The sequence below is a fragment of the Sus scrofa genome, unplaced genomic scaffold, assembly GCF_000003025.6.
Source record: "Sus scrofa isolate TJ Tabasco breed Duroc unplaced genomic scaffold, Sscrofa11.1 Contig2673, whole genome shotgun sequence".
NCBI classification, from domain to species: domain Eukaryota; kingdom Metazoa; phylum Chordata; class Mammalia; order Artiodactyla; family Suidae; genus Sus; species Sus scrofa.
The window spans coordinates 1-66,807 of NW_018085146.1; the positions used below are offsets into that span (position 1 = coordinate 1).

Genomic DNA, 66,807 nt, shown 5'->3' on the forward strand with positions numbered 1-66,807 from the left:
ACAGGGGACAGAACAGATGACTGCACTTTGCCTCCTCTCTCTGTGGGCCCCTTCTGGGCTTGGGGTGGCTTGGGGGCCGGGTCATCTGCCTTCTGGGACGTAGCGCCTTCAGAGAGGGGGCGAATTCTACCAAGGGGTCGTTCTCCAGGGTAGGGCGGTACGGGGGCCCATGGCCTCAGCCAGCCAGCCTGCAGTGATGGGGAAGGGGCCTCACCACCAGGCCCCATGAGCCTCCCGCTTGTCAGCACAGATCTGGGCACTGGCCTCAGACATGCTGGTCAGCGCTGCTCTGGCTAAAGTCGAAGCATGGGGCTTAGAGGTGCACTCAGGTCTAATCCCCCCACCCCCTGTCCTAGGGTCTCCACAGCCTGGGTGTAGTGAGAGGTCGTGTGACCCTTATCCCCGGTTGGGTGACTAGGAGATCAGTGGATTGGGGTTCTGATCCCCACTTTACCATTAACTAACTGGGATGTGAAGCAATTTCAATGCTCTTCCTGTGCCTGACATGTCAGACAAGACTCCGTAGCTTTACTGCTGAGTTTTTTTTCCTCTTTAGGCCACCTTTTTGGCCATCTCGCCAAAGCCACCAGGTCATCTGTGAAGTCACAGCTGAAAGTGGCCTTTGTTTGTTTTGTGATGTTTGAGGACAGGCTTAGTTCACATTAGCTCCCAGCTGTATTGCTGCCCGGGTCTCCAAGTCTTCACACTTGCCTGCTTCCTCCTGTTTCATTCTCCCTTACTTCCTCTGAGTGACAGAGTTACTGACTGGTTCAGAGCACAGGCCTTGATGTTGGACAACCCACGTTCAGATCCCAACCCCACTCTGCTCTACCACTTTCGGTGTGATCTTGGGCAAGTTATTTCACCTCTTTTAGAATCCTTTCCCTTGAAGTCCCTGTCATGGCTCACTGGAAAGGAATCTGACTAGTATCCATGAGGTTCAATCTCTGGGCTCACTCAGGGGGTTTATGATCTGACGCTGTCTGACCCTCCCTCTAGGGCCAAGTTTGGTTATGGCCAGCACCAGATTGGTGCAGAGAATTAATAGGGATGTGTTCTCTTCTGTTGATGGTATCTTGTCTTACCTTTAAGTCTTTACTGCTTTTGAGTTTCTTTTTGTCCCTGGTGTGAGGGTGGTTCCAGTTGCATTGATTTACATGCATCTGTCTGGTTTTCCCAGCACCACTTAATGAAAGACGGTCTGTTTCCATTTTAGATCCTGCTTCATTGATTGAAGATTAAGCGGGCAAAGGCAACTGGGTTTATTCTGGTTTCTCTATTCTGTTCCTTTTGTCTGTGTGTCAGTTTTGGTACCAGCACCACCCTGTCTTAAGTACTTGAGCTTTGTAATATTGCCTGAAGTCTGGGAGAGTTGTGCCACCTGCTTCTTTTGTTTTGTTTTGATCCTCAGGATTGCCTAGCAATTCTGGGTCTTTTATGGGTCCACATACATTTTTGGATTGTTCATTACAGTTCTATGAAGAATGTCATCGATCATTGATAAGATACACTGAGTCTGTAGAGTGCTTGGGTAGTATGGACATTTTATGATTAATTCCTCCAATTGAGGAGCATGGAATATTCTCCATTGCTTTGAATCCTCTTTAATTTCCTTGATTAATATTTAGTTCTCAGCATGTCAGTCTTTCACCTCCTAGGTCAGGTTTATTTCTAGGCAGCTGATTTTTTTGGGGTGCAATTTAAAGTATTGCAATTTGTGTCGCTTTCTAATATGTCATTGTTAGTGTACAGAAATGTACCTGATTTCTGAATGTTCATCTTGTGCCCTGCTACTTGGCTGAATTGTTGATCAGTTCAGATAGGTTTTGTGTGAGTCCTTAAGGTTTTCTATATGAAGTATCATGTGTCTGCATGCAGTGACAATTTTACCTCTTCTCTTCCAATTTGGATAACTTTATTTTTTGGCTTGTCTGATGGCTGTGGCTAGGATTCCAGAACTATGTTGAATAGCAGTGGTGAGATGGCATCTTGTCTTGTTCCAGATTTTAATGGGAAGGCTTCAGCTTTGCTCCATTGAGTAGTATATTTGCTGTGGGCTTATTCACAAATGGCTTTGATTTTGTTACGGAATGTTCCCGATCCCTTGGTAAGAGGCTTTAGCAGGAAGGATGTTGGACTTTGTCAAATGCTTTTCTGCCTCTGTGGAAATGATCATGTGGATTGGACTTCTGTTCATGTGGTGTATGATGTGGATGATTTGTGTATGTTGAACCCTCCTGTGAACCTGGGATGAATCCACCTGTCGTGGTGGTGACCTTTTTTATAGTTGTTGGATTCAGTTGGCTAGAATTCGTTGAGCATTTTAGCATCTATATACATCAACGTTATAGCCTATAATTTCCTTTCTTGGTAGTATCTCTGTCTGGTTTTGGTATAGGGTGATCGTGGCTTCCTAGAATGTCTTTGGGATGTTCCTTCCAACCTATTGAAAGTTTAAGGAGGATGAGTATAAGTCTTCTTGTATGTTGGGAGAATTCTCCTGTGAAGCCATCTGGTCCTGGACTTGGTTTGTAGAGAATTTTTTTTTATTATATATCATTGCATTTCTAGTGATTGGTCCTTCAGTTGATATATTTCTTCTTTATTTAGTTTTGGCAGGCTGTGAGTCTCCAGAAAGTTGTGCATTTCTTCTAGTTGTCAAATTCGTTGGCATATAATTGTTCATAGACGTCTTCTATGGTTATTATTTTTTATTTCTGCATTATCTGTTGAAATTTTGTTAATTAGTTTGTTGTTGTTGTTGCTGTTTTTCTCAAATCTTCTTGGTGAGTCCAGCCAGTGGGTTGTCAATTTTCTGAAGACAAGCAAATCTCCATTTCTGGGTGAAATATGAAGGAGTTGGACTTTGCCTGCTATTTGACTTGACTGCCACCTAGTGGGAAAAGACCTAAGTGACAGGCTAACCGAAGGGTTGTGGTAACTGCAGAAATGATCACTACCCAGCTGCCCTAATGTGTGCAGGGGACGGTGTTGTGTGGCTTTTCCCCTACCTGTCTAAGAAATGTCCTGAGACTTGATCTTTGTGTGAATTGATCTGATATGCATTCCCAATGAGAGCGCCGCTTACTCCCCCTCGCCCACCACACGCTGGCCCCAATTTGGTTTTGCAAGCACTTACCTTCAAGTTGGCCTGAAGCTGAGGCGGAGCTCTCCAGGGTTGTCCTCTTCCTTTCAGCGCGCCCTCTAGGGGGGCCACGGGGGCAAGGGGCGTTGCCTGGCCGGCAGGTCCTCATGGTCTTGGCAGGTCCTGCGCAGGCTCGCAGACCTCCGCGACCCCCCTTTGCTCTCCAGCTGGGCAGGTCCGCCTGGCGCGGTGCAGGCACGTAGGGCCCAGTGGTCCGCCTTTGTTCTCCATCTGCCCAGCTCCTAGGCCACCTGCTAGTCTCCCGCGTTTCAGAAGCCCAGCACGCACAGAAAGGGGGGGCCTATCGCTCCGCCCATTGCCACGCCCACAAATGCCCGTTCTCTTTCTCCAGCGTGGCAATTCGACCTGACTTTCCTTAGAAGCAGGATTCACAGCCAGCTGCGCGGTTGGGGTAGGTCCCCCTGCCTTGGGTCAGAGATCTTCCTGCAGCTTCAGCAGCCAACGGCAAGGTAGGAGACCAGCAAGTGCCCCTCGCTAATCTAGGGATGCTCCTCTGAGGAACAGTCTGGCCCTCCCTCTAGGGCCAAGTTTGGTTATGGCCAGCACCAGATTGGTACAGAGAATTAATATAGTATATGTTCCCTCTAGGTGTTTGACGGTGTCTTGTCTTGCCTTTCAAGTCTCTACTGCATTTTGAGCTTATTTTTTGTCCATGGTGTGAGAGTGTGTTCCAGTTGCATTGTTTTACACGCATCTGTCTGGTTTTCCCAGCACCCCTTAATGAAAAGACGATCTTTTTCCCATTTTATATTCCTGCCTCATTGATTGACGTTTAATTGACCCAAGGCGTCTGGGTTTCTTTCTGGTTTCTCTCTTCTGTTCCTTTCGTCTGTGTGTCAGTTTTGGTACCAGCACCACCCTGTCTTCATTACTTTCACTTTGTAGTATTGCCTGAAGTCTGGGAATGTTATGCCTCCTGCTTGTTTTTTGTTTGTTTGTTTGTTTGGTTTTTGGTTTTCCTCAGGATTGCCTAGGCAGTTTGAGGTCTCTTATGCTTCCATATACATTTTTGGATTGTTTGTTACAGATCTATGAAGAATGTCATCGATCATTTGATAGAGATTACACTGAATCTGTAGAGTGCTTTGGGTAGTATGGACATTTTTATGATATTAATTCTTCCAACCAAGGAGCATGGAATATCTCTCCATTTCTATGAGTCCTCTTTAGTGTCCTTGATTAATATTTAATAGTTCTCAGCATATAGCCTTTTCTAATATGTCATTGTTAGTATCCAGAAATGGAACTGATTTCTGAATGTTCATCTTGTGCCCTGATACTTTGCTGAATTTGTTGATCAGTTCAAGTAGTTTTTGTGGGGAGTCCTTGGGGTTTTCTATGTGTAGTATCATGTCACCTGCATGCAGTGACAATTTTACCTCTTCTCTTCCAATTTGGGTAACTTTCATTTCTTTTGCTTGTCTGATTGCTGGGGCTAGGACTTCCAGTCCTCTGATGAATAACAGTGGTGAGAGTGGGCATCCTTGTCTTGTTCCAGATTTTAATGGGAAGGCTTTCAGCTTTTCCTCCATCGAGTATTATATTTGCTGTGGGTTTCTTCATAAATGTCTTTGATTATGTGAAGAATATGGAGCTGAGTTCCCTGTGCTATACACTAGGTCCTTGCTAGTTATCTATTCTGTAGGTGGTAATGTGTATATGTCAACCTCAAACTCCCAATTTTTTCTCCCCCCCGCCCGCCCTGCTTAGCACCTGTCTTTGCTTAAGCCTTTCAGAAATTCAGGTGCACTGTCTACAGTCTCTGCCTGTCAGTGTTATTTCTGTATGAATACTCCCACATAGAACATTACCTATTTCTGCCCAGGGAGAAATCTTGGAGCCATTTGGGGATCTTCTCTCCCCAGGCAAAAGTGTGGATTTGCATTGTTTGGGGGACCACAGCTAGAGTTCTCTTTTCCCGATTTCCTTTTAAATATCAAATACTGGTCTTCACTCCATGGGTGTCTGGCTTTGTGGCTACAGTGAGCTCACCATTGCACAAGTGTGACCTACTCTGCACCAGCCTCTCCCTCTGCACATACTGATTTATTTGCTTGGATTGTCCTTCTCTGTCTTGCTACCCTTGGCAATAGTAAGGGGTATATTGTCAAACATCTTTTGAAACTCTCAGGAAAAGTGCCTGCAATATTTCCACTACACTTTGTTCTTGTCTTCGTGAAAGCAACTTGAGGTAGGCTTCTAAGATAGTGCCTCTATTGAATCCTTCTGCAGCAGTTTGACTCCTAACACTGTCAGGCACATAATTAGTGCTCTGTAAATACCTGTGGGATGAATAATTGAAATCAGGTAGTGGAAGGTGTGAATGGGACTCACTTTAAAATGGTATCACATATAGGTTCCCAGCACATACTATAGGACCAACCTCATTAAGACCCTATGGTATCCATAGATATTAATTGCTTTTGGCATTATGGTGATCTCTTCCCATTTTGAGAAAGCGAAATTTGATATTTATCTTAACATTTTGTATTATCTTGTTCTCATAGAATTGTTTTTCATATTAAAAAAGTTCTTATTCTATTCTATTCTATTCACTTTGCTTTTTAGGGCCACACCTGTGGCATATGGAAGTTCCCAGGCTAGGGGTTGATTTGGAGCTGCAGCTAAGCCACAGCCACAGCAATGCCGTATCCAAGCTGCCAGATCTGAGCTTACTATCTGCCTTTTGTAAAGAAATTTTTAAAAATTTAATTTAATTTAATTTAATTTTTGTCTTTTTAGGGGTGCACCCTTGTCATATGAGGTTCCCGGGCTAGGGGTAGAATCCGAGGTGTAGCTGCCAGCCTACAGCTACACCAGATCAGTGCCATGTCTGCAACCTACACCACATCTCATGGCAATGCTGTATTCTTAACCCACTGAGCAAGGCCAGGGATTGAACCTGGGTCCTTATGGACGCCAGTAAGATTTGTTTCCACTGAGCCACGGTGGGAACACCTATAAAGAAATATTTTAAACATTTAAATTAAAAATTTTGTATTGGGGTACAGTTGATTTACAACCTACACCACAGCTCATGGCAACACCGGATCCTGAACACACTGAGTGAGGCCAGAGATGGAACGTGCATCCTCATGGATACTAGTTGAGTTCTTTAAAGCTGAGCCTTCTTCCCATTTTTGAGAAAATGAAATTTGATGTTTGTCTTTACATGTTGGTATTGGCTCATATTCATAGAATTATTTTCATATTCAAAAATTTCTTTTTTAAAAATTAAAGTTGATTTACAATGTTGTGCCAATTTTTTGCTATACAGCAAAGTGACCCAGTCATACACACACACACACACACACACACACACACACACACACACACACACACACACAATCCCTTTCTCATACTATCTTCCATCATGTGGGACCTCATTGCTTATCATTGTCCTCACAGAATTTAAATCCTTTCTGAATGCTCCAGTCATTTCTTTAGTCTCCTCATGGATGATTTCATTTCGTGGTTCCTCAAGGTATAGATCATAGGATTGAGCAGCAGAGAGATGACAGTGAAGGTCACGGAGATAGCAGTATCTGTGGGGAGGGTGGTGAAGGGCTGGGCATAGACGTAGATGCAGGGCACGAAGTGCAGGGTCACCATGGTGATGTGGGAGGTGCAGATGGAGATGGCTTTCCTCCTGGCCTCCCCCTGGTGAGGCCTCAGAATCCTGAGGATGACTGTATAAGAGATGAGGAGAAAGAAGAATATAAACCAGCTGACCAGTCCATTGTTGGAAATCATCAGGAGCTCCGGGTGAAGGTATCAGTGCAGGCAAGTTTGAGGACCTGGGGGACATCACAGTAGAAAGTGTCAGGAACATTGGGTCCACAGAAGGGAGTGGGAGCAGCAGGGAGATCTGTGCAGTGGAATGGACAAAGCCCCCCACCCAAGAGGCCACCATGAGGCTAGTGCATTGTTCCTTACTCATGATGGTCAGATAGTGGAAGGGTCTTGAGATGGCCACATAGCAATCAAAGGCCATCATATATAGAGAGAAAACATCTGCTCCCCCCAGAAGATGGAAGAAGACCATTTGGGTGACACAGCCATTGAAGGAGATGGTCTTTCTCTCTGACAGAAGATCAACTAGGACCTTAGGAGCTGTGATGAAGGAGAAGCAGATGTCAAGAATGAAGAGATTGAAGAGCAGGAAGTACATGGGTGTGTGCAGATGAGATTCCCAGGTAACTGTCACCATGATGAGGAGGTTTCCCACCAGAGTTGTCATGTACACCAAAAGCAAAAAGACAAATAAGACCCAGCTCAGCTCTTGAGACTAAGTAATTCCCAGGAAAATAAATTCTTTCACTCAGGTATAATTTCCCTGATCTATTGGATCACAGATTTCTTTTTTCAAGTATATCTCTGGAAGAAATAACAGCATATTAAAGAATGTATTATGAAATCTACTATTGTCTTTTCTGTCATGAGTTTTTTTTTTCTTTTTCTTTTTTGTGGCTGCACCTGTGGCATATGGAAGTTCCTGGGGCCAGGGGTTGAATCTGAGTTGCAGGACTATAGCATGGCCCCAACGGTGCCAGATCCGAGCCATATCTGTGACCTATGCCATAGGTTATGGCAATGCCTCACCCACTGAGTGAGGCCAGGAATGATCCTCATCCTCATGGATACTAGTCTGATTCTTACCACACTGAGCCACAACAGCAGCTCAGACTTCTAAGCTACAACTCCAACTTATATGATATTGTACATCAACTATGCTTCAAAAGAAAATGCAACCTTATCTATGAAAAAAAATCTATTCCATTTCTAGGAAGTATGTACATATGTTATGTTCACCAAAAATGTATCCTAGAATATTTGTAGCAGTTTGTAATTGCCTCAAACTGGAGAATGACACAGATGTCAATTAACAGTGGAGAAGATAAATTGTGTTAAAATCACATACTACTACACAGCAATGGGGATGATCTACTTATGTGTAAAAATATATATGAATCTGAGACATGATGTTAGATGAAATAATCCAGGCACAAAAGAGTACATATGCTTTTATTTGTTCATACAAAAACCAAAATATACAAAACTAAGGGAATCTGAGGGAAGCTTTTGAGATGCTGATAATGTTTTGTTTTTTAAATCTGGGTGCTTATGGCAAAGATATATTCAGCTTGTGTGAAAATCCATTGACCTGTAGAGACTTATGTGTGTTTTTGTATATGTTCTTCAGTAAAATGTTAACAACATCAACATGGTTTCAAACATTTTAATCTCTTGTAAATAATAAACTTCACAAAGTAAAATTTAATTGACCACTCGCTTTCATAATGGTTATTTTATAATAAAAAAAGTTAGAGCTGCTACAACTTGAGAGTTACCTTCTCATTCTTGTCTCACTTATTCTTGTCTTACACAGTGGCTCTGCTGTCCACCTATTGTCCTTTCTCTGATCTGATTTTAATTACTGTATGTTTTCCTCCATTATACCCTGCGGCACATGGAGTTTCCAGACCAGGGATCAAATCGACCACATTTTCGACCTATGCCTACAGCTGTAGCAACACCAGATCCTTAATCCACTGTGGCGGGTAGGGGATTGAACTTGCACCCCAGGGCTGCAGAGACACTGCTGATCCCCAGTGGCAACAGTGGGAACTCCTGCTCTTCTAGACTTAGGAAAAAAATCCTTTCAAGCTCACAGTTCCCCAAGCAGCACTCTCCTTTCTACTCATACAGGAAAATAAGAATAAGAACCTCCTTTTTCATTCCATTAATTTTTGACATTTCATGCAACAACATGGAATGATAAGAATAAATGTTCCGAATAGTGATCAAAGATTTCAGAATCCCTGAATTAAAATTCCCCAGGCTAACGACTTACCATATCTAGACAGTGGAGAAATCATGCCCAAAGGAGTCTTTGGTTGATTCAGAATATAAAAATATTTTAATGGATGACAGCATCTTACTCTAAAATTTTTCTTTTGCTATTGGAAGGATAAGTGAATAGTTTTCAAATTTTCTACTCAAGAAATCTCTGTGACAAGAACAGCTTCCTGTGTTTCCTGTGTTCTCCTCCCTTCTTTCTCTCTCCTATTTTTCTTGACTATTTCTATTTTTTCCTTCCTCTACATACCATTTCCATGACTGTATTAGTGCTCTACATAAACAGAACTGATATGATCTATATCTATATCCATGCCATCTATCTATATCTATCACACATATATATAGACACACACTTAGAGAATTATTATGTAGAATTGACTGTGCTATTATGGAGGTGAAGTTCCACGATCTGCCTTCTGAAAGCTGGAGACCCAGGAAAGCTGAAGACCCAGGAAATCTTATATTGTAATTCAGTCTTGTTCAAGGTCCTGAGAACCAAGGGAGCCAGTGGTGTAAATGATGAGATGAGAAGTCCCAGCTCAGGCAGTAAGGCAGGAATAAAGGGGTATATTTCTCCTTCTTCCACCTCTTTTGTTCTATTTGTGTCCTCAATGGATTGGATCCTGTCTACCCATTGTGGGGGAAGAGAAACTCATCTTTATTCGAAGGAGCAAGCCTTGATTCAAATGCTAATGTCATCTGGAAACACCCTCATAGACACACCCAGAAACAGTGTTTAAACTGGGTGCCCTGTGGCCAGTCCAGTTGACACATAACATTAATCATCATAAAGATGTTGAGATCATCTTTTTAAGAGAAAGCTGACTCAAATATAAGTCCTTTCCTTAAGTAATTTACAGTTGAGACAATAAGAGTGTTTCAGCTTGTGGGACTGGCAGAGAGAAAAGTGAGGAGAATCAAAATTGTGAGGATTTATATTAAAAACAGTCCCTCTTGGGCTTATAATGTTTGTAAACTTTGTCCTGGAGGTTTTATGGGACAGTGTCACATCCCACACTTGCATTTTGGATACACATATGTGCATCATCTAGAGAATTTACATGATTTGGGCTTTACCACTTCCTAGATGGTTTGAGCTTGGGCCAGGTACTCAATCATAGCACCAAACTCATTAGAAATATATGAGAGGGTCACAAGATATGGGTTAGAGTCAGTTCTCAGCCTTCACCATTAAAATTTATCTACAATATGATGATAATAAGACCTACCTCATAAGTGGGACTCTTCTAAAGAGTAGGCGAGATTGCATGTCTATTTTGCAAACTGGAAGGAGCCGAGGATTTTGATTTTGCCAGTGGCTACCCTGTCTCACCAGCTCCAGGTGAGCCCTTCTTTCTCATACATGCCAGGTGCCTTTGTGGGGACTTGTCTGAGAATGGCTCATCTTGCTACTGATGCTGTGGTTCAAAGCCCTCTTCCCAACAACTGGAAATAAGTGTAAAGTGCCATTTATCTTCTAGGGATTTTTTTTTTTTGGCCTAGGAATTTGAACTAATGCATGTGTTAAAAAAAAATTGAGTATTGTATCACACATCTGCTTATAAATAAATTTATTTCTGCATGCAAATGTAAATATAAGCATTTTCATTTAAAAAAAAAACCTTTACAGAAAGAAAGCAAACTGCAATCTTCAATTTGTGCTTCAGTCATCTGGATACCTGGCCTTGGGGTATGGGGGTGGGCAACTTTCAAAGTCTCAGCATTATAGCAATGTGGGCAGAATTATGGAGCTCTGTTTTGTTTATTTTTTCCCTCACTTTTAGTGAAAATTTATGTTCATTTTATTGCTTCTAAAACCCATCATATCCATGTGAAATATGTATTATTTTCCTGATTTCATGGATGAGGAAACCAAGACACAGAATAATTAAGTAACTTGTTCAAGTTTTCACCCCTGGTAGAGCCATGTCACAAACCAAGATCAGTCTTATTCCAAAGACCTATGGTCTTGGGAGTTCTCTTGTGGTGCAGTGGGTTAAGAATCTAGTACTGTTTTTTCATTGGCTCAGGTTGCTGCTGTGGCATGAGTTTGATCCCTGGCCTGGGAATTTCCACTCGCCATGGGTACAGCCAAAAAAAAACATAAACCCTAACTACTGCAACTATACTTCTTCCCAGTGTTGGTCAGCCCTTCCCAGAAAATCCTGGAAAGGAAAAAAAAAAAATCCTTTGCCAAGCAAGTGAAAGTAGAATGTGGGTGTAGGGTGATGATGTTAGAATCTGGAGCCTGGTGAATAAAAGGTTTGGCTGAAGATGACTCACATGAGAGGATGTCAGAAGTGACTTGGAAAAACAAAAGCAGAATTTTAAAAGTTGACTTTGCAGTCTTTAGAGGTACCTTCACCCAGAACCTCCATCAACCACAGAGTGTTCCAATGCAAGGTGCAGAAATGTGTTCTGGGTAGCATTATTCAAACACAAGCTCCTTCTTAAAATAATGGATCTTGAGGGTTCCTACAGATGCTGTCTTTGTACAGAGTGGGGAGGATACTTTGAATCTACAGCATTGTACACATTGCGTTAAAACACAGGCCCAATAAAGAAGGAGGGAAGGGGAAGTGGATAAAGAAATACAGATGTGGGGAGGGATAAATTAGGAGTTTGGAATTAACATATACACTCTACACTACATAAAACAGATAACCAACAAGACCTACTGTATAGCACATGGAACTCAATATTTTGGGAAAGGCATCTATAAGTGAAACCTATAAGGGAAAAGCATCTGAAAGAGAAATATGTACATATATCTGTATGTATATCTGAATCACTTTGCTGTATATCTGAATCACTTTGCTGTATACCTGAAACTGACACAACATTGTAATCAACTAGACTTCAATAAAAAAAAGAGCTATAATTTTATCTGTTTTTGCAAAGTCAAAAGAAGGATCATTAGGGTTTCTCAGAAATCACCCCAAAGGTTATTTGGAAATCACCCCATGCTTTGGAAACAAGCTTATCAAAATAAGCACCCAAGCTTTGGAAACAAGCTTATCGAAACAAGCTTATCTTGGAAACAAGCTTATCTTGGACAGAGCCTGTAAACCCAGGGTTACCTTGTACCCCAGCTTCCCAGAAAGAATGCTGCTCCATTCTCTACATTGAGTTGAATCTATGAGAGCTCTCCTATGTCATGATTTTCTCTCTCCCAATATTGAAAAACCTCTACTCTTAATTGAATCCCTAAATTTTTAGAAGCCTTATGCATATTGAGTTGCAAAGCTGGCCAGATTCCATGTACTAAATTCAGGAATTGCTGACTTTCAGTGCTGTTTTTCCAAGGCAATTGTCCTCCTGAGAGGCAGGAAGTAGCCAGGCACCTAATCAACTACCTTCAAAGCAATTCAAACCTCACCATCTTCCCTCCCACCCCCAAGTAAAATGCATCACATCCCCTGGAGCCAACTGAACTTCCTCTTCTATTTTACAAGCCACAATTTCCTTCTTCCACATAGTGAAAAACTACCACTTTTCTTGGCTTCATTAAAAGTCTTGGTTTCAAAAGGAACATTCTATACATTTGTAGCATTTCTGAAAAATCTACACCAACAGCTTTTGAGTTTTGGAAGTTCACAGGCAAGCACTAACAGACTCAGTCTCCAAGTGAAAAAAATCAACCCTATTATGATGCTCCCATTGCATCTTAGAAGTAGGTTCTGGGGAAATTCTATGTTTCATGGACAGCCTACCTCAAGGCTAGCAATTTGGTTATGTTTTTCTTTCAGCTGGGAAAGGGCAGCCTTGAGGAATCACCTCATTCCGACTCTTCACCTGACAGTGCCTCGACCACCTCTCTTGTCCCTCAGCCACAAGCCTAATAAAGAAATTAGCAAAGGGAATATTGTTGCATATGAATGTGGAAGCCTAGTGGCCAATTCGATGGTGTTCTTGTGGGAGTCATTAAAATGTCACCAAGTCCTCCTCCTTTCTCTCTATCTCCCTCATCGCCTCTCTGCCCCGTCTCACACGTGCATGCAGAGACACTAGTGCATCTTCAGGATGTAGCCTTTTCTCCAGAGGAAGCCCATGAGACAGTGCATTATCATCCTTGGCTTAGGAGGAACATGTTGTGTTGCACCACACCATGGACCGTGTGGTTTTCCTTCTTACCAAAATTGTTTTGCTTTCAACCAGCTGGGAAATGAAACTTAAGTAAAAGGGTAACAACAGAAAAATGAATCAGAACTCAGTGGCTACTGTTGGGGTAGCTCTCAGAGACTGGAGGGTGTAGATTTATATTTATTTTTTATTTTTTGCTTTTTAGGGCCATACTCATGGCACATAGAAGTTCCTGGGCTGGGGCTGAATCTGAGCTGCAGCTGCCAGCCTGCACCACAGCCACAGCAATGCCAGATCCAAGCCCTGTCTGTGACCTACACTACACCTCACGGCAATGTCAGATTCATCGCCCACTGAGGGAGGCCAGGGATCGAACATGCATCCTTATGGATACTGGTCTCATTCATTACTGATGTGCCACAGTGGGAATCCCAAGCTTGTGATTTTATGTCATCTAGATAAATGATAGACATGTGTGTAAACAGATGCAATTGACCTCCCCCTCCCCTGAGTTATTGAATCAGGTTGTATTTTGTGTTCAGACATAGTTTGAGGAAGTGTCAGAGACAATGGTGTGGCAGGGCTTTCTGAGTTTCTGCCCCTGGGATCATATTTCTGTAGCCAAAGTGTGGCCTCTGCCTCTGTGCATTGGCACAAATTAAGTCTCAGAGAAAGAGTTTTTGGTGAAGCAGAAAGAATAGCTTAACTGCTTTGCCAGGCAAAGGAGGCCATAGCAGGCTAAGGCCTCAAAACTGTGTCCCATCTTGAGAGGAAATAGCAAAGAGTTTTATAGATTCAGCTCAGAAGACAGGGTTATTGATTAAGGTGTCTATATTATTCTCCCTCCATAGATCATTTCAGAGTCGTTAGGTCCATCAGTCAGTCCAGTGATGGTTTTGAAACTGACAATACTTATGACTTGAACCCAGCCAGCAGATTGGGACTTGAACCCAGCCTAAACCCAGACTGGGACTTGAGCCCATGTGCTGGGAAGCAAATTTAGCCAAAAGCTAGATTGCGACTTGAACCTATAGTTTTTAAATTAGAATCATTCATCTGGTGTCTGGACTTACTGAGGTTCAGGTTCTTTGTGTCTCAGTGCAGAAGAAACTCAGCAAGAGAGACAGTGATAGGCAAGAAATAGATTTATTCAGATGCTGGTGAGAGATGCAAGCAGGCAGGCAAGGAGGCTCTACCCTAAGGATTAGGTGGGCTACAGTTTTATAATCCAAGAGAAATGGGGGTGGGAAAAACCACCTATTTCTCTTTCTTCAAGTAGAGCTTCTCCTTGGTATCCAGTATCAGAGTATTTGACCCTATAAGGTCAAACTAGAACTGTCATGGTGCTTATTCAAAACAGCAGAAGGGTGGTCCTTAACTCCTACCCTTGGTGTGAACCTGAATGCCAGCCTCACCCCATCCCCCACCCAATGACCTGAGGTGCATATCTGGCACCTCCCCTAGTCAAGCAAGCCTGCCTCCTTCTGAAGGCCCTCCCAGGTGAGCACCAACCCACAATGATCTCCCAAAGGTCCCCAGGTCCCCTCTCTCCATCCATGGTTCCCCATTGGGACACCCCTCCCACAACAACCACCTGTGCAACTATCCCACTCCATCCCTATCAGTGTCTGGTTGTCTTTGTGGTTATCATTCCTTGACCTTCTCTTTGGAAAGAAGATTGCTTACAGGGAAGTGGTGATAGGTGGTGTTCCATTACAAAAGAAAAACTAGATGCAATAAGACACTAGGTGCAATACACTCTAACTAGAAAGTAAACATTAGTAATACGTTTGTGTGTCAAGGCAGGGCATAACATAATGGAGATGGTTTTAACTAGTTATTTTTTAGCTGTAACAAAATTTCCTAATCAGTAATTCTGGAGTTAGTCTTTTGAGACTGAGGGGAGGCCTGGAAGGTGAAAGGAAAAGGCTTTTACTTCAAAACATGAGAACTCAGGAGTTTGTACATGGTTTCACTTCTGGAATACAGTGATTCAGACTCTATAGGTCTTTGATGCCATCCAGATCTGACATAGGGATAAAACTCTGATCTGAGGGAGTTGTAAGGGGTAGAAAGAAAAGGAAAGGACCCAGGAGTTCCCGTTGTGGTTCAGTGGTTAACGAATCTGACTAGGAACCATGAGGTAGTGGGTTTGATCCCTGGCCTCGCTCAGTGGGTTAAGGATCCAGCGTTGCTGTGAGCTGTGGTGTAGTTTGCAGATGCAGCTTGGATCCAGTGTCACTGTGGCATAGGCTGGCGGCTACAACTCTGATTAGACTCTAGCCTGGGAACCTCCAAATGCTCTGGGTGCAGCACTAGAAAAGGCAAAAAAAAAAAAAAAAAAAAAAAAAAGGAAAGGACACATTTGTATGAACTAGGTTCTAAAGTGGCTTTTGGTATGTATTTTTTATAGGCAATTTCATAAAGAAAAGCAGTCTAGAGATGAGAGCTGCCTGAGCAAAAGTAGCAGAACCCTATGAGTGGTGACTTGACAAGAATCGCGGGCTGGGTTAATGCTTAAAATGTTAGAGCTGATTGATGGGAGCAGGAAATAATGAACAAGTGAGTCAGTAAGTTAATGGATGCTTATGGGGCCAGCCCAGGTCCAATGAGGGACAGAAGTGAAGTTTGTCTTCAACACTCGCCAAGCTTTGGTTACCTCCCCTGGGCGCTCTTCTAACCCACTGGCTCTGCCTTCATGTTCTGACCCCTTATCTCTACTCTCTAAGCCGTAGTTTATCTTTGACCCACTGTAATCTTTTGCTATGAAACTCTCTTGCACTGTGTACCTCATCAGCTTCAGGGTGATTCTTTGAGTTGTACGTAAATAACAGGAACACTTACTGTCATATTTTAATGACAAAGCTAGAAATTTTAAGGAGTTCCCTTTGTGGTTCTGTGGGTTAAAACTCTACATAGTATCCATGAGAATGGGGGTTCAATTCCTGGCCTTGTTCAGTGGATTAAGAATCCAAATTTATTTTTTATTTTTGCTTTTTAGGGCCTCACTTGAGGCATATGGAAGTTCCCAGGCTAGGGGTCAAATTGGAGCTACAGCTGCTGGCCTACAACGTGGCTACAGCAATGAGAGATATGAGTGGTGTCTGTGACCTACACCACAGTTCACGGCAATGCCAGGTCCTTAACCTACTGAGCGAGGCCAGGGATTGGACCCACAACCTCATGGTTTCTAGTTGGATTTGTTTCTGCTGTGCCATAATGGGAATTCCAGGATCCACTATTTTTTAAGAAAAAAAAAAGCTAGAAATTTTAAGATGATAGGTGCTTTTAATTCTATGTACATTCCATCTTTTCCACACCATTTTTTCCCCTAATAATGATGAGTATAGATCATACATAGGAGAAGAGTGTAACAGGTCAATGGGTAATGGAATGTGAATTAGGCATAATAGTTCAGTTATTAAAATGGATCCATTTTCCTTTACCTGAGCATTTACTGTCTGCCATGTATGTTTTACATATACCATCTCATTCTAAGCTTCACAACAACTCCAAGAGAAGGATCATGTCAGCATCTTTGTGTAGGTGAACTGTGACCTGTGAAGAATTAAAATAGCTCAAGATCACACGGATGGATGGCAGAGATAGGATTTGGACCCAGGTCTGTTTAACTCTGAAGTTAGAGCTTTCAGCCACAGTGCTTCACTTTTTTAATTCTAACCATATTTTCCAGACAAAACCACAAGCCTATATTGCCTCTTCACAAATATGAACATATTGAAAGATAGAGTTTTATTCTTCTTTAGCACCCTTTCTCTTTCTTCCTCCCTTTCTCCAGTGGGCAGAATGTAAATCCTCAATGGTGTAGTCAGTCTGATATTTGCTCTGGTAAGACTGCAACAGCACACAAGTTCTTGAGTAGTGAGAACAGATTGCTCTTGGTGTAGGATCCCTGAGGTTCCGCCTGCCTTTGTCATGAGAATGTGAATTTGGTATGTCTAGTTCTGCATAAGATAAATCCCTTAAGGACATTATGGGAAATATTCCAAAGCTTCTTCATTCCTGATAGGAATCTAGGAGGAAAACCACTACATACCTTTGAGGTTCTCCATGGGTCACAAGCCCATATGGAGCTTAACTCAGCAGAAAAAATGTTCTTAATCTGTGATAGGCCCATATATACTCATATATGTGTATTCCAGAGGCAGTGATCATGAGCTCTTTCTAGAACAGGATTGCAGTTTGGCCATGGACAGGTCCAGCAATGAAATAAATTGCATTCCTGTGGCAAGAAGAATTGACCATCTGGACTTATCTCTGATTAAATTGATAGAAGATCTTGAGGAAACCACTCTATTCTTCTTCTATTTCATATTACTCACCTCTTGGAAAAGGGATCACTCTTCACATGCCATAAAACTTTCATAATTGTCTTTTTTTTTTTAGTCTTTGAGTGGAAATGTATCAATCAGATCAATTCTATAACACAAGATACTTCATGTTCACCAGAAGCTTGGGTTATCAGTATCCTGTTAACTTATATTGGAAAATAAAGGGTTATCTAGTGAGTTTAGTTGGTTTATTGACAGTATATATGAGTATATAAATTGACTCCATGGGTAAAATATTGCATGGAGTCTTTGTTGATGAAGAGGATGGAGAGCCTCAGTCTATCCCATTTCAGAAGGGATGAGTCTTCCCTTCAGTTTCCTCATGGCCGACTTCATCTCATGGTTCCTCGGAGTGTAGATCAAGGGGTTTAGCAGTGGGGAGATGACAGTGAAGATGACAGAGATGGCCCTATCTGTGGGAAGGGTAGTGAAGGGCTGGGCATAGATGTAGATGCAGGGCACTAAGTGCAGGTTCACCATGGTGATGTGGGCTGTGCAGGTGGAGATAGCTTTCTTTCTGCCTTCCCCCTGGTGAGACCTCAGCATCATCAAGATGATTGTGTAGGACACTAGGAGGAAGATGAACCACAGTGTAGAGGTCAAGCCATTGTTGGAAATCATTAAGACCTCAAGGGCAAAGGTGTTGGTGCAGGCAAGTTTGAGGACATGGGGGACATTGAGGTAGAAGCCATCCACAATGTTGGATCCATAGAAGGGGAGTGGGAGCAGCAGGGAGATCTGCATGATGGAGAGGACAAAGCCCCCCAGCAAGGAGGCCACAATGAGGGCAGTGCACTGGCTCCTACTCATGATGTTCACATAGTGCAGGGGCTTGGAGGTGGCCACGTAGTGATCAAAGGCCATCACAGAGAGAGAGAAAATATCTGCCCCACCAAGGATGTAGAAGAAGAACATCTGTGTCATGCAGCTTGTATATGATATTGTCTTTATCTCTGTCAGAAAGTCTACTAGGACCTTGGGGGCAGTGATGGAGGAGGAGCAGATATCAAGGATGGCTATATTTCAGAGCAGGAAGTACATCGGGGTGTGCAGGCAAGACTCACAGGTCACAGTGACCATGATGAGGAGGTTTCCCAGAAGAGTTGTCATGTACACAAAGCTCAAAAAAAAAAAAAAAAAAATAAGACCAACTTAGGTTTTGGCACTGAGTCAGTCCCAGAAATATAAATTCTGTTACTCTGGTGCCATTTCTCATCTCCATTGAATCATGTTTCCTCTTCCTCTGTAGATTGGAAAAAATTAAAAGTGTTATTTTTGGAAAGTGTTTACTTTCTCTTAATAGATTCAGGCTTATAGAGTCAGGTATTTGGTCTAAAATCTAGTAAGATATTATCCCCACTGTATTGTTGCTCTGGGGTTATTGTTAGTGTGTGCGAAGTGATATAACACAAGCATGCATTTTATTGTTCTTTCTCTGAGAGTTCCCTTGTGGCCTAGTGGTTAAAGGATTGGGTGTTGTTACTGCTGTGGCTTGGGTAGTGAGGGTTCAATTCCTGGCCCATTAACTTTTGGAGGCCGCAGGTGCTGCCCCCAAATTATTCTTCTGTAAATTATAAATATTTTAGAAAATGCACAAAATAATGTTCTAAATATTCAAGATAAATAGGTGGATTTTAAATATTAACAAAGGAGGTATTGTGGTATGAAGGATATAAATATGGAGTCAATTTGGTGTATGGGTAAGAAAGTGCCTAATGATATGACTGAGTTTCTATAAATCCCACAGGAATGTGTTGCTTCCGCCCCTCCCCCCAGGCTGGGTGGCTCATTTACATGGTTTAAGAATTGCTGTCTTCAGAATGGTTCTCCTTGGACTTCATTCTGCAGAAGCACTCCTTTCTTTTTCAAACCACAAATGTAATTCTATGAAAAGTTAGGAAACTTTAAGTTCATTATTGATCTATTCTTCCTTAAGGGGATTTATTTGTTTCTGCATTTACTTTAAACTACTTTAGGTACTCAAACCCCTGGGTGTCAAAATAACAGCTATGGAAATAAAAGTGTAACTCAGAGCTTCAGTTCATTGCTTTAGTTTATTTCTTAAAATTAATTTTTAAAAATCGAGTGATCATGGACATATAGACTCATGTACTTCAAGTGTACACTTTGATAAGTTTTGACATAAGCACAGACCCCTGCCATCCTCAATATATTTAAGATAATTAACATGTGTATCACTCCCAAAGCATCCTTGTGACCCTTCATAATGCCTCCTCTGCCCCTCCTTCTTCAGGCAACCACTGAGCCTCTTGCTTTCTGTCACTATACATTAATTTGTATCTTCATTTTTTTATTTTATGATTTTTATTTTTGCATTATAGTTGATTTACCCTGTTCTGTCAATTTCTACTGTACAGCAAAGTGACCCAGTTATATATACATATAACTATATACATATAACTATATATATATGTATATATATACACACACACACACACATTCTTTTTATCACATTATCCTCCATCATGTTCCATCACAAGTGACTGGATATGTTCCCTGTGCTATACAGCAGGATCTCATTGCTTATCCACTCCAGATGCAATAGTTTGCATCTATTAAAGAAAGACAGTTAGTTTGTATTTTCCAAATTTTTTTATGAACTGTATCTTACAATGTGTACTCTCTTTTTGTTTGGCTTCTTTTATTCATAAAAATTATCCATGTTTTGGTGTGGACCAACATTTTATTCCTTTTTATTGCATGGCTATGCCACAGTCTATTTATCAACTCACTTGTGGATGAACATTTGGGTTGTTTTTAGTTTTTGGCTATTATCTTAAAGCTTCTATGAGTAGGTCTTCACATGGACATATCTTTTCATTTCACTTGGGTAAGTATCTAAGAGTGGAATGCTGTAACTCTTAAAATTCAATAATAAAATATACAAACCAATTAAAATGAAAAGGACAAAAGGTTTGAACAGACACTTGAGCAAGAAGGTAGAAAGAAAGCAAATGAGCATAGGAGAAGATGCTTAGTGTCATTCATCACTGAGAAAATGTAAATGAAAACCACAGTGAGATAATAGTACGTACCAATTAGAATGATTAGTATTAAAAAGATGGATATATCAAGAGTGGGCAAAAATGAGGAGGAATTGGAATGCTGGTGGGAACATAAAATGGTACAACCACTTTAAAAAACAATTTGCTTGTTTCTTAAAATGTTAAAAGTGTGCTCACGGTATACTCTTGATGGCTTATGAATTCCTATCTTTTTTTTTTTTTTGGTGGATCCTTGAAATGGATCTTAACTTCTTTCTTTGCAGTTTATCTCTCTTTTCTTGCTATAATCAGAAACAAAGGAAAAGTGAAAGCCACTTCCCTCCCACTTTTGGGGTGTACTTTTTCCAGCTCACTTTCCCTTCAAGTTGTCTTTCCTTTGTATGCAATTTTGTCCAAAGCCTATTTAGGCATCACAGCATACAGCAGATACAGGGGGATTACAGTACCACCCAACCTATTCAGATCCCAGCTGGGCACTTACTGGTTATGCAAACACAGGCAGGTTCCTTCACCCACTTGCCCTCAGGCTCTTCACTGGTGTTTAGAAACAGGAGCATCTCCCTCCTATGATTTTTGTAAGGGTTAAATGAATTCATCTATGTAAAGCATCAGGACTTGGAGCACTGCCTAATCCTTAATAAATGTGATTATACATGTGTGACCTTAAAGAAAAACTCTGGGTTAGTAACTCTCACAGACACATGACTTCTTTAATGATACTGGTCATCTTTCAGAAGAACTGAAGGTTCATCCTGGCATGCAGCATCATGTGTACTTATTACATTATTTGCAGTCAAAATCTATTTGTAAGTATTAACAATTACACCTAGCTTTCAATTTTTCTCACTTTTAGTACAGGTACCCAGACATCACAAATGTACATGCCCAGGTAGAGTTATGCATCTTATCTAAAATGCCAAGTTCTTCCAGGTCTCCAGCATCTTAAGTAATAGTCACATGAATCATTCAGTTTCAGAAAATTCTCTTAAATGCCCCTCTGAAGAGCAGTGATTTCAATGGCTTCTCTTTCACCTTTATGTGGAAAAGGGCAGACACTGGGGATAGTATTTTCTTGAGTCTTCCATGCTGATATACCACGCCCTGTTGTATTGACCAATTCCTTAATCTCCAAACCAGGGTGAGAAATATCAGAGGGCATATAGTTGGATGTGGTGCTGGAACACTTCTGCTGATGAGAGGTTGTTTCAGTGGGAGTAATTAAGAAACTACTCAGGCATATACACTTAGGAACACACATTTTGTCATGGCTCTAAAACTTTCCAGCAGTGGTAGATTCTCTCCTTGAGCAACACTGCTCAGCCACCCCTGAATTTTTCAACAAAGCCTTGACTTTTGACAAGCTCCATGCTTGTCTCTGCATCATCCAGTTGTAGCCCAAATCCTGCTAAGCTACGGTAGCCAGACTCTCCCACCCACCATATCTGATCACCTGCCATCCTCATCCTCTCTCACCCCCCAGATGATGTCTGATCACTCTGGCCTGCCTTCAGCAAGAATCTTGTTAGGTCAGTTTAGCCACGATGCCCCCTGCCCTCGCCCCTGATGATTACCTCTTGGTAATTTTCCTAGTGGGAAATGTATGTCAGTTCTTAGGGATTGTGAGCAACTTCCTTAGGCAGTTTCATCCATTCCTGAAGGGTGATACACAGGTAAGGGCAGGAGACCTTAGATCTGAGGGTTATGTAGGTGAGAGTGAAGGAGATCTGAGTAGGGTGATGAACAAAGTGGGTGATGGAGTTCTCATGGGATACACAAATCCTACTTGCTTGACCTTCAAAGTTTTTCAAAATCCTCACTGCCTCCAGGGTGACTAACTTAAGTCATACCTTCATAACTTCTACTGTAGTAGCTTCCTAACTGGTCTTCCCATTTTGTCCTTACCTCTCCTGCAATTCTGTTAAAACATACATATTTTTTTTTCCTTTCTAGTGCTACACTTGCGGCATATGGAAGTTCCCAGGCTAGGTGTTGAATAGAAGCTGAAGCTGCAGATCTACACCACCGCTACAGCAATGCTGGATCTAAGCCACATCTGTGATGTATGCTGCAGCTTGAGGCAACACTGGATCCTTAATCCACTGAGTGAGGCCAGCGATTGAACTCTTATCTTCTTGGATGCTGTCAGGTTCTTAACCTACCAAACCACAGCAGGAACTCCAAAAACATGCATAATTATTCCACTTTTCAGAGCCCTCTAATGACAACCCATCTTACTTTATGTGAAAGACAAAATTCTTATGATGGTTTCAAAGGTCATAATGAACTGATTCCATGGTCCAATCATCTCTCTGACCTCAACTACTACCGCTTTCCTCCTTCTTCCTCTCATCAAATTACAAAGACTTCCTTGCTGTCTCATGGATGCTCAGGGCACACCCCCACCTTAGGGCCTTGGCACATCTGATTTGTGGTCTGAGATGTGTACCATAACATCACCATTTTCCTAGTTTCAAATATTTTTAGATCCATAGTATACCTCCAGAAATGGAGCAAAACAAACAAACAAATGAAAAAACCAAAAAACTCCTCCTAGGTTGTAAATAGCATAATAAGTAAGCAAAACAAACAAACAAACAAACAAAAGTCGAGTTGATACGTCAACTAGTGTTTTCCATGTCATTCCAATACTTCTGAATGTATAGGCATAGTCTGAAGAAGCTTCAGAGTTTTCTATGTGTTTTAGAGTGTTAGGTATCAGGGAATAAAAGTAAATCTGCTGTTTTTTTTTTTTCACCATATTCTCCAAGGATTTGAGCAGCAAAAACGAGTGAGAGGAAATATTCATTCATTGACTTTTTAATTTTTCTTCTTTTTAAGGCCACAACTATTGCATATGGCAATTCCAAGGCTGGGGTCAAATCAGAGCTGAAGCTGCAAGCCTATGATACAGCTATGGCAGCACTGGATCCAGAGCTGCATCCATGACCTACACCACAGATTGCCATAATGCTGGATCTTTAACCCACTGAGCAAGGCCAGGGATTGAACCCACATCCTCATGGACACCACCTTGGGTTCCTAACCCAACAAACCACAATAGGATACCCTTGATTTTTAAAATTTGTATGAGTGTTTTCTATGTTCTGCTTGTTCTGCCAGGTTCTTGGATAAAACTGCAAAGCATAAAGCTAAGAAGGCATGAGGGTTAGAGCCAAGCTCAAGGTGCTGAGGAAGAGTAGTGGATGGTGGCCAGTGGGCCAGGGCATCAGAGGAAGGTCAGAGGAAGGACCTTGCACCAGCTCATAGAGATTTTTCATTTAATTAATTTTTTTTGTTTTTTTGTTGCATTCTCTTTTACTTCTTTCTTTTCTTTTTGGCTGCCCTGTGGTATATGGATTTCCCAGGCCAGGGATCAGATCTGAGCCACAGTTGCAACCTATGCCATAGCTGAGCTGGATCCTTAATCTATGCTGGGCAGGGGATTGAACCTGTGTCCCTGCAAACCAGAGACACAGCTGATCCTGTTGTGCCACAGTAGGAATTTGCAGGTCATGGGACTCATGACTGCTGAGGTCCATATTCTTTTTTTTTTTTTTTTGGATTTTTTGGCTTTTTTGGTCATACCCATGGTGTATGGAAGTTTCCAAGCTAGGTGTTAAATCAGAACTACAGCTGCTGGCCTACACTACTGCTCATGGCCACATTGGATCCCCAACCCACTGAGCAAGGCCAGGGATCGAACTCATATCCTCAAGGATATTAGTTGGATTCATTTCCACTGAGCCATGATGGGAACTCTAATTCAAGCTCTGCTAACTTCAAAGCTGCTTCCATCAACTACTGGCATGCGGGCTTTAGATGGAAAAATCCTTAGGTAATAGATATTTAATTTATGCATATTTTACAGCCAGAGAGGAACTTCGTTTGGATGTGTTTACTTTCTTTTTTTTTTTTTTTTTTTTTTTGTCTCTTGTCTTTTTTGTTGTTGTTGTTGTTGTTGTTATTGTTGCTATGTCTTGGGCCGCTCCCACGGCATATGGAGGTTCCCAGGCTAGGGGTTGAATCGGAGCTGTAGCCGCTGGCCTACACCAGAGCCACAGCAACACGGGATCTGAGCCGCGTCTGCAACCTACACCACAGCTCATGGCAACGCCGGATCGTTAACCCACTGAGCAAGGGCAGGGATCGAACCCGCAACCTCATGGTTCCTAGTCAGATTCGTTAACCACTGTGCCACGACGGGAACTCCTGTTTACTTTCTTAAGATGTAATTACCTTGTGAAAGACTTTATAGAATCCCAATGTTAAAACTGCATTCTTTTTCTTCTTTTAATTAAAGTTGTATTGAAATATAGTTGATTTACAGGGTTGTGATCATTTCTGTACAACAAAGTGATTTAGTTATACAAGTACACATATCCATTCTTTTTCATATTCTTTTCCCATGTAGGTTACAGCAGAATATTGGGCAGAGTTCCCTGTGCTATACATCAGGTCTCTGTTGACTATCCATTCTATGTACAATAATGTGCATATGCTGATCCCAGACCCCCAGTCCATTGCTCCCCCACACACACCTGTCCCCTTTGGCAAATAGAGGTTTGTTTTCACAGTCTGGGAGTCTGTTTCTGCTTTGTAAATAAATTCATTTGTATCTTTTTTTAGATTCCTTCCATATATAACTGATATCACATGATGTTTGTCTTTCCAAACTGTGTTATTTTCTAATATGTCTCAGCTCTCTTCCTGTGAACAGTGTAGGAATTAATGGGAATGTCTGGATGTACAGCAATTTTTTTGCCTTTTTAATTGAAAAATTCATTTAGGCAAGTGTAGATTCCCATGTTGTTGTAAAAAAAACATGGAGGATCCCAGCTTAACTCACTTTCCCCCAATGATGGTTTCACAACATCAAGTTGTACATATTAAATAGAAGTCATTTTTATTTGTCAATCACATCTCTGTAGAGCTGAAAAAAACCCTACAACTATCTAATGTGATAAGATGGTCTGAGTGTATTTGGATTCCATTTTCTTTCTCTCTTCCAAGGCTGCATAGCTAAAGTGACATACACTTTTCTGGCTAAGTATTTTGAAACATGAAACCCATTTTTTTCCATCATTGCACAATGATCACAACATTTGTAAGTCATAGTATCTTAGCAGAAATATGAAAATTAATCAAATATAGTTTATTTGATGGACAAACATTTTCAAAGATGGTGAGTGGGGTGAGCTAGCAGTCTATCCTGTGACAGAAGGCACGAGTCTTCCCTTCAGTTTCCTCATGGCCAACATCATCTCATGGTTCCTCAGGGTGTAGATCAAGGGGTTCAGCAGTGGGGAGATGACGGTGAAGATGACAGAGATGGCCTTATCTGTGGGGAGGGCAGTGAAGGGCTGGGTGTAGACATAGATACAGGGCACGAAGTGCAAGGTCACCACGGTGACGTGGGAGGTGAAGGTAGAGATGGCTTTCCTCCTGCCCTCCCCCTGGTGAGATCTTAGTAATAATAATATGACCAGGTAGGGCACCAGGAGGAAGATGAACCACAGCATGGTGAGCAGTCCATTGTTAGAAGTCATCAGCAGCTCAAGCACAAAAATGTCAGTGCAGGCAAGTTTGAGGACATGGAGGACACTGCAGTAGAAAGTGTCAAGGACATTGGGTGTGCAGAAGGGGAGTGGCAGCAAAGTGAAATCTGCACAATGGAGTGGACAAAGCCCCCCACCCAGGAGGCCACTATAAACTCAATGCAACAGCCTCTACTCATGATGGTCATGTAGTGTGTAGTGTAGGGGCTTGGAGATGGCCACATACCGATCTAATGCCATCACTGACAAAGAAAATACATCCACCCCTCCAATAAGGTGGAAGAAGAACATCTGGGTGAAGCAGCCATTGTAGGAGATGGTCTTTCTTGGTGACAAAAGATCTGCCAGAACTTTGGGAGCTGTGATGGAGGAAAAGCACATGTTGGCAATAGATAAATTACAGAGCAAAAATATACATGGGTGTGTGAAGGCGAGACTCACAGGTCTCAGTGATCACGATGAGGAGGTTTCCCTGCAGAGTTGTCATATACACCAAAAGAAAGACAAGAAATAATACCAAGCTCAGTTCTTGCTCCTGGGTTAGGCCAAGGAAAATAAATTCTTTTACAGCAGTGCAGTTCCCCAGCTCCATTGGAACATCTTCTTTTTCTCTTTTGTTTCAGCTACTTTGTATGAAAATACTTGGCTATATGTGTTTTCTTCTCTTTTTCCTCCTCCTCCTTCTCCTTCCTCTAAAATGTTTTCTTCTTCAGCACCATGAGTAGAATTCAGAATCTTTCCCACGTGGTGGTAGTATTCATAATTTGTTGAGCTGTCCAAATATCTAATATAGCAGTCATTTCAGTGATCCAATTACATGATCACATGTGAAGTCTTTCAATAATCCTTTTCCAGTAATACTGTTTTTGGAAAGAATAAGCATTTGTGTTCAGTAGTGATATTTACATAGCCTATTTTATATGGATTTATTTTGGTTTCAAAATTTCATTGTTATTATTTATTTGTTTTTCTGTTCTTTTAAATTGAAGTATAGTTGCTGTACAATATTATATGCTTCAGGTGTACAACATAGTGATACACAATTTTTAAAGTTTATATTCCATTTATGGTTGCTATAAAATACTGGTTATATTCCTTATATTGTACAATATATTCCTGTAGCATATTTTTTGCCTTTTATTAAACATTTTTTATTATGATTGATTTACAATGTTCTGTCAATTTCTGCTGTACAGCAATGTGACCCAGTCATACATATATATATACAGTCTTTTTTTCACATTATCCCCCATCATTTTCCATCACAAGTGATTATATATATAGTTCTCTGTGCTATGCAGCAGGATCCCACTTAAATTCCATACAAATTTATTGACATCAAGAACTTTCTGAAGGATTCATTCATATTCAAACCATATCTTTGTATGTAAAGATAAAAAAGAGGAGTTCCTGGCATGGCTTGGGGGTTAATGAATCTGACTAGCATCCATGAGGATGCAGGTTTGATCCCTGGCCTTGCTCAGTGTGTTAGGGATCTGGTGTTGCTGTGACCTGTGGTGTAGGTCAAAGACACTTCTCGGATCCTGCATTGCTGTGGCTGTGGCATAGGCCAGTGGCTATAGCTCCAATTTGACCCCTAGCCTGAGAATCTGCATAAGCTGTGGGTGTAGCCCTAAACAGCAAAATAAAATAAAATAAAATAATAAAAAAAAGACATGACTCCAACCATTGTGGATTTAGAGTCTACAGATTTAATATTCATAATAGCAAACATTGTGTTTTTCAAGAGGGTTTTATCTTGCTATGATTACAGTGTTGTGTGGTATGAGTCAGTTTCCTTGCTCTTGGCTGTTTTATGTCAGATTTCTTAAAACTTCAGCCTGTTATTTTGTATAGGTAACTTGTTATTTTGATTCCTTTACCCTAAAGAGATTATTTGCTTTATAATTATTTAAAAATATATAAAATTTGCTATTGGAAAACAGATATGTAAATCCAAATCTCAAAGAACATTGTAATTTTTCTTGTGGTTAAAACACAAATGTGAGAGCTACTCTCTTAATAAATTTTTAAGTGCATCACGTAGTTTTGTTAACTATGGCCATGGTTTTGTACAGCACATCTTTTGAACATATTCATCTTGTATAACTGACACAATCCTTGCTTGGGGAGGTGGGTAGAGAATAAAGATGGTGACCTTTCAAGAGGTGGTCCATGTCGCATCAGGCATACTCTCCTCTGCCTCTTTCCTTTTGTGGACTGAAGCTAAAGAGTGGAGGGAATCACACAGCAGGGAGAGACACTGATCATTAGCATAATGCCCTTTTTTACATAAGCTGTTACTGACCACTTTTTGGAAATTTTATAATTTTTATTTGTTCCTCCTTATACTTAGCCAGTGAACATTTACTACAATCTTCCAATGTGTATAGGTAAATTGGACCATATGGTCAAAGAGTTTACAGCCTAAAAAAATGATTGATTTGTGCAAATTGATGAATGTAATGCACGATCAAATGAGAAATGCATGATGAAGTGCAGATTTGGGTGGGATAGGAGATGATAGGAGATGTCATGATTTTCATCAGTAACAAAAACTATTATATTTAGAGAGCTTACTATATGTGAAGAGGTATTAAAAGTTGATTATTTAATTTTACCATCACCCTTTAGTAAGCATTGTTATTTTTGTATGTGTGTGTGTGCGTGTATTTTTAGGGCTGTACCCATGACATATGGATGTTCTCAGGATAGGGGTCAAATCAGAAACGTAGCTGCTGGCCTACTCCACAGCTCCAGGCAATGCTGGATCCCAGACCCACTGAGTGAGGTCAGGGATTGAACCTGTGTCCTGATGGATACTAGTCAAGTGTATTACTGCTGAGCCACGATGGGAACTCCATAAGTACTGTTATTCTTGGTTTTCATATGAAATATATTACGAATCTATATTTGGTTGAAGGAAGGAATAGATAGAAATAGGATGGAAAGAAACAGTTTCTTTTTAAAAAGACCTTAAACAGTAACTTTTTAAATAACCTCTTCACATACACACACACACACACACACACACACACACACACACACACACACACGTAGAGTATAATTTTGTATAACAAAAATGTCTCATGAAGTCTATCTGAAGATAAACATTTGACAGAAAGGGACTCTGAAAGTCATGCCAAATGACCCAAATTTCTGCATTCCTCTTAACACAACATCCCTCTTCCTGATGGTTAACACCCACCTTTGCTGTCTTTATCACTGAGAAGATCACCTTGGCTCTGAAACATTGAATATAACTGGGAAATATTAAGATCAAACTATTTATACAAAATCAGTAACAACATCTCAGTTTCACTATGCATAACTTTAACCTTGGCTAGATGTTTAATGTATTTACCTCATTCCTTTGATCCTGAAACTCCAAGTACAAATTGTATCCCATGGGCAGAGGGCCGAACAAAACACTGGTGACATTAATTCTTGAAAATTTGTTTCTGAAGGTAAAGCCCTTTGGAGGACTAAATATCTTAGTGTTAGATTTTCCTGGTGGCTCAGCCTCTTAAGGACTGGTGTTTTAACTGTGGTGGCTCAGGTCACTGCCGTGGTGTGGTTTCAATCCATGACCTGGGAACTTCGACATGCTACAGGTGTGGCAAATATATATGTATGTATTAATCTAATATGTCTATTATCTATCTAAGAATCTATCCCTCTATCTATCTATCTATCTATCTATCTATCTATATATCTATCTATATATCTATCTATCTATCATCTATCTATACATCTATCTATCTTAGTGTCTTTTCTCCCCTTTCAGGAGAGAAAGGGTAGATTCAAAGAATCACATCTTCAAGATTCTTTCACTGTGTTCCTATGTTATACACAAATCCTTCAGCTTCAGGCCTAATATAAGAATTGGAAAGGAAATATTATTGGACAAGGAAGGGGATGTCAAGTGCCTGATTGTGCTGCTGGTGATGAAATTTCAATGGGAGTTATTAAAAGTCACTGAGACTTGCATATGCACACATGTGCACACACATACACGGACATGGACAATTTTTAATTGGTTTTCAAATTATTTAGAGGCAATAGGTGAAATCTAGTCCTTTATCCACAGCTCAATCAGAACTTTGTTAAAACATGCCAGCTGCTGTTCCCGAGGGACTAAAAGTGTCCAATTTGTATGGCTTGCAAGGCTCGGAGGACACCATAGACAAGAGAGTTTTAATTATATTACCAAAAACAAAAATGAAGAGAACTGGGCCTCAAATATTTTGTTATTAGTCCACTTTCTCATCACACACAGGATGCTCACAGTCTCATCAGTCTCAGGTAGAGAAACATGACTTAAATGGTGTTTGGGTGTTGAACAACTTTCTTGTTTTCCAACATCCCACTTATATCGAATCTTTCAATTTTGATTAAGTATGTTACTCTGAGATATCTCATACATTAAGCTAGACAAGCATGTTGATAAATCTGTCCACACAATTATGGCAATTATTTAAAATTAATTCAATTTATTAAATGGTTTCATCTTATATACTTATATACTTATATATTTTCACTGTTTCCAGAATGATGGTGGGTTTGGATTTACCTGGTTTTCCATTTTGTTTTAGCACATTAAACTAGTCAACAAAGATAAAAACTACCTTGGACCCAGCCTAAATAAATAAATAAATAAATAAATAAATGGAGGTACAGCAAGTTAAAGGGCTTCTGCACAACAAAAGACATCGTCAACAATGAAAAGACAACACCAGAATGGGAGAAAATATTTGCCAATCATATATCAGATAAGGCATGTGAAAGTTCCCAGGCCAGGGATGGAGGCCATACCACAGCAAGCACTGCTGTGACAAAAATGTATCCTTAACCTGCTGTGCTGCAAGAGAACACCTCCATTTACTTTATTTATTTATTTATTTTAATTTTTTTGTCTTTTGTCTTTTTAGCCCCAACCCCCGACCTCCCCTCCCCGTGGTTAAACTGGAACTGTAGCTGCTGGCCCTGTGCCACAGCCACAGTAATGTGGGATTTGAGTTGTGTCTGCAGCCTACACCACAGATCATGGCAACACTGGATCCTTAACCCATTGAGCAAGACCAAGGACTGAACCTGTGTCCTCATGGATGCTAGTCAGATTTGTTTATGTTGAGCCATGACAGGAATTCTCCCTCCTCCATTTCTTAAATTTTGTTTTTGTTGTTTGTGTTTTTGGTGTCAGATCCCAAAGTATCATTGCCAAACCAATGTCAAGGAGATTTTCCCCTAATTTTTCTTCTAGGAGTTTTATAGTTTCAAGTTTCATGTTTAAATATTTCTCCATTCAAGTGAATTTTTTTGTTGTTGTTTTTAATTTTAGGGCCTCACTGGTGGCATATGGAGGATCCCAGGCTAGGGGTTGAATTAGAGCTGTAGCTGCTGGCTTACACCACAGCCACAACAACACCAGATCCGAACTGTGTCTACGACCTACACCACAGCTCAATGCAATGCCGGATCCTTAAACCCCTGAGTGAGACCAGGGGTCGAACCCGCATCCTCATGGATGCTAGTTGGGTTCGTTTCCACTGAGCCACACAGGAACTTCCATTCAAGTGAATTTTTGTGAGTGGTGTAAAATAGGGGTCCAATTTCATTTTTTCAATTGAAGTCTTCTGCCGTTTTAAATTTTATTTTTATTATTCATGTACTTATTTTTTAGGACTGCACCTGTGGCATATGGAAGTTCCCTTTACTTCAGACTCATGCTCTATTCCATCCTATACTGAGCCCAGAAAGTGGTGACAACTTAGGGTTGGCCTCTCTTGCCCATGAACCTGAGATTTGTGCATGAGTGTGATGCTAATTCCTAGACTCTTGGGAGAATCAAGTGGCCACCATCCTTTGGCAGGTTCCCCCTCCCACCTCAGCCCCTCTTCCTTACATCTATCTTTCTCTCCCTCTTCCTTTTCAGCTCCTCTTCCTCTTCATCCCTGGTGAAGCATCCCTCTTGTATTAGTTTTCTATGGCTGCTGTAACAAATTATCACACACTCAGTGGCTTAAACCAACATAAATTTATTATCTTGCAATTCCGTGGGTCAAAAATCTGACATGGGTCTTTCTGGAGGTTCTAGGGAAGAACCTACTCTCTTGGTTTTTCTAGCTTCTGGCTACCCACAGTCCTTGGCTGTGGGTTCTTCCGTCTCTAAAGACAAATACTTCTCACATTGCATTACTCCAACTTTCTCGTCTTTCTTCCTCTTCTACTTTTAAGGCCTTTGTGATGACATAGACCCTACCCAGATATTCTGGAATAACCTTCCTATTTTAAGGTCAGCTCATTAGCAAACAATTCCATTTACAACCACAATTTCCTTTGCCATGTGTTATAACATATTCACAGATTCTGGGTACTAAGATGTAACTATATTGTCTCCTACATCCCCTCATATTCTGTTTCTGTATTTGTTACCTGTCAATCTGAAATCTCCAAACTCTGAATGCTGAATGATTTTTAAGATCATTTAATAGTTAAAATCTGATCTGACCTGAACTAATTTTAAGTGGCAAAATTTGATATGAATTAACATGAGGACATATATACCTTTGATCAATTGCACACAGTGGGAATACTCACAATTTTTTTTTTTTTTTGCAGAAATTGATTAAAGTGTTTGGATATTAGAGGCTCCCAATGGGGTAAATGATATACTATATAATCTATGCACTGGATTATCTTTTTAAAGCTAAGAAATTTTAAATTGCAAAACCTATCTGCTCCAAATAAATTAAAATAAGGGGACGTGGTTCTGCATAAAGCCTAGAGTATTAAATCCTAGGACACTCTGCTTCAATCATTTCCATTTCCTTTGGCTTCTATAGAAATATTAAGTCAGTTTTGTTTGTTTTTTTTTTTTTTCCTTTTTAGAGCCACATGTGCTGCATATGGAAGTTCCCAGGCCACGGGTCAAATTGGAGATGCAGCTGCCAGCCTACCACAACAATGGCAAGATCCGAGCTGCATCTGCAACCTACACTACAGTTCATGGCAATTCCAGATCCTTAACCCACCGAACGAGGTCAGGGATTGAACCCTCATCCTCATGGATGCTAGTTGGATTCTTCCTGCTGAACCATAAAGGGAACTCCTAAAGTTAGTTTTAAATACTAAAAAACCAAGATTAATTAGAATTTGGTATCATCTTCTTGCATGCATTATTTCTTCCTTTTCTACATATTTAAACACTTACTCATAGCTTCTTAGGGATCAGGCAGTATTCTAGATCCTGGGAATATAAAGGAGAATTAGATCTACTGATTTAAAGTTTTGTGAGGTTTTAAAATGGACAGTGGTAAGAGAAATGATAAAGAAGTACATATAGGAAAAATAAGAGTATTTGTTGGGTTAAACATACATTTTTCCTTTTTCAACTAATCTAACTAGGTTATGTCTGAGGCGGTGGTATGAACACAGCAGAGGTAGCTCCAGATTCTAGTCATTGTAGTTATGTACTGGAGCTGTACAAATCAGATGGTGACTTATAGGTCACATACAGTTCTATCTTTCTCTTCCTCTTCCTTTGCAGCATCCAATTCTGATGAAGTTATCTGGGCACAAGGCAATGGAAATCTTTAAAAGCTAAGACTCTTTACATATACCAAATATTGGTGGGAGGTCTTGTCAGGGTATTTTATAGGTGGGTTGATTAAAAAGAAGGTCTAAAAGGGGAAATGTGGTGGTGGGAGGGATAAATTAAAAGGTTGAGATTAACATACACACCCCTGATACCACCTCACACTAATCAGAATGGCCATCATTAATAAGCCCACAAATAACAAATGCTGGAGGGGGTGTGAGAAAAGGGAATCCTCCTGCACTCTTGGTGGGAGTGTAAGCTGTACAGCACTGTGAAGAACAGTACGGAGGTACCTTAGACATCTATACATAGAACTACCATATGATCCAGAAATCCCACTCTTGGGCATATATCCGGATATAACTTTCCTTAAAAAAGATACATGCACCAGAACGTTGATTGCAGCACTATTCACAATAGCCAAGACATGGAAACAACCCAAATGTCCATTGACAGATGATTGGATTAGGAAGATGTGGTATATATACACAATGGAACACTACTCAGCCATAAAAAAAGAATGGCATAATGCCATTTGCAGCAACATGGATGGAACTATAGACTCATACTGAGTGAAGTAAGTCAGAAAGAGAAAGACAAATACCATATGATATCACTCATATCTGGTATCTAATATACAGCACAAATGAATATTTCCACAGAAAAGAAAATCATGGACTTGGAGAAGAGACTTGTGGTTGCCAAGGGAGAGGGGGAGGAAGTGGGGTGGTTGGGGAGCTTGGGGTTAATAGATGCAGACTCTTGCCTTTGGAATGGATTAGCAATGAGATCCTGCTGTGTAGCACTAGAAACTATGTCTAGTTACTTATGATGGAGCATGATAATGTGCAGAAATAGAATGTGTACATGTATGTGTAACTTGGTCACCATGCTGTACAGTAGAAAACAAAAAATTGTATTGGGGAAATAATTATTAAAATAATAATAATAAATATACACCGCTATATATAAAATAGATAAGTAACAAGGACCTACTCCATGGCACAGGGAAATCTCAATATTCTGTAATAACCAATATGGGAAAAGAATCTGGAAAAGAATGGATATATGTGTAACTGATTCACTGTGATGTACACCTGAAATCAACACAATATTGTAAGTCCACTATACTCCAATAAAATTTAAGAAAGGATGGTCCACATTTGCTGACAAAACAGAAATGTTAAAGCAGAATGTTTGCAGACAGTGTTTACTACATAGCATGTACTTGATAAATAGTCATAGAGTAACTATTGTTGAACTGGGGCCAAGATGCTGGATGCCTGCTACATGGAGACCCTGTTGTCTATTACATGCCTGGTCATTGCAGTGCTAGCCTTTACCTCATTACCTGGACACACAGTTTCTACCATGGTTCACAGTTGTGCCCTGCGTGCTGTCACTTACTCTTCAAAGACTATGTTCTTCCCTATAACTTCCTTCTGGTGTTTCTTTTCAAAGCCTATGTTCCAGGTTATTGATCCTTTGTATCTGTGACATCCTGGTATAGTTAATTGTTTAGGTATGGCTGAGCCCCAATGTATGACACCTAATAATTTAAGAAAATATTTCAATTATATACTTGCATCTTGATCTGCAATCAATAACGACGCTATCCCATTGCAGAAAGCATGAGTCTTCCATTCAGTCTCCTCATGGCTGACTTCATCTCCTGGTTCCTCAGGGTGTGGATCATGGGATTCAGGACAGGGATGATGACAGTGAAGGTGATGGAGACAGCTCTGTCCATGGAGAGGGCAGTGAAGGGCTGGGCATAGATGTAGATAAGGGGCACAAAGTGTAGGTTCACCACAGTGATGTGGGCTATGCAGGTGGAGATGGCTTTCTTTCTTCCCTCACCAATGTGAGCCCTCAGCATCACAAGGATGACTGTGTAAGACACAAGAAGAAGGACAAACCATGGAGTAATGACCAGGCCATTGTTGGAAATCATCAGCACCTCCAGAACAAAGGTGTCAGAACTCAAGGGCCAAGGTGTTGGTGCAGGCAAGTTTGTGGACCTGGGGGACATTGTAGCAGAAGCCATCCACAAAGTTGGGTCCACAGAAGGGGAATGAGAGCAGCAGGGAGCTCTTCACAATGGAGTAGACAAAGCCCCCCAGCCAGGAGGCCACAATGAGGGCAGTGCACCGGCCCCTACTCATCATGGTCACATAGTGCAGGGGCTTGGAAATGGCCACATAGAAATCGAAGGCCATCACAGAGAGAGAGAAAATATCTGCCCCACTGAGGAGGTGGAAGAAGAACATCTGTGTGATGCAGCCATTGAAGGAGATGGTCTTTCTCCTGGGAAGAAGGTCTACTAGGACCTTGGGGGCAGTGAGGGAGGAGAAGCAGATGTCCAAGACGGAGAGGTTGTGGAGCAGGAAGTACATGGGTGTGTGCTGGTGAGACTCCCAGGTCACAGTGACCATGATGGCAACATTTGCTAACACAGTTGTTACATATACTGTAGATAAGAAGAAAAATAAGAGCAAGCTCAACCCTTGAGACTGGGTAATTCTGCAAAAATTAAATTCAGACACCATGGTATGATTTCTCAAGGCCATTGGATAATATTTTTTCCTCTATGTACAGCTTTAAAGGAAATAATGATATTACTAAGGCAATGAAATCAAGCAAAGATTTATCTCATGCATAAATTGAACTACGTAATTTTAAAAAATCACATGTTTTATTCTACATGAACTTACTAACCCAGGGAACTTACTTAACCCAGGGAAATCACTCAGTTCCACCTGCTCCAGCTCCCCTATTAGCATAAGTTACAGGTTTGTTTCCCTATTATAGTCAGAGGGGGCCCTTGGTTTCTGTTAAAGTCTACCCCAAGAAGTTACTGAGAAAGAGAACTTAAGGAAGTTTTTGTGGAAGCAGTTGCAGGTTCCCTACATCTTCATGAATCAGAGCAACTCCGATTTTATTCATTTTCTACTTTGTTCCTATGGATTAAACATCATTAGAATAAATCAATCCTTAGATGCGTTTCAGGAACAACACAATAGGGATCGATGTCAATAGCATATTATAGTTTTAAAAGCAACTGCACATCTAATTTCAATAAAATTTCCAAACAATTGCACCAATGGTGGATCAAGCCCCCATTCTCACAGATACTAGTCAGGTCCTTAACCTGCTGAGTCACAACAGGAGCTGCAAAAACCCACCACACTTTGCCTCTCATTTGGTCTGGAGGACAGGACTACTTGTTTTGTTTCCTTGGTTTAGTCAGTCTTTGTGGGCTTAGTCACCTCCACAGCCTGTACTGATAGGTAGCACATTTTATCTCAAAGACTTCTCTGAGTTTCCCACATTGCAAGGAAACTGGACACTGTGTCACATCTCTCCTAAGGATTCTACTGTCTTCATGGCTCTCCATGTGTCCCCTTCTCTTCATCCTCAGTTAAACCCTTACCATTTCTGCTTAGATGGTTGTAGGAATTCCCGAACTGGTCTTTGGTGTAGTTGTCTCTAACTACATCCTCTCAGTTGTTTCCAGAAATATAAGTCACAAATGAGATCATTTATTCCTTTGTTTGAAAATTTTCCATGGTTCTCTATTGCCTACAAAACATCAAACTCCTCAAATAGCAACCAAGACTTTTTTTTTCCATCTTGAGTATCATCTAGTGCCCTTTTTCCTTTGATCCTGTTTCAGATCTTTATTTTTTTGGTTTTTAGTTTTGTTTTTTTTTTGTTGTTTTTTTTTTGTCTTTTTGCCTTTTCTAGGGCTGCTTCCTGTGGCATAGGGAGGTTCCCAGGCTAGGGGTCCAATCGGAGCTATAGTCACTAGCCTATGCCACAGCCACAGCAATGCCAGATCTGAGCTGCATCTGCGACCTACACCACAGCTCATGGCAATGCTGGATCCTTAACCCACTGAGCAAGGTCAGGGATCAAACCTGCAACCTCATGGTTCCTAGTCAGATTCATTAACCACTGTGCCATGATGGGAACTCCAGATATTGAAATGTTATGCAGATTCTTGCTGGCTCCTGCCTTTGGATCTGTGTTCCTGTTGTTCTCTCCATCCACCATGTCCTCCTCACTCTTAGACTCTCCTCCTGGGTGAGCACTGAGTTTTCATCACTCAGGTCCAGCGTCCCCTCTTCTCTGAAAAATTTCCTAACATCTTTTTATGACCATGATTCCCTGCACTGACTTCTCTTCTGGCATAAACAACAGTTTATTCCATCTGATTTCTTCTATGTTTATATTTCCTTAGTTCAGTATAGTTTCCTTGCTACACCTCAAGTTCATCCTGTCTGCTCAGTGTTTCATCCATCCCAATGTCATCAAAGCTTTACTTAGTTTGGGCCACATGTTTGGTGCTCAGTAATTTTTTTTTAAATTAATGAGTAAACTTGACATGACTTATAGGCATGGGCAATGGAGTATGAGTGAGCAAGAAGAATCTTCACAAACATAGCCTAAGAAACCCTTTTGTTAATGTCTTTGGACTGGCTTCAGGGGTGCCAGGTAGAGATTTGTTTTCTGATCCAGGCTTTAAAATAGCTCTGTGACCTTGGGAAAGTCATGCTGCTACTCTGGCCTCAGATCTTCAGTTGTAAAATGTACAGACAGTTTAGTATAATGTAGTCTGATGCAGGATCTAGTGTGATGTGGGGTAGGACAAGGGGTTTGGAGGCACACTTGGATTGAAATTCTGCCTCTGCTTCCTTTTGTTTCTCAGAGAAAGTCCTTTATTTTCCTTTAATTTCCTCCACTGTAAACTGGGAAGCACAGAACTTACTTCACTGGGTAGCATGAGGAGTAACTATAATCATGTTTTGTAAAGTACCCAGAATATAATAGGCATTCAATTAATTCATTTCCTTTCTCTTTCCCTGAAAAAACAGTGCCTTCCCTGAAGGGTTATTTGTGGGGACAGTTGCAGAATGTAAAATGCTACTCAACAGAAGAACAGCTTCTCTTTGAACCAACTTGCTTATTTTTATTCCAGTGAACTTGTGTAAATTAACCAAGTGGACCAGAGACTTCAGTGCTGGGTTATTGAGTTTGGGACTTAAGGCTGGATCAAAGGCAAAAGAGACCCAGTGAGTCATGGGCAATGTACTCATACGGGGCTGCCTCTGCAACCTCCACAGTTTTTAAGGGAATTTGGGCTTAAAACCACGGTTTTTAAGGAAGCACCCATCTTGTAGAAAGAGGCTCTGTGACCCACATGGGCAAACCCTAAGCTGGAACAAAATCTGTTCCTTATATGCAACTCAATCACTTCATCAAATAGAAACCGCTTTTTCTCCTACCATGTGGTGGTGTCCTCTTCTTCTTAGGAAGACATTCCTCCTTACCGAATATTTTCAACATACACTTTGTTTTCTGCCGCTGAAGTTTTCAGCTATTTGTGTGGTATCTTATACACTGGGTGCACTTTTCATGCTCATACTATTCACACGTGTTCTGCAATATCTCACATTCTGATGGTTTTATATCCTTACCTAAATTCTTCAGCAGCGAACCAGGAAATGACACATTTTGAGACTGGGTAGCTGGGCCTCAGTGTATATGATGCTAAGAAATAGCATGATAGAAGGTGAAGTTCTTCTTAAGATGAGTTATACTAGACTTCAACATCTTCTCTTCACCCTTCTTGTTAGAAAAGCCAGACTCAGGAAGTCATGTCATCATGGTTCTTCTGCTTGTCCCAACATGTTCCTGCTAGGCTTAGTCCCTCAGGCCCAAGCCTAATATGAGAATTAGCCAAGAGAATTTTATTGGATGTGAGTCTGCAAACAGAATGGACATTCTTCTGCTAGTGTTGGAGTTCCAGTGGGGATTATTACACCTTTGCTAAGTCATCACCACACAAAGTCCACACACACACACACACACACACACACAAACATGAAGTTGTTTAAACATTTCAATAACTTCCAAATTCTTGCAAGGCTCCAGAAGACAAATCTATATAGTGTGTGATTTTCTCAGTATTGGGGAAATATTTCTACAAACATTTAATGTGATATGATCATTCATTCTCAATGTGGGCATCATGCCCAAGGAGACAAAAACTGGTTCTTGGGGGCCAAAAAAACCCTTGGATATTACAGTGATTTGTGGTTCTTCAGAGAACATCAGTACATAAAAAGATATATAGTATATCTTTGGGAGTAAGATTTCTTGGGGGAGAGCAATTAGGAGAAACATCTAATAAAGATCCTTTGGTGGGGGGAATGAGTTAATTTTATTTATTTATTTATTTATTTATTTATTTATTTATTTATTTATTCTTTTTATGGCCAAACCTGAGGCACATGGTAGTTCCTGGGCCAGGGGTTGAATCAGAGCGGCAGGGGCTGGCCTATGCTACAGCCTCAGAAACACCAGGTCTGAGTTGCTCCTGTGACCTACTCTGCGGCTTGCAGCAACACTGGATGCTTAACCCACTGAGGGAGGCCAGAGATCGAACTGGCATCCTCACAGACAAAGACTATGTCAGTTTCTTAACTCACTGAGCTGCAACAGGAAATCTAGGAGGCAATAATTTAAAACATTTTGAGAAGCACTGGCAATATGTTTAAGAGTCTTGGACCAATGTCTCTGTCTTGTAAGATGCAGAGAAGATGTGTGCCACCTATAAGGATTTTTTAGCTATATGAGCCCATCATAACAATTTGCAAAAAATTGTTCTGTACGTTTCAATGTCCTCAGCTTCCTTATTCCTCTTGACCAATTTTTTAATGACGATTGGAGACAGAAGGTGGGATTGCATGTGAGCATAGAGAGAAAAAGGAGATTTACTGTCTCTTTGCAGATTTACTTCCTTGGAATTATTCTCTTGAGAGAGAGGAGGATTATAACATAGGCCCAGTGACTATTCCTAAGTGACCCTGTATAAAGTCAATGTTTACAGTATTTTTGTTTGTTTGTTTTTACTCTCTTGGTACACAAAATGGGTCTTGAGTGTGTGAAAAGTTATTCCTTAGGTAATTTTTTTATACCAGAGTGATTTGCTTCAATTGCCTATGCATACATAGATGAAAACTATAGTTTTGCTCCAGCTCTAAAAGTCTTGGGGGTGAAATAGAAATAGGGGATAAAGATAAGAAGGAAGTTCAGGTTAACATAAAATAAATGTGGATTCTGTGCAGATATATCCCCAATCTGCTAATTTTTTTTTTTGCTTTTTAGGGATGCACTCTAGGCATAAGGAGGTTCCTAGGCTAGGGGCTGAATTGGAGCTACAGCTGCTGGCTTAGTGACAGACACAGCAATGTGGGATCTGAGCCAAGTCTGTGACCTACACCACAGCTCATGGCAACACCAGATCCCCAACCCACTTAGCAAGGCCAGGAATGGAACCCACATCTTCTTGGATACTAGTCAGATTTGTTTCCACTGAGCCATTATGGGAACTCCTGTAATTCTTTTGAGATTAATTTTAGTGGACAAAAATGTTGAACAGACTTGAGCATAGGAAATGCTTGGTCCATGTATATAGATTTGTTCATGTATATATCTGACTTAACACAACTTAAATGGTTCCTTTTCTTTTCACTAATTCATGAACTATTTTGAAGACTATGCACTCACAATATTAAGTCAAGAAGTGATTCTAATAATCCACTGAAAACAGCAACACCACTAGAGAGAGAATGTATGAAACAAATGCATTCATATTCTGTTTATATACATATTTAGGAACAGACATGTATACAATAGGGAACATTGTATGCCTGATCATTCACAGGAGTGGTGCTATATTTGGAAGCTACAATATTCTCAACATTTATCATGTTTCATTCTCATGACAACCTTGTGTGTAGATAATGTTATTTCCATCTTGCAGGTAGAGAAAATGAGGTCCAATATGTTGGCTTGAGAGCCACAGAGCATACCAAAATAGTATTTAGGGATTTTTTTTCCATCTTCTTAGGGCTGCACCCAGGGCATACAGAGCTTCCCAGGCTAGGGGTCAAATCAGAGCTGTAGCTTCCAGCCTACACTACAGCCACAGAAACACTGTATCCAAACTGCCTCTTAGACCTACACCAACAGCTCACAGCAATGCCAGATCCTTAACCCACTGAATGAGGCCAGGGATTGAACCCACATCCTCATGGATACTAGTCAGGTTCAGTAACCACTGAACCATGATGGGAACTCCAACATTTAGGTTATTGATTTCAACCTCATGCCCCATACTTCTCCCCAGTCCCCTAGCTGATGTCTGATCTCATCTCTTCCTTTTGTTCTTACATAATCTCTAACTGGACTTCCTGTTATGACTCAGTGGGTTAAGGACCTGATGTTGTCTCTGTGAGGATGCAGGTTCGATCCCTGGCCTTGCTCAGTGGGTTAAGTATCCAGTGTTGCCACAAGCTGTGGCACAGGTTGCAGCTGCAGCTCCAATTGGACCCCTGGCCTGGGAACTTCCATATGTGGCAGGTGAGGTCATAAAAAGATAAAAAAGAATTTAGTGGCTCTGGGGATATAGACAAATGACTGTAGAGAAAGAGCCAGCTGTCTCTGTCCCTTAGGTTAGCAGGGAGGTAACCAACTCAAATTAGATTTCCAGGCTCTGTCTGACTGCTCATCCCATTTTATAGCTTTCAAAAGGCCCAAGCCTCCTCTGTATTCTCTTTATGGCTGACTTCATCTCCTGATTCCTCAGGCTGTAGATCATCGGGTTCAGCATGGGAGTGAGGACTGTGTTATTGATGGATACAGCTGTGTCCATGGGCAGCATAGTGAAGGGCCAGCAGTAGATGTACACACAAGGCATGAAATGAAGAGTCACCACCAGGATGTGGGAGGTGCAGGTGGAGAGGGCTTTGTTCTGGCCCTCCCCAGAAAGATCTCAGCACTACCAGAACCCTCATGTAGGACCCCAGGAGCAAGAGGAACAATAGCAGGATCACCAGCCCATTGTCAGAGATCCTGAGGTGCTCCAGAGCAAAAGTGTCAGTGCAGGCAGCTTAACCACCTGGAGCACGTCACAGTAGAAGGCATCTGGGACATTGGGGCCACAGAAGGGGAGTGGAAGCATCAGAATAATCTGAACAATGGAGTGCAAACCACCACACACCCAGGAAGCCACCACCAAGGCCAATCACACCTCTCTTCCCATAAGGGTTACATAGTGCAAGTGTTTGGAGATTGCAAGAATCTGTCATAGGCCATCACAGAAAGGAAAAAAATATCTGCCCCACCAGCAAAGTGGAAGAAAAAGATCTGAGCCATGCAGCCATTGTAGGAGATGGTTTTCCTCTCTGATAAAAGATCCAGTAGGAATTTGGGAATGGTGACAGATGAAAAAACAATGTCCAGGACAGATTTGTTCCACAGGAGAATGTATATGGGAGTGTGGAGGTGGGACCCGCAGGTGATGGTCACCACAATGAGGGCATTGCCCAGCACAGTTCCTACATAAACAGCAAGAAAAACCACAAACAAGATTTCCAGGAAGAAGAATTCCTTCATGTTGGTGTGGTTGCTCTGGACCATGATGGGGAGCACCCTCTTCTAGATCTACTCTGGGTGAAGATATTTTAGAGTTAGGAGTGTGAAGTCCTGAGGTGACAACAGCATTTATCATACATTATTATAAGGCTCTTTTAAGCATTTAGATCATTGTGACTACTAAGAAAAACCAAGCTAGAGTCTCCCCCACACACACCTTTTTTAGTCACACCCATGGCATGTGGAAGTTCCCTGGGCCAGGGGTCAAATTCATGCTGCAGTTGTAACCTGCACTGCAGCTGTGGCAATGCTGGATCCCCCAATGCACAACACAGGAACTTCCCAGGGTGAGAAAATTCTTTTTTTTTTTTGTGGTGGTGTCTTTTTGTCTTTTTAGGGCCATGCTGATGGCATATGGAGGTTCCCAGGCTAGGGGTCTAATCAGAGCTGTAGCTGCTGACCTACACCACAGCCCCAGCAACTCAGGATCCAAGCCACATCTGCAACCTACACCACACCTTGTGGCAATGCTGGATCCTTTACCCATTGAGCTAGGCCAGGGATTGAACCCACAATCTCATGGTTCCTAGTTGGATTCATTAACCACTGAGCCACAATGAGAACTCCTGAAAATTCTTTACCCTGGTGATTCTTCTTTTATATTGTAAATGCCTTGAGTTAACAGGAAGAACCATCATAGTCTTATGTTCTTAATCTGAGAAAAAGAAAGATTATGGTCATTTGACAATGGCTTATCATCTGTCCTATAAGAATAACTTCTTCAAATGTATACAAAGCTTTACACTTTACCCAAGTCTTCACCTGTAACATCATCTTGATTTTGATTTTCATGATGCCACTTTGGGGTCCTATAGAGCAGTTATGATTATCATCATTTATATAAGGGAAACTGAAGCTTAGAGCAGTTAGTGACTTGCTCACATTTGTATATTTGCCAAGTTAATAATTGAAAAATCAGAGATTCAAAGCCAAATACATTTTATGATTTGAAAAGAAGTCTCTCTTTGACCAAATTTTAGACCTCTTCTCAAGGAGGTCTCAGCACTGACCTTCCTTGTCCTTCATTGCCAAGGACAGTTTTAGCAAGAATCCTGTTAAATCAATTTATCAAGAAGCCCCTACACTTCATTTCCAATCAAACTCCTCATCCACACTTTTGAAATCTAACACCTTGTATATAAGTCCTTGGCTTGTCTTTAGCAAGAATCCTGTTAAGGCAGCTTAGCAAGAATTCCACATCCTTGATGTCTCCTTTTAGTAATTTTTCCCTCACTGACCCCTACATTCTGTTCATTGGCCATAAATCCTCACTTGTCCTTGTTGTAATTGGAATTGAGCTCAGTCTTTCTCCACTAATTCAGTTGTTTTGACCCCACTGAATTAGTCTTGAATAAAATCTGTCATCATTTTTAACAGGTGTTCAGCAAATAATTTTTCTTTCAGTCTCCAGGTTTTTCCACTGTTGCACTCTGCCAGATCAGAGTCTGGGGCTTACTTTGATTTATTAGAGTTACCATGAGTACAATTAAGTAGCCCGAATCCTTAATCTTCATCACTTCCCTTAAAGGAAGAGACAAATCAGGGCCTTATAAGTACTCCCAGTAGGCTGAGACACTCGGACCTCATTTGGGTCAACAAAGCTCTTGGTAAAGACCAGAGCTACAGTCATTGCTCAGAGCCCATGGAAATGTCACACACAAGCTGATCATTAAAGCTTCAGGATCCCAGATGTGACTTAACCCAACCCCCCTGACCTTAAGGGGGGAAAGAGAAAAATATTTATTTTTCCAGAATTAGTCTATGGATTGGTGAAAGATGGAGAATTAAAGAAAATTTCAGGTATTTTAATGATTTTTTCTTTTTTTCTTTGGTTATAAGAATGAGATCTACCCCTTAAACAAATTTCAAGTACATAATATTGTTCACTATAGTCACATTGTGCTAATGCTCTCCAGGATTTATTCATCTGGCACAACCAAAACCTGGTATCCCTTGACAAAAATCTCCCCATTTCCCCCTATTCACAACCCCTGGTAATCACCATTCTACTCTCTGCTTCTGTGAGTAGAGGACATTAGGTTAAGTGGCATAAGTCAGAAGCAGAAAGACAAATACTACATAACCTTGTTTATAGGTAGAATCTAAAATAGTCGAACTCATAGAAAGAGCTTAACCAGGTTTGTTAACATAAAATTCACTGATTTTCTGCTATTGTTATATTGTAGAAAAATAGTTGTTTTTTCCCCCACATTAGATATCTGGTCATCAGAGGACAAACCCTTTTCAATAAGAATATCTTTATGTCAAAGAACTCTCATATCAGATCATTTTAAAAAATTCAAATAGCTGAGATGATCAAAAATACAGTTCAACAATAGAAAATAGACAGTCTTGGTATTTGAAGCAATGGAATTGTACCTGAAGAAACTAGGATGAAAAAGATGAAAGTAGACCAGATTTTAAAAAGAAAAGAACACTTGTCCTGAAGCAAAAGCACAGTAAAGCATCCTGCAAGAAACCTATTTCTTTGCCACAGCTGCAGCAATGCCAGATCCTTTTCCTTTTTTCTTTTTTCTCTTCCCACTGTACAGCAAGGGGATCAAGTTATCCTTACATGTCTACATTACAATTACAATTTTTCCCCCACCTATTGTTCTGTAGCAACATGAGTATCTAGACAAAGTTCTCAATGCTACTCAGCTGGATCTCCTTGTAAATCTATTCTAAGTTGTGTCTGATAAGCCCAAGCTCCCGATCCCTCCCACTCCCTCCCCCTCCCATCAGGCAGTCACAAGTCTCTTCTCCAAGTCCATGATTTATTTTCTGAGGAGATGTTCACTTCTGCTGGATATTAGATTCCAGTTATAACTGATATCATATGGTATTTGTCTTTGTCTTTCTGGCTCATTTCACTCAGTATGAGTGTTTCTAGTTCCATCCGTGGCGCTGCAAATGGCATTATGTCATTATTTTTTATGGCTGAGTAGTATTCCATTGTGTATATATACCACTTCTTCCGAATCCAATCCTCTGTCGATGGACATTTGGGTTGTTTCCATACCCTGGCTATTGTGAATAGTGCTGCAATGAACATGGGTGCATGTGTCTCTTTTAAGTAGAGTTTTGTCCGGATAGATGCCCAAGAGTGAGATTGCGGGGTCATATGGAAGTTCTATGTATAGATTTCTAAGGTATCTCCAAACTGTTCTCCATAGTGGCTGTACCAGTTTCCATTCCCACCAGCAGTGCAGAAGGGGGTTCCCTTTTCTCCACAGCCCCTCCAGCACTTGTTATTTGTGGATTTATTAATGATGGCCATTCTGACTGGTGTGAGGTGGTATCTCATGGTAGTTTTGATTTGCATTTCTCTTATAATCAGCGATGTTGAGCATTTTTTCATGTGTTTGTTGGCCATCTGTATATCTTCTTTGGAGAAATGTCTATTCAGGTCTTTTGCCCATTTTTCCATTGATTGATTGGCTTTTTTGCTGTTGGGTTGTATAAGTTGTTTATATATTCTAGAGATTAAGCCCTTGTCAGTTGCATCATTTGAAACTATTTTCTCCCATTCTGAAAGTTGTCTTTTTGTTTTCTTTTGGGTTTCCTTTGCTGTGCAAAAGCTTTTCAGTTTGATGAGGTCCCATGGGTTTATTTTTGCTCTAATTTCTATTGTTTTGGGAGATTGACCTGAGAAAATATTCATGATGTTGATGTTAGAGAGTGTTTTGCCTATGTTTTCTTCTAGGAGTTTGATGGTGTCCTGTCGTATATTTAAGTCTTTCAGGCATTTTGAGTTTGTTTGTGTGCATGGTGTGAGGGTGTGTTCTAGTTTCATTGCTTTGCGTGCAGCTGTCCAGGTTTCCCAGCAATGCTTGCTGAATAGGCTTTCCTATTCCCATTTTATATTCTTGCCTCCCTTGTCAAAGATTAATTGACCATAGGTGTCAGGGCTTATTTTTGGGTTCTCTATTCTCTATTCTGTTCTGTCTGTTTTGACACAAGTACCACACTCTTTTGATGACTGTGGCTTTGTAGTATTTCTTGAAGTCTGGGAGAGTTATGCCTCCTGCTTGGTTTTTGTTTCTCAGGATTGCTTTTGCGATTCTGGGTCTTTTGTGGTTCCATATAAATGTTTGGATTGTTTGTTCCATTTCTGTGAAACATGTAATGGGTAATTTAATAGGGATTGCATTGAATCTATAGATTGCTTTGGGTTGTATGGCCATTTTACAGTATTGATTTTTCCAGTCCGGGAACATGGAATATTTTTCCATTTCTTTACATCTTCTTTGATTTCTTTGATTAAAGTTTTATAGTCCTCGGCATATAGGTCCTTTACCTCTTTGGTCAGGTATTTGATTTTGTGGGGTGCAATTTTAAAAGGTATTTTATTTTTGTATTCCTTTTCTAATATTTCATTGCTGGTATACATAAATGCGACTGACTTCTGAATGTTAATCTTATATCCTGCCACATTGCTGAATTTGTTAATCAGTTCAAGTAGTTTTTGGGTTGAGTCCTTCAGGTTTTCTATGTGTAGTATCATGTCATCTGCATACAGTGAGAGTTTTATCTCTTCTCTTCCTATATAGATGCCTTTTATTTCACTTGTTTGTCTAATTGCTGTGGCTAGGACTTCCAAAACTATGTTGAAGAGCAGTGGTGAGAGTGGGCATCCCTGTCTTGTTCCAGATTGGAGTGAGAAGGCTTTCAGTTTTTCCCCATTGAGGATTATATTTGCTGTGGGTTTATCATAAAGGTCTTTGATTATATTCAGGAATGTTCCCCCTATACCCACTTTGGCGAGGGTCTTGATCATGAGTGGATGTTGGACTTTGTCAAATGCTTTTTCTACGTCTATTGAGGTGATCATATGATTTTTGACTTTTCTTCTGTTAATGTGGTGTATGACGTTGATTGATTTGCGTACGTTGAACCATCCTTGTGAACCTGGGATGAACCCAACCTGGTCATGGTGTATAATTTTTTTGATATGTTGTTGGATTCGGTTGGCTAAGATTTTGTTGAGAATTTTTGCATCTATATTCATCAATGATATTGGCCGATAGTTTTCTTTTTTGGTGGTATCTCTGTCTGGTTTTGGAATGAGGGTGATGCTGGCATCATAGAATGTCTTTGGGAGTACTCCTTCTTCTTCAACCTTTGGAAAGAGTTTAAGGAGAATGGGCACCAGTTCCTCTTTATATGTTTGATAGAATTCACCTGTGAAGCCATCTGGTCCTGTACTTTTATTTGTAGGGAGTGTTTTTTTGACACCTTCAATTTCATTTCTAGTGATGGGTCTGTTCAGTTGGTCTGTTTCTTCTTGATTCAGTTTTGGCAGGTTGTAAGATTCTATAAAGTTGTCCATTTCTTCCAGATTGTCAAATGTGTTGGCATATAGTTGTTCATAGTATTCTCTTATGTTTTTTTGTATTTCTGCAGTATCTGTTGTGATTTCTCCTTTTTCATTTATAATTTTGGTTATTTGGGTTCTTTCTCTCCTCTTTTTAGTGAGTCTGGCCAGGGGTTTGTCAATTTTGTTGACCTTTTCAAAGAACCAGCTCTTGGTTTTATTAATTTTCTGTATTGTTTTTTGAATCTCTATTTCATTGATGTCTTCTTTGATCTTTATAATTTCCTTCCTTCTGCTGACTTTAGAACTTTTTTGTTCTTCTTTTTCTAATTCATTTAGGTGGAGGGTTAAGTTGTCAATTTGGGATCTTTCTTCTTTTTGAGAAAGACATGCATTGCTATAAATTTCCCTCTGAGCACTGCTTTCGCAGCATCCCATAGATTTGGAGAGGTTGTGTCTTCATTATCATTTGTTTCAAGGTAGTTTTTAATTTCCTTCTTGATTTCCTCATTGACCCATTGGTTTTTTAGTAGCATGTTGTTGAGTCTCCATGGAGTAGGTTTTTTCTCTTTGCTTTTCCCATGGTTGGTTTCTAATTTCATGGCATTGTGGTCAGACAAGATACTTGAGATAATTTCTATGCTCCTAAATTTGTTGAGGTTAGCTTTGTGTCCCAATATGTGGTCGATTCTTGAGAATGTTCCATGAGCATTTGAGAAGAATGTGTATTCTGATTTTTTTGGATGTAGTGTCCTGAAGTTATCAATGAAGTCTAACTTTTCTATTGTTTCCTTTAGGATCTCTGTTGCCTTATTGGTTTTCTGTCTAGAGGATGTGTCCATTGATGTGAGGGGGGTATTAATGTCTCCTACTATGATTGTATTCTCATCAATACCTCCCTTTATGTCCGTTAATATTTGCTGTATGTATCTGGGTGCTCCTGTATTTGGGGCATATATGGTGATGATAGTCATCATATCTTGGTGACTATATCTTGGTCTCCTTGGATGGATCCCTTAATCATTAAGTAGTTTCCTTCTTTGTCTTTCTTTATGTCTTTTGTTTGAAAGTCTATTTTGTCTGATATGAGCGTTGCGACTCCTGCTTTTCTGTCATGTCTACTGGCATGAAATATTTTTCCCCACCCTTTCACTTTCAATCTATATGTATCCTTTGTCCTAAGGTGAGTTTCTTGTAGGCAGCATATTGAAAGTTTTTGCCTATTTATCCACTCAGCCACTCTGTGTCTTTTGATTGGGGCATTCATTCCATTGACATTTAAGGTGATAATTGATAGATGAGTATTTATTGCCATTTTGAACCTCGTGTTCCAGATGATTTTATGGTTCTCCATTCTTCCTTCCTTTTTTTTTTTTTTTTTTTTTTGGTTGGATGTTCTCCTGTTATTATCTGCTGGAATGTTTTTTTTCTTTCATTTTTTGCGAATGCAATATTTGTTTTTGGCTTGTGGTTGCCGTGTTTTTTAAGTATGCTAACCCCTTCCTATAATTGTGTGTTTTAGCCTGATGGTCCTGGAGGTTCAAACACTTCATTACTATATTAAAATTAAGAAGAGAATCATACAAACAAACAAGAAGTGTCTATTTATTTCCTAATATCCCTTGCCCACATTTTATGATTTTGATGACTTTTTTATTTTTTCTTTTTATTTTTTTGAAGCATGTTTGTAGTTAAATCTGTATGCTGGCTTATTTGAGTGACTGATCTCTGATTGTGGTTTCCTCAGTCCTAGTTCTTCCTCTTCTACTTCTTTTTTTATTCTTTTCTTTTTTCTTCCCTTTCCTTCCTTTCATTTTGGTTTAGAGAAGCCCTTTCAGTATTTCTTTTAGCCTGGGTTTTGTGTTGCTGTATTCTTTTAGCTTTTGTTTGTTGGAAAAAAATTTCATTTCCCCTTCTATTTTAAATGATATTCTTGCTGGATAGAGTATTCTAGGTTGCATATTTTTTTCCTTTTAGCACTTTAAATATCTCTTGCCATTCCCTCCTGGCCTGTAGTGTTTCTGTAGAGAAATCAGCTGATATTCTTATGGGGGTTCCCTTATAGGTAACATTCTGTTTTTTTCCTTCTGCCTTTATGATCCTCTCTTTATCACTAACTTTTGCCATTTTTATTCTAATGTATCTTGGTGTGGGTCTATATGGGTTCAATGTGTTTGGGGCACTCTGTGCTTCCTGTATCTTGAACTCAGTATCCTTTAGATTTGGGAAGTTCCCAGTGATAATTTCTTCAAATATATTTTCCATTCCCTTATCTTTTTCTACTCCTTCTGGAATCCTATTATGCGAAGATTGACCCGCTTTATGCTATCCCATAGGTCTCTTATATTGCTTTCCTGTTTTTTGATTTGGTTTTCTGTCTGCTGACCTGATGGGGTGATTTCCATTATTCTATCTTCCATATCACTGATTTGTTCTTCTGCATTATTCATTCTGGGTTTTACTGCCCCTAGTTCAGTTTGTATCTCTGCAAATGAATGTTCTAGTTTTTCTTGGCTCCTCCTTATATTTTCTAGTTCCTTTCTGAGGGTGTCTGCTTTACTGTTCATATCTTCTCTTAATTCCTTCAGTATTTTCACTATTTCTCTTTTGAACTCAAGGTCTGTCAGACTGCAGAGATCTGTTCCATTGCTGACTGTTTTAGGTGAGTTCTCCTGTTGGTTTGACTGGGGGTGGTTTCTCAGCTTCTTCATCTTGCTTGTTGTTTTCTTTTTCCTGAGGGTGTTGTACTCTCCGTGACCAGGCAGTGTTTGCCTTGTCACTGCTGTGGAATGTTTCCTGAGGGCTGGTGTTGTTGCTCAGTCTTTTTTGAGGCAGTGTGGCTTTTCTGGAGTGTTGATGGGGCTAACAGGGTCTCTTTGAAGCAAAGGAGGACTTCCTGAGGGCAGACAGGACTGGGAGGTCCACACCACGATGGTAGCAGATTTCACTTGCTCAGGCAGAGCTTGTTCTGGTGTTTTTAGGCTGTGGTGTTCTCGCTGGGGGTTGGCAGTGTTGGGAAGCTGTTTCTCAGGAGGGCAGCACCCCCTGGGGGCTGGAGCAGCTATCTGGGCCACTGCGAAGCCAGGAGGCTCCTCCCCAGGGCAGCCCAACTCAGAAAGACTCTCCAAGAATTAGGCAGATCTTTTCATGGCCTGGCTAGGCTTGTTCTAGCTTTTCTGGGCTACAGGCCTTTTCTCAGGGCTGGTGGTGTTTGGTGCTGCTCTGCAGGGGTGTAGCCCCTCCAAAGGGCAAGCAGTCCTGTGCAGGGACAGCCCCTGTGGTGGTAGGCATCAGGCAATTGTTGTAGCCAGCCCTCCCAGATGGCAGGCAGCCCCAGGTCCAGTGAGTGTGTAGGGGGTATTGGGGTGGGGGGAGGGGATGTGCTGGGAAGCACAGCTTTCTGATAGCTAGTGGGCTGGTAAGCTTGCTGTGGCGTGGGGAGTATTGTATGGGGACCCACCCCTTCTTCTCTCCCCTCCCCAGCATGGGCACAGACCAGGCTCTTCTCCCAGGTTCCCTCTGATGTGGCTTTCCACTTCCCCGCCCTTAGCATATTGCTCCCTTCCTCTGTGACAGCTTTGTTTTCTAGTCTCCCAGGCAGTCTCTGCCCCTTCAAACTTGACAGACCGGTTTCTAGACCTCCCAAGCAGTTTCTGCTCCACCCCACCCTCCCCAGCCCTTTCTCAGAGACTAACCTCTGGAACCCAGCCCCCACCCAGTCATCTCAATTTTTGGTGACTGTGCCCATAGTTCAGATGGCCTTTTTGGTTCTCAATCTGCTTTTCAGAACTCCAACTTACTGCTACACTCTTCTCTGCATCTGGAGATTCCTCTGGTTCATTTGATCTTTCCCCCGAGTAGGTGACTTTCCAGGGTGCAGGATCCCTTTCTCCTCCACAGTTCCCTTTCGGGAGTGCCCATCCTGCTCGGATTCACCTTCTCTCACTCTCTTTTTTCTTGTTTTACCTAGTAATGTCACGAACTTCTTGCCATTATTGGAGTTGAGGTTCTTCTGCCAGCGATTGGTTGCTGTTCTGTGTGAGTCATTTATCCTGTAGATGTGGGTTTTTTTGTTGTGTTTGTGGGAGAGGGTGAGCGTGTCCCCCTACTCTTCCACCATCTTGTCTCCACCTCTGTATTTCTATTTAGAAGCTACTTAAGCAAGTTACAGGCAAAAACAAATTGTGTTCATGTCATCAGTAAATAAGACTTTCAACTTTAGAGGAAAAAATATAAAGAAATTTAAGTCAAAAGTGCTGCAACTTTATTTTGAATTGGAAATATCAGTATAGACTCCTGATGTGTTTTTGCTTAAAATACACACCTCCTGCCTCTGTCCATTGCAAAATCCCAGAAACCAAGAGTAATCTATTAGCAATGGATGCTCCTAGCAACCAGACTGTGATTGCTAAACATTCACCACTGAAACAAAATAGAACTCTTCAGAGATCTGTCTGAATCCAGATCTGGGGCAGGATGTGTACAAGAAGATACTAGATGATCTGATCCTGCCAAAGAAGCAAAAAAAGAAGGGTCCTGGGTCAGAGGGCTTGGAAGCTGGCTTGAGCAGCCTCCCCAGCCAGAGCTGGCACACTTGGAGTATCACTAACAACAATGACAACAGAGGATTGAAACTCACCAGCTGTGTTAAGAGACATGCGTTAAACAACAACAACAACAACAACAACCTCCTTTGACTTTGGCTCTTCTGGAAGATCCCTATTCTGAAAACTAGCAAATAAGGGTAGGGAAGGGAGCACTTTCCCTGCCTTTATTTTAAAATCAAATAGTTTACTTGAGAAGGTTTCTCCTTATGTTGATGAATTCCAACAGCTCAAGAACAACAGAATGACAGGATAGAAATAAAAAAAAATTTTAACCTCAAATGCAGCCATTGAGTGGGGCAGCCATCTCCAGGGAATGCTGGGATTTAAAAGAAACAAACAGCCATGAGCTGCAGTGTAGGTCTCAGACTCAGCTCAGATCCTGCCTTGCTGTGGCTCTGGCTTAAGCCAGCAGCTACAGCTCCGATTAGACCCCTAGCCTGGGAACCTCCATATGCCATGGAAGCACCACCAGAAAAGGCAAAAAGACAGAAAAATGAAAAATAAAAGAAACAAACAAACAAAACACAATCAGACATTGTTTGTCTCCTGATGGAAAATATGACACTATGTATGGAATTTTTGCCAAAATACTGAACCTGAAGCCAGGGAATGAAGAAGCACATATAATGGCACCACAGAGATATGATCAGAAAAATTAAGAACATGGAAGACTCTATGACATCATTGACAAATTGCAAAGGAATGAAAAAGAAAGGTGGAAGAAACTGTAAAGAGATCCCAAGGTATGGCCTGGTGTAGATCTTAATATGAATAAGCCAATTCTAAAAGAAAGAAAAAAAAATCCTGCCTGGGAATTTTTAACACTCACTGGATATTTGGAGATATTAAAAAGTTACTGCCATTTTTTTTTTGTTATGTGTAATAATAGTATTGTGTGGATTTCCCATCATGGCTGGGTGGAAAAGAAACCTGACTAATATCCATGAGGATGCAGGTTCAATCCCTAGCCTCACTCAGGGAGTTAAGGATCTGGAGTTGCTGTGAGCTGTGGTGTAGGTCACAGATGTGGCTTGGATCCCACATTGCTGTTGCTATGGCTGTAGCTTAGGCCAGTGGCTGCAGCTCTGATTCAACCACTAGCCTGGGAACCTCCATGTGCTTCAGGTGTGGCCCTAAAAAGACCAAAACAAGTGATTATTTTAAAGTGTTTATCTTTTGGAGATATATGCTAAATTATTTCTAGAAAAAAAAAAGAGCTACCTAGAATGTACAACAAATGTAGGCCTCTTTCGTAATTTCACTAATTTTTCTAGGTCCTTGAAACCCTTTCATTTTGAAGATTCAGCATGAAACTTTTGTATTTTCAATGCTCTGAAATTTTCTTACTTTATTGATTCTACAAGTTTATTCTTCTCTCATATTGTAATTCTCTTGGGTATATAAGGTAACCTGGACTAACTGTATTTCTCTTTTCTTCTTCAAATTCATCATTTCAGAATAAATGAATTATTTGAATTAAAAGAAGTTGACTCAAAGCAACTTATATCCAACATGGGATATGCCAGCAACTAAATATTACATCAGTTAGATATTACTACAACTGAGAGGTTTCTTCAAACATGAAAAAATATAATGTCTTTTATGCTTTGGAGCAGCAGGATTAGCAAAGAGTCTCAGAATCACTGGAGATAAATATTAAATATCTGAATCAATTATTCAAAGGCAGCAAAGAATAATTCCATTTTCTTGGGCCAACCACTAATTATACTATAAAGTTCTCAGCACTTGTATCTGTCAGTGCCAGGAAACAGTAATGGAAAGCTTTAGACCAGGAATGTGAAAGAACTGTTGGTTAATGAAGACACAAATCCCCACGTGTACCTAAATGAATGATATAGGACCAGGCTAATTTTAGAATGGGGATGGTGGTTTCAGAACAGTACAGATAAATTCCTCCACAGTGTCTATAACTGCAAGATATCAGACTAAATTGAGTTTGTTAAAAAGGACTGGACTCAAAGAGCCCAAACTGTATCCCTGATCTATTTAGCTTATTTACAAAGTTTAATTGATTTATTTTCCTTAAAAGACCTTCCTCTGGACTTAGTACAGATACTGTTTTGTAAAAGTCTACTGCAGAAATTTAAATAATTTTAGTTGTATAAAATTACTCTGCGATGAGGCCTGCCTGCTCATTTTCAGGTTAAAGGAATGGCAGCAAGGCCAGCTTTGGAAGTTTTGATGTTCTGTACTTAGGGGTAGAAGGAGGAAGAGTTTAAAGAGAATACAGAATGTCTAACTCTTGATCTTGTTTTTCCCTCTAAGGATGCAAAGGCAACAACTGTCAGATGTACATTTACTGGCAGGTCATTAACTTTTTTTAATGTCTTATGAAAAACAAATCTTTTTTTGAGATTTTAGGCATGATAAAGTAAATCCCTTCTAGTTATCTTCTCTGAGGGAAAGAGAAGCTACTTAACAGTTGCTTCTTTACTTTTGCTTTAGCACTGTCAAAGGTCACAGGATGGAATAATTTCATTAGAGAACATGAAAAATGCTGTCCTAGAACTTCCCAGTTGCTCAAATAATGGTGTGACACAGCCACAAACCCATGCTCAGCCATCCAGGGAAGATCACATCCCAGTGGTATTTGGGAATAGATGTCTAAACAGTCAAGAGGGATGGTTATACAGTTCACAAAATGTTAGCCCATATGTATTGGGCACTGACTGTATGCTATGTGATTTACTGTGCACGGGAGAAACAAACAGAAATATGGGGATGTGCAATGATATGATATTGTGATTTATAATTATAATAAATATATAATAAGAACTACATATTTCTGTGCCATTTCCTGCAGAGTTCCTAAAACCCTTGGAATTTTTGAAGTGATAAGAGCAAAAGGGTGTCTTTTGTTATGTGGATTGACTAGAAAAAGGCACCTAAAGATGGGGGCCAGCTGGTAAATATGTGGCCATGGGGGGAGGGTGGTGCTTGGAGAGAACATGGAAGCTCTGAGCCCTTTTCCCATGCCTTGGCTATGTATGCCTTCATCTGGCTGTTGATTCCTATCCTTTAATAGTATTCTCTGTAGTAAACTGGTTATCTAATAAGTAGAATGCTTCCCTGAGTTCTGTGAGCCACTCTAGCAAATTACTTGAACCAGAGGAGGACAGATTTGGAATTGGCATCTAAAGTGAGGGTGGTAGTCCAGCCCAAATTGAGTCATTACCTGTGGAATTTGGTGCTATTTCCAGGTAGATAGTGCCAGAACTGAATTCAACTGTAGGATAGTCAGCTGGTATCCTGGAGGATTGCCTGGTAGTGTTGGGGGAACATCCCCCTGCTCCACACCTGCACTGGAAATTGGTCTCAGAACATCCAAATAATTGGGCATACAAACACCTAGTTCTTGGTGTCAAATATATTGTGACCTGCTTATAAGAGGTGATTTATCAGAATAATTAAAATAAAATGAGGGGTGAGAGAGGGATGAAGTTGTGAAAAGTCAGGAACTATAAGTGTCTAAAGAAATGGAGTTTTATTCTTGGGTCTACCAATAGAGTGAATAGGACAAAAATAACATTTGATTTTAAGATTTTTGTCCCAAAGCTCCTTAGTCCTGAGGAGTACAGGCATGAATCTCTGACATCTCATTGGATGTCATGTACTGTCAGGATATTTTGAATTTATAGCTCTTTCTTTCTGCTTGACTAGAGACTGAAGTTTGCTGATGTTTCTGCATATCTAATGTGATTTCCACTTGGTATCTGGCTCACTTATGTACAGAAATATATATTCAGTTGGGTTGAGAAAGACCAGACCATGGCTGTTCGAAATCCTGGGGATAAGGCTTATGCTTGTTAGCACTTATCCACTCTGCCTTCTACACACCAAGTGCTCTGTCAACCTTCAAGTAGAAATCAGCACAAAAACTTCTGCACAGATGTAAGTACTAGCTGTCTCAATATCTATGGCTGGCTCAGGGGCATCATTAAGCAAAAGGACAAGAAGACCAAGGGCAATTTAAAATTCTTTATAAATGCCAGATTCTAATGAGCATACCAACCACTGTGGGTGATAGTAAATTAATGCAAACAAGGTCTTCCTTCTTTTATTTACTCCCTTAAATCTCAGTGGGAGATATTTAGAATTGGTCCCTGTTGCTATCACCTCAGGTTCACATATTTCTTCATATGTGGGGAACTGATGCCCAGGCATTTCAGCCCATCTCAATGAAAACAAGTTTTCAAATGTGTGTTTACCAAAACTCAGGCAAGCTGCATTCCAGCAAGAGAGCTTTCAAGCAAGTCATTTCCAAACTGACCATCGGTTGCATCAGCACAAATAGGACCTCTTTGTGATGTAGGACGTCTGCGTCTCATCAAGTTCTTAAGGGTCCCAGCATATTAAAAAATGTATCTTGATTCAAGGACATAAAAATTGGTATATATTTTGAATACTTGGGCTGAAAAACTGATGCTTTTTTCCACAGAAAAATGCAATGACTACATGGATGATTTTCCCTGATCATGCATCTGGCAATTATTGGTTGGCCATGTGTGAATGTGATGGTGATACCATCAAAGCAGAGGGCAGAGAGAGGGAGGCTGGGGTCCTAATGGCATCACTGAACCACTGAGTTATGCCTCACCTGAAATTGTCTGGTTGAGGCCCTACTATTAGACCCTTCCCAGTTAAGCCAGTAAATTCCCTTATTTTCTAAGTTGGGGTGAGTTGGGTGTTGGTTCCTTGCAGCTGAAATTATCCTGACTGATACAGACTTGGTTCTGCCCACTGTCCCACCTTTAACCACCCTCAGCTCATACACAATGCTCAGACTCTTTTGACTTAGTTGCAATTTTAATTACAGGAGGAGGTCTGTTGTATAGGTATTGGTGATTTTGGTCTCTGTAATAGTAAACACATCTGACAAGTCATCTTACAGACTTGACTAAATGGATGGATTTTTGATATGACATAAATTCTAGCTATTAGCCATCAATTCTTTCAACCTTAAAGATGCTGTTTTCTCTTTTCTTTACATTGGTTTGACAATTTATACAGTTTGAAATGTTTTCCTATGCATTATCTCATCTGATCATAAATCCATGTTTGGGGCTTATAGGATAGACATTTCCTACCCTTTTGGAAGAGGAAGCTGAGACAGGAGCCTGCACAAGGCCAGTGTGAGAAGGGGATTCTGGACCCCTCAGGAAGCCTGCTTGCTCTCTGTGACTCTGCATGGGTTAACCTCTCCTGTCAGTATCATTGTTGGTTGGTATGCCTTACATCTAAGTGACAAAACACCACGACTCAGGCCACTCCAAACAACAAGGACATTTATGACATCGTGCAATAAGAAACCCACAGGCAGAATGGGATCCACATGTGCACATCAGGCTCTGGTGCATTTCTATGCATTTCTTGGGGCTCCTTTCCCCTCTATTGGCTTCATCCTCAAGTGGACAGCATAGTGGCTGCAGCTGCCCAGGTATCAACAATGTCCAGCAGAAGGAACTTCTCTTTCCCCAAACCCTTCCCCTAAGTACTCTCAGACTATATTTCCATTTTGTCCAGCACTTGGTCCACACCCACCCCTCAACCAGCCATTGGAAGGGGAAGGGGTGTCCATCATCCTCTTAGAACAGTCAGCTGACTAGAATTGGAAGTTGAAGAATGACCTGCAGACCACTGCATCCACTTAAAGCCTATTTATGTCAACTAGATAGCTGTTCAACAGAACTGGCCTGGGATCTGTGGGGTTTTGCTGTCACAATCCCTCAATTGTTCATGCTTCCCTGTATCCATGCACAGGGGTAGTCCCCACCACTGCCTCAGAGCTTGGCCATAGGATTTGTTTTGGCCAAGGAGAAAACAGTGAATGTTACACAGGGTGCTTGCCTTCTGGTTGCTCTTGGGACCTGTTATGGACTGAACTGTGTGCCCTTCAAAATTTATAGGTTGAAGCCCTTACACCCAATGTGACTGTATTAGGAGATACGGCTTTTAAGGAGGAAATTATGGTTGAGTGAAGTCAAAAGGGTGAGGCCCTGATCCAATAGGACTGGTGTTCTTATAAGAAAAAGTGACAAAAAGAATGCTTACACAGAGAAAAGGCCATGTAAGGACCCAGTGAGAAGGCAGCTGGCTGCAAGCTGGGAAGGGAGGTCTCATCAGAAACCACATTTGCTAGCACCTTGGTCTTGGACTTCCAGCTACAAGAACCACAAAAAAAATCAAATTTCTGTAGTTTTAGGCTACCAGTTCATGGTTTTCTATTACGATAACCTAAGCAGACTAACACAGAAATTCTACCACCACCACCACCACCACCACCACAGGAACAAGCCTGGGCTAGTTTGCTGGGTGAGAGACACAAAGGCCAGTGGCCTTCATTGTCTCAACCAATAGCCAGCCAACACTCAGCCACATGAGTTATTGCATTGACCACCAGCCATCACAGATGCATAAATGAGCCCAAGTGAGACCAACACAAGAACTACATACCTGAGTCCAAGCAAAATTGCTGACCTACAGACTCAAGAGCCAAAGAAGTGACTATTTTATGGTTATTTTAAGCTACTGAGTTTTGGGGAAGTTTGTTATGCAGCAATAGATAAATGATACATGTTGAATATATGCAGTTTTCAGTCACACACTTTTAAGTTCTCTGCAAGGACTTGATTACATAAGCTCCTGTTAGTCTGATTTGCAATGGAATTTGTCTACCCCATGCCAGAGGCATATTTACAGAGACCAGGCAAAATAAGTGAGCAAGGCAAAAATACAAAAAGATAGAAAAATAATCTCGAGTCCTTTTAGCTTGATTTTTACTTTCTATCTTTGATTAAAGACAGAGATGCAGAAGTATTCTCATACCATAAGGAAACAAAAACATAGGTGAGACAATTGATGACAACTGTGCACAGAATCTCAATAATGGGGATACTATAGGGAGGGAGTGATGTGGCCTGTGAAGAACCAGATGTGCCCTACTGAAGAGGATGGCCTGGCACTATTTGGCACTGGCCCTTGTTGTCATGTTGGCTCAAAGCTCAGTGTTTTTTTAGTAGAGCTTACAATTTTTCAAGAGAAGCCATAAATCTGGATTTTTATATAAAACCTCTTCATTTTAAAACACTAATTCCATTCAAAATAAAATAACCCTACAGGTGAAATGAAACTCACTGTAGCCTGACTAGCCTCTGGAATGTTTGGTATACATATACTGGCTAACACAAAAATTAGAAATCAGTGAAACACACTGATGTCATGTAACTGGCTTGATGGAGCTTTTACTTTCCTATTAGTTTGGGATGCAAATATTTTCAGTAGACAGATGCAGATAGAAGATTTTGCAAAAAAAAAAAAATGTGGGTTCTGAATGCAAAATACAATAGAGAGAAAAATGGAACAATGAAAAAATTACAGTCTGCAATTGCAGGTCTCTCTTCTTCCAAGCACAGAAAAAACAAACAAATAAAACACAAACCTCTAATATGGTAAACCCAGCAAAAATAAAACACAAACCTCTAATATGGTAAACCCATTACAAATTAAGAAAATGAATGAATGAAGATTTTATCCTTCACATTTCAAAACTATTCTCAGCCTGATGGTGTCTTTCTTGAAATAAGGAGTCTGATTTCACCTATCTTTGTATCCCTGGAAGCTAGAAGCACCTAATCAAGGTTAAGTGAATACATGAATGAATGAACAAGTGAATATTCCAAACGGACTTATAGGTGATTAACATAGGAAGTGTATGCTGGGAAGTGGCATAGTGTGGGTTACATGTCTGCAGTCAGGAGCCCATCAAACCCAGCCTTTTTCCTTCCATCTTGGCAAGGTAGTTAACATCTTTGTGCATCCATTCTTCATGGGTAAAATGAGGATAATGAAAAATGCCTACCCGATAGTGTTGTTACAAAGATTAAGTGAAGGCTGCTTGCAGACTGCACAGCACAGCCTGAAACATAGCACAGGTCTTCTAGATGTTGCTTCGGTTGATGGTTAGTTAAACAGTGGATTACTGGGTGAGTTGATAGGATGAGAGGCAGCATATTAAACTCCTCTCAAGGACATGACTTTTGAATAAAGCAGTGCAAATTTGGACTAGATTAAGTAAAAACCTTCCTTATATGGATTCTGTGAGAATCAGTTCAGGTCACATCTTTGGCAGAGGCCTATGGAATCTGGAAAGAAAAAAAAAATTGTTTCCAAAGCATTTTCAGCAGCAATGAGGCCCAGAAGCTTCTCTGAGGAATGATTCTTTGCTATAGAATTGGCCATTTTCGGCAGCACACACTGATGTTGTAATGAGGGAGATAAAACAAACGAGTCCACAGTCAGCTGTTTATAGAGTACTCCATACAGCCTAGTTGTTCTTGAACCAGCAGAGAGAAACTGCCTTCTCTTCACTGGCAGAAGCTTGTGGCTTTTCATTTTCTGTCTCTTTTTGGGCATTGTTGCTTTCCTTTTCACTTTGCCCTAATAAGGAATGTTCTCTCTTGAGCCAAAAAGATGCCAATCTTAAGCAATTCTGAAGGAAGAGCTATTGCTGTTAGAAATTACTGAATAATTCTCAGCATTATTTTGCTATTATTGTGGCACTTTTCACTATTGTGTTCCTGATGTTGGCTGGGACTACCCAGTCTTCTGAGATGTGGGCAAGGTCAGTGCCAGCCCCCACTGAATCCTCTGCAAAAGAAAAAAACTCCTACTGTCCCCCCAGGTGAGTGGGTGGGTCAACCCTGAGGGCTCCTCCTCCTGGTGCCCTTGCATCCTGGGGGCCTTTTTTGAATGTGGGCTGTTTTGCTCCATGTTGATTCTGATGGAAAAAATTAACTTCTTTAACCAGTCCCATAAATGGACCCTATTCATGCATAATGTATGTGACTACAGCAAGCCCTTCTCTCTTTTTAAGCTGAAGGTGAGAGTGGTTGAGAATGGGGAAAAGAACAACCTGCACTGGAATACAGCGAACGATTGAGAAACAACTTCAGCTGGAAGAGTAGGTAACACTGCTCTTACAATGCTCTGACCCTACCCCAACCCATCCCTCCACCTGGGACCCTCTGACTCACTCCCTATTTCTTGCCCCTTCCTCAGACGTGTCCTGGAGGTCCAAATGCTCAGAGCATCAGACTCGCGAAAAAAGTGGCTCTAGTACCTCAGACCAAAACCCATCCAGACCCAGCATACAGCCAGGCACCCCTTTCCCTTAAAAGGCAGCTGAGATGAACATATTTGTCTATTTCTGACACATTTTCAAGGATCAAATGTGATGACCACCACGGAGGCTGGCGCATGCCCTCTGGCCCTGGTGTCCTTCCCAAGAGCACCTGCTACACTGTGCAGATGGGCCGGGGATCACACATCACAGGCCCAGCCCTGCCATCTGCTTTACTCAAGGTTTCTCCAGAGCGACCTCCACCATGCCAAGAAAACACCACTCCATGCGACAGAAATTCTCCTGGGGGTCCCATTAGAACAGCACGTGAGAGCCAAAATCTGCCCACCTCCCATGTTCTCTTCCCCCACTCTCCGAAAGCACCATCACCTCAACCTACAGTCAGTATACAAAGTCAGGAGGTGGTTTACCTTCACTCGGTCCTCACCTCCAGAAAAGCGTGCTTCCCCGCCGTGCACCGCAGGGACCATGGCGTCACAGGGCCAGGGGGGCCCCGCGGGGGTAGGAGGAACTTGGGGGCTGTAGCGGGGGCCTTTTACCAGGGTGGGGCATCCACTGTGGCTGTGTCACACTGAACTGTGTCTTGAGTTCAGTGACTGCCGGTGTCTCCAGGCTACCTTGGTCCAGCCCTCAGACGTGTCCTGGGCCCTGGACCAGCAGACTGGCCTCCTCAGCACCTCACAGGATCCTCCTGCCCAGCTGAGAGAGCGCAATCATGCCTAAGGGAAAGTCACTCTGATTGGCTGAGCTGGATCACATGCCCAGGAATGAGCTGCACTGATTGGCTCATCCCCCTCTGTCTGAGGAGTGGGCAGACCTGTTTGTTGGAAGCCCTGTGAGTTCTGGGGGGAAGTTGGAAGTGGGGACAGGACGCTGGAAGGCAGGCCACAGTTTGGACTGAGTAGGTGGCTGGTTTAACAAGCAAGGGGACTTAGGGCTTGTCTTGGAGCAGGAAGAATAGATTTCTGTGCCTGGTGTGCCAGAATCTTAAAGTTTATGTAGCGGCCTTAACAGGGTGCAGTGAGTCCAGGGTCCACACAGTGCTGCGTCCTTCAAAATAAATCTGGCTGTGGGTCTGGCGAGTGGCACCCACATGCCAAGGACAAGGGTGGGGGTGAGGTGAGGAGCCCCCACATGTCCCTCGAGGGTCAGCTGGTGGTCATGTCTTCCTGGCAGCCTCCTCCAAAGAGCTGCAGGCAGACCAGGAGCAGGGTGGCAGACTAGAGCACCCTGGGTCTCCCGGAGGAAGGGGAAGTGGGTGTGGGTGCCACCCAGCACCTATCTGGAAGGTTGCAGAAGGTGATCACATCTTATCTCAGCCTCAATGCCACATTTCCTTTTGAGCTTTGTGGTGGTTGCAGGATTCTAAGACTGTTTTGAGTCTCACAGGTGGATCGCCCTGAATTGTGTTTTCAGTCCCTCACCTTTCTATCTCTTTAATTAAACTAACCAATTAGATGAAAAGTGGGATGGTAGGAACTAATTTTACATATGAATTACCAGTAAGCACGATGGGTACATGATTTGTGGAAGCCAGTGCAAAATCAAATGTGGACCCTTGTGCAGAATTAAGATTATCAAGTTGTGACAGCAGAGAAGTAAACCAGGGTGGGGAGTCCACTGTGGCTGTGTCAGCCTTGCCAACAATAGCAAGTACCAGCTCACATTCCTTTTCAAAGAGCACCCTAAAATTGCAAGTGCTAAACTACCTGTACCATGATTTGACCTCAAGATGACATCTCTTTCAGAATGGCATAGTGTAGCAGTTTAGACCAGACTGCTCCCCCTGCTAACCAGCTCTGTGGTCTTGACAGGTTACTTCATCCCTCCTCACCTCCTCAGTTTCTCTCTTTGTAAATTGGGATATTAAGACCATCTACCTCATGGGATTGTTTTGGGGATTTAGATGAGATAATGAAAATAATATGCTCAGAATGGGACTGGGACAGAGTGGCCACTCCACAGATTTTAGCTGCTGTCGAGGTTATGAGCATCGTAGCGGTTTTACCTACAGCTTAGCTGTACAGTGTTTCACACTCTTAGACATACTTCTACACAGTACTGGTATATGCCGTGCAAGGTGCCTCCTAGTATTTCCTGAATGTGATTGAGAAAGGCTATCTGGTGTGCTCACTTTTATGATTTTCTGTAAGTACAATGAAAAAAATCATTGACTCTTCTTTGGTACACACACACACACAGTGGACTATAACTCAGCCATAAAAAAAGAATGAATAATGCCATTTGCAGCAACATGAATAGATTTAGAGATTATCATACTAAGTGAAGTATGTCAAAGACAAATATATGGTATCACTTGTATGTGGACTCTAAAATATGACACAAGTGAACTTATTTACAAAACATAAACAGACTAACAAACAGAAAAACAAACTTGTGGTTGTCAAGGGGAATGGGGGAGGGATGGATTGGGAGTTTGGAATTAGCAAATGCAGATTATACATATAGGGTGGGTAAACAACAAGGACCTACTGGAACTATTGCCAATCTCCTGTGATAAACTATAATAAAAAGAATTATGTTTATGTATAACTGAATCATGTTGTATAGCAAAAATTAACATGACATTATAAATAAGCTGTATTTCAATAAAATAAATTTTTAGAAAAACTCATTGACTCTTCAGAATGCCCAAAGCAGAGCTTTAGCCTTCTTAACCCGTGAGACATGTTTAGAGAAATTAAATTTTGCACAGAAATTGTGGGAACTTTATTCCAGTGTCTGCACACAGTCTAATTTGTGTTCTAATTTGTTATATGTGGCCTGTAAGAAGGCATGTTGCTCTTATTATACAAATTGGGGGGATGTTTAAAATATATTTTAAGAAAAACAAATTTGAATTAACTTGGCGGGTCCCTCAGACTCTGGCTCCTGTCCCTGCAGGTCCTTGTAATGCTAGGATACTTGGCCTTTGGCAAAAGGCCTCATAAGGGACTTCACTAACAGTGGGTTGTGGATTTTTGTTATTAAGTGTTTCTAAAAAAACTAAAAGCAAAAACTTGATGGAAACTTCACCTTAAAACAATGAAGTGAAAATTAGGAAAATAATTTGATCTTACATTTACTCCTTAGATAGTAATCACAACTCTAAGCTAATTTTAAAATGGAGAAAGAGTCAGGTGTTGATTTTTCCCAAATTTTTATTGTGGTGAAATATACATAACACAAAATTTACCATTTTAACCATTTTTCAGTGGACTGTTTAGTGGCAGTAACTGGACATTGGCATTCACGTTGTTGTGCTGCCATCACCATCTTCCATCTCCAGAACTATTTTCATCTTCCCAAACTGCAGCTCTGTCCCCATTAAACACTAAGCCCTCATGCTTCCCTCCCCCAGCCTTCTGTCTGTGAATTGGGCTGCTCTGGGTACCTCATATAAGGGTGTCATCAGACAATATTTGTCTTTTTGTGAGTGGCAAGAATTGCATTTTTTTGTGTGTGCGTATAATTTTCCTAACAAGGTTGGATAACAGTACAATAAGATATCCCTCATTTTATGCTTGCTTTCATAGAACCAAAAAGACGTTTTGAAGAGTCATTCAAGGGTTTCATCACTTACACAAGAATACACTTAAAATGTTTAATTACGGTGTAACTTATGGTGAAGTGTAAACATCTTAAGAATTCAGCTCAGTGACCTTTTTATATCTGGTGACATCCAAATATAGATGTAGAACATTTCCATCATCCCAGAGTTGTCTCTTGTGCTGGTTCACAGTCAGCAGCTCCTCCCCACTGAGGACTTCCCTGACCATAAATAAGATACCCTGCTCCTGAACTTCATGTAAATGGAATTACCGTCATGTGTTATTTTGCATCTGGCTTTTCACTAAACACAGCATCTGTGATTTCGTACAAATTGCTTCTTTGCAGTTCACTCTTAGTTATACCATGTACTTTTCATACTATGAATATACCACAATTTTTTTACCCATTCCCTTCCTAATTGCCCATTATAAAGTCTCTGTGACTGCTCTGCCAAGAACATTTCCTAATTCAAATATTTTTCTTTGACAATTATTCTGCATTGTTTTTCTTATTTTCTTTATTCTTTGAATTCGTGACCATGTAGGGCTAACATTCCAACAGAGGAGTTGGGGGGGTTAGGACTCCCCTCTCTTCTCCCTGCAGCCTTGCACTGGGGTTGGGGCAATGCACACCCAGCGAACAAGGCCAAATGTGTTCCACTCTGCCGGCTGCTGTGAGGGTCCCACACTTGCCCCTTTGGAGGATGGCCTTCCCTCTGTTGGCCTCATGCCACAGCCTGTGGTTAGCGATGCATGAATGTGCAAATGGGGACGGTTGTCACTGAAATTGCACACAGCTGAATAGCAATTTGAATTGCATGAGCATTAAGTTAGTCTTCCTTAAGAGAGATATGCAAAATCTGTGATTAAATGATTTTATTCAAGCGCCAGGAAGTATACTTGGCAGGAGGCACTTTGAGAACCTAATTTTAATGAATATACATTTTGACTTTTCAACTACAGGGCAAGTAGGGCAAAGGACATATTTAGATCATCCTAATTAATAGCCCTGTGTATTAGGGCT

At 41.0% G+C, this 66,807-nt stretch overlaps 1 protein-coding gene and 4 pseudogenes across 1 annotated transcript; all 5 read right to left on the reverse strand.

Moving 5' to 3' along the window:
* Nucleotides 1-6,601: 6,601 nt before the first annotated feature.
* On the reverse strand, nt 6,602-7,595 carry LOC110258653 (annotated as a pseudogene).
* A 9,730-nt stretch (nt 7,596-17,325) lies between these two features.
* On the reverse strand, nt 17,326-18,873 carry LOC110258654 (annotated as a pseudogene).
* A 6,820-nt stretch (nt 18,874-25,693) lies between these two features.
* Nucleotides 25,694-26,931, reverse strand: LOC110258656 (annotated as a pseudogene).
* An 8,325-nt stretch (nt 26,932-35,256) lies between these two features.
* LOC100522662 (olfactory receptor 4D9-like) lies at nt 35,257-36,214 on the reverse strand. Its single transcript, XM_003122728.2, is given in 2 exon segments — nt 35,257-35,622; nt 35,624-36,214. Coding segments are annotated over 2 exon segments (957 nt in total).
* Nucleotides 36,215-42,219: 6,005 nt separating this feature from the next.
* Nucleotides 42,220-43,149, reverse strand: LOC110258655 (annotated as a pseudogene).
* Between the last annotated feature and the right edge of the window lie 23,658 nt (nt 43,150-66,807).